The sequence below is a fragment of the Triticum aestivum genome, chromosome 7B (assembly GCF_018294505.1).
Source record: "Triticum aestivum cultivar Chinese Spring chromosome 7B, IWGSC CS RefSeq v2.1, whole genome shotgun sequence".
Classification (NCBI taxonomy): Eukaryota; Viridiplantae; Streptophyta; class Magnoliopsida; order Poales; family Poaceae; genus Triticum; species Triticum aestivum.
Window position 1 is genome coordinate 564,262,525 of NC_057813.1, and position 71,592 is coordinate 564,334,116.

At 46.3% G+C, this 71,592-nt stretch overlaps 3 protein-coding genes, 1 long non-coding RNA gene and 1 pseudogene across 29 annotated transcripts; 2 read left to right on the plus strand and 3 right to left on the minus strand.

The window, feature by feature from the left end:
- Positions 1-9,337: 9,337 nt before the first annotated feature.
- On the minus strand, positions 9,338-14,389 carry LOC123158176 (leucine-rich repeat extensin-like protein 5). Its single transcript, XM_044576267.1, has 2 exons — positions 13,774-14,389; positions 9,338-9,674 (listed from the first exon to the last, which is right to left on the minus strand). Exons 1-2 carry the CDS (start codon positions 14,387-14,389, stop codon positions 9,502-9,504), a joined length of 789 nt encoding a protein of 262 aa, XP_044432202.1. The 3' UTR covers positions 9,338-9,501.
- Positions 11,662-12,179, plus strand: LOC123159615 (protein AMEIOTIC 1 homolog; annotated as a pseudogene).
- A 19,535-nt stretch (positions 14,390-33,924) lies between the features above and the next one.
- Positions 33,925-35,341, minus strand: LOC123156594 (uncharacterized). Of its 2 annotated transcripts, XR_006478237.1 has the most exons (3): positions 35,178-35,326; positions 34,305-34,500; positions 33,925-34,136 (listed from the first exon to the last, which is right to left on the minus strand). It is a non-coding gene; the product is annotated as an uncharacterized lncRNA (long non-coding RNA). The 2 variants fall into 2 exon arrangements; XR_006478236.1 differs by having other exon boundaries at positions 33,925-34,500; positions 35,178-35,341.
- Positions 35,342-35,863: 522 nt separating this feature from the next.
- On the plus strand, positions 35,864-38,696 carry LOC123156590 (uncharacterized). Of its 24 annotated transcripts, none has more exons than XR_006478234.1 (7): positions 35,864-36,449; positions 36,595-36,732; positions 37,646-37,738; positions 37,834-37,891; positions 38,031-38,071; positions 38,245-38,356; positions 38,606-38,696. XR_006478234.1 is itself a non-coding variant. In XM_044574742.1 (5 exons), the coding sequence occupies exons 1-4, from the start codon at positions 36,266-36,268 to the stop codon at positions 37,879-37,881; spliced, it is 495 nt and encodes a 164-aa protein (XP_044430677.1). In that variant the 5' UTR covers positions 35,882-36,265; the 3' UTR covers positions 37,882-37,891; positions 38,245-38,360. The 24 variants fall into 24 exon arrangements, 2 of the variants coding, with proteins under 2 accessions (XP_044430677.1, XP_044430676.1); XR_006478229.1 differs by having other exon boundaries at positions 35,868-36,449; positions 36,595-37,297; XR_006478220.1 differs by having other exon boundaries at positions 35,877-36,449; positions 36,595-37,279.
- Positions 38,662-41,179, minus strand: LOC123156593 (uncharacterized). 2 transcript variants are annotated; one of them, XM_044574745.1, is made up of 4 exons: positions 40,741-41,179; positions 40,471-40,637; positions 39,567-39,628; positions 38,662-38,946 (listed from the first exon to the last, which is right to left on the minus strand). In XM_044574745.1, exons 1-3 carry the CDS (start codon positions 40,897-40,899, stop codon positions 39,613-39,615), a joined length of 342 nt encoding a protein of 113 aa, XP_044430680.1. In that variant the 5' UTR covers positions 40,900-41,179; the 3' UTR covers positions 38,662-38,946; positions 39,567-39,612. The 2 variants fall into 2 exon arrangements, with proteins under 2 accessions (XP_044430680.1, XP_044430679.1); XM_044574744.1 differs by lacking the exon at positions 38,662-38,946 and having other exon boundaries at positions 39,187-39,628.
- Between the last annotated feature and the right edge of the window lie 30,413 nt (positions 41,180-71,592).

A 71,592-nucleotide genomic window follows, 5' to 3' on the forward strand; every position in this document is an offset into this window, starting at 1 on the left:
CAGAAGTTCTGCCTTTGCATTAAGAAGAAGAGAATTGACCAATTTATAAGGAAAATTGGCCGAAAACCGATACATCGACACACACCAGCCCCGAGGCTACGTACCTAACGAGCCGACTCCCCTGTTGCCCAAATAACCAGAGTTGCCACTCCACCACACGACCCGGAGCCGCCACTCCGGCTTACAAACCACAAAAAATCTCCCACACGATCGGCCCCGAGACCGCACTCCATACGAGTCGACGACTCTGCCGTCCGCACGACCAGAACCGACACTCCACAGCACATGGGTGCTCTCCGGAGCCGCAACTCCGACTTCCCCGCCGGCCCCGAGGCCGCGCTCCACCTGAGCTGATGACGCTGCCGCCCACGCGACCAGATCAAACACTCCACGACAATGCTCTTCGGAGGCCGCTCCGACTTCCTCACCGGCCCCGAGGCCGCGCACACGCCTGGCCGACGAAGAACCCACAAAGCCACCCGAGCCACCGCGAGTTGACGAGGACCAGACCTCCAAGGCGTCGCCCCCAAGAGGAAAGCGACAAGAATGCCGCCGACGCCCGTTCCGACCAAGGTCAAAACTTGGGTTTTCACCCGGAGAGCCCGAGACCGAGGCGACAATGGTGGTGAAGGGGCTCCACGACGACGCCTCCAAGGAGGGAACGGCGTCCGAGGACGCCGTCGACGCCGGCAACGACCGAGGTCGAGCTAGGCTTTCGCCCGGAGCTCACCAAAACCATCCTCACCGCAGCCTGCCCAGCAAACCGTCTCCGGGATCATGCCGACCGTCCTCGCCCAGCCACATGACCGAGCAGACAAGGCAGCACGTCGCCGCCAACCACCACCGGCTGCAGAAACCACTACAGCCCACCTCCCTCCGCAACGGCGCCATCGAGACCGCTGCCGCCCAGCACGCAGGGCAGCACCACCGCTGCCCTGACCCCACGCACCTCCCCGCCACCCCGGTGGACCGGAGCAGGCGCGCCTCTGCCGGACCGCCGCCACAGGCCGACGGCCCGCCTCACCACCAGATCCGGGCGCAAGGGCCCCGAATCCACCGCCTCGCAGGCTGCCGCCGGACACCTCCGTGAGGGAGGTGCACGAGGACACCACCACGTCCTGGGGCCGCCGCCCCAGCGCTCCATCGCCGGCGAGCAAGGCGCAGCCGCCGCAGGGAACCCAGATCCGGGCGGATCCGTTCCCCAAAAGCGAGCAGCAGCCGGCGCCGCACGTCCGCCACCATCGCAGGCCGGCAAAGCCGCTGCCCACCGGAGCCCCAGACGCGCCGCCAACCGCCGTCCTCCGCCCACCGCTGCGCCACCCGCCGCCCTCCGCCGCGCCGCCCAGAGATCCCCGCTCATGAGGCGCCGCCCGTCGCGGAAAAAACTAGCCCCGCCGCCGCCTGCTCCACGCGAGCTTTGCCCCCGGGAGGCGCCGGCGACGGCGAGGGAGTGGATGGGGTGGGGCGGCCGGAGGCCTTGGCTGCTTGGTCGCCGCCCGTGTCGCCCCTGGGGAGGAAGCGACGCGAGGGCCCTCCTACGATGGAGTACTCACTTTACAGCTGTATGATCTAGCTAGATGTGCAAATAGGTTTTAAAGAAACTCATAGGAACAATCAGCAGGGAACAGTTGATCCAAAAGACCTGCTGTTCCAGTGCAAAAACATTCAGATGCGTGTTCAGGAAGATGACAAAAAGCAAGAACACGCAATCTCCTAGCTAGCTAATGTATAATGATAGAGATCATACATACTTGGCTCCGGGGAAGAGGAAGACAGCGGGTCAAGACCTAGTGTCCGGGCAAGCCGAGTCAGGCAAACCGTCAAACGGCTGGGAGGCGGTCCTGGCGACCCTAGACTCAGGCGGGGGACAGCTCAAGGCTGAAGCACGGCCGGTTGCCGCGGACGGCACGACCGACCCTGGACTCGGATGGGGATGGAAACCAGCAAGCAAGCAAATCGGACGGGACATGCATGCACAATTAAAGAAGACATGCTGATTAAACGAATGGACATGCAACAATATATGGTGGACTAAATGATACTTTCCATTATAACCAGCCTAAAGGCTGAACATGCAAGAGTATGAATACTCCTCCGTCCGGTGAACAGTACACATATAGAAATTTTAGAAAAAATATTGAGTGGAGTAAAAAATCATTGAAAAGGTCCAAGCCACCAGCTCTCTCATTTTTAATTACCCAACCCCAATGAGCTAAGTGCATGTAGAAATTAAGAAGACTATGCGTAGAATGTTATTGATCTTGATTACCGTGTGATGAGAGAGAAACATTTTTCCTACTTTAAAAAACATTCGAAAGATAGAAGTACACTCTTTTTTAGACAAATTTCAAAGCCAAATGTACACTCTTCACTGGATGGCGGGAGTATATTATTGCCCCTAGGGGGATTGACTACATATATCATTAAAAATCATTGATTTATTTCTATTTGTCATAAATTTGATGTCTCTTGTTCTTCACTTTCTTGCATCAATTATTCTTAATTATCAATCAATAAAATTGATGACATATTGGTGCAATTTGCCTGAAATTGAATTGTTTTATTTTGGGTCTATAAATTTTATGATTTTTTGTTGTTCACCATTGCAACGCACGTGCACTTTTGCTAGTAGATTAAAATCTACAGATTCAATGATTCCACGACAACACAATCATTTTGTGCATGTATTAGTAATGACAAAACATAGTATTTGTTCTTCCAGTCTAGTCTTGTTTATTGAAATGCACACATACAAAAATGAGGCCAACTACTATCAGCACTTCTTTTATACTCAAGTTTTTTTATTCATCATACAATATTACACCATTCAACCATAGCAATTCAGAATAAACTTTTCTTACTAGCCATGAGCACAACCAGTATTAAAACCAACAGTGTATATGCAATGCCTAGGAAAACTTTAACCAAGACTACATTGCATTTACACAAGGTAAATTCAGGCCTGCATCTTACAACAGTAAGCTACCACTAGTAGAAAAGGGGGCAATGGTCCAGGCAGGTCAGCCCATTAGTCCCGGTTCAATCCAGAACCGATACTAATGGGGGCATTAGTCCCGGTTCGTGAGCCCAGGGGGGCGGCCGGGTCACGTGGGCCATTTGTCCCGGTTCGTCTGGACCTTTTAGTCCCGGTTGGTGCCACGAACCGGGACTAAAGGGTGCGATGCCCATTAGTACCGGTTGATGGCACCAACCGGTACTAAAGGTTAGACCTTTAGTTCTAGTTACAAATATGAATTTCGACTTTGTTTGCAAAATCTCTCTAGAATTTAGTAAAATGGGCATAACTTTTGCATACTAACTCGGATGAAAAAGTTTTTTATATGAAAAATTATCTACTTGAAAAGTTGCATCCAAATTTAATGGGGAACCCCGTTAAACATTTTCAAAATCCTTAAAAACCTAACAGAAAAAAAGTTACGGGGCTTTTAAGATCTAGAGTGGAAAAAATCAAAAAAAATTCAAACTGTGGTCAAACAATGGTCAAACTAATTATTCTAGAATATTAGTGTTACTAAATAATTATTTCAGTTATTTTGAATTTTGGTCAAATCTGGTCAAACTGTGGTCAAACAATGGTCAAACTAAATATTCAAGAAATATTAGTGTTACTAAATAATTATTGTTTTTTAAAACAATAGTTTCAAACTCAAACAGTGAAATGTGTCACTTCATGCTCAAGCAAAATTACTGAGGGTTAATAGGATTGACATCTTACTATTGTCAGGAAAACAACAAGTGCAGACTTGGAAACGAGGGAGAATAGAACCCGAAAGTTAAGCGTGCTCAGGCTGGGGGAGTGGGAGGATGGGTGACCGTTCGGGAAGTTAGATGATTTGGAATGATGAGGGGTGATTAGAGATTAGAGGATAAATTGAGCAGTGGTGAGGGGTGGTGATTAGAGATTAGAGGTTAAAATAATTCAGAAATTTGAAAATAAAAAAATAAAAATAAATAAAAGAATTCAAAAGAAAAATCATAAAATTTCTTTTAGTCCCGGTTGGTGTTACCAACCGGGGCTAAAGGTGGAGTTCCACGTGGCCGCATCCTTTAGTCCCGGTTTGTGTAAGAACCAGAACTAAAGGGGAGAGGCACTAGTAACGACCCTTTAGTCCCGGTTCAAAAACCGGGACTAAAGGGACTTACCAACCGGGACAAAAGCCCCTTTTTCTACTAGTGTACACAATCTACTTAGAGTTATGCTAAATACTACTAGCATATCCATGCAAATTTTCCCAAGAGTCATTTGAGTTCTGAATTAAGTGAGATAACCAAAACAAAAGTTAGTTTAATCCATCAGTAAGTACCTTTTAGTGCATATGAGAGTTTTTGGATCAATTTTCTCTATGGAATTCTCTAAATGCCGAGGCTCAGCTCCACTCAATTCCAGCCTTTGTGGCATCTACAACAGCAACAATCTGGGCGTTTGCACTCGATGCCGTTTAGGTCGGCACCTCAACGGCCGACGGTGTCCTCACCCGGTACTGAAGAGGACTCATGGGGATATTGTTCTCGTTCATACGCAGCCGGGATGGAATTAGGCCACTCGCCTTCGTCGGCGATGATCGTCGCATTCTCCTCATACAACCACACTTTTCCTTATCATATGAAGCCAGTTGCTTCCAGATGTGCGTGATACGCCCCTGTGACCGGCGATATAGAGATCCTCCTAGAAGGCATCAATTTTTTCTCTAATAAACTCATGGTCTTTAGGAAGGCCATACTATACGAGGAAAGCATCACCTATCCCGGACGGCCACACGAGGACATTGTCTTCGCCATGTCGTTAGTCCAATGAGCGTTGTCTCCATACACCGTACCCTTGCATGGCTTAAGTGTGTTTGCCGGAGTTGGCACATTATGATCGAGAGCGACGCCTTTCATGAAACACGACCTAACATGCCCTCATCCTCTAGAACACTAAGCTCCCGAATTTTAAAGAGCCCACATTCAGTTGAGGTCTCCAATTAAAATTAGGTCACCCGATTATGACTGTGTCAACAATTTCTCAAAACTCTCTCATTCAATTTTTTATACTATACACCACACTTCCTAATTTTTAAGGTCTCATAATTAATTCAATGTTCAAATTAGGATTGGGTCACCCGATTTTGACGGGGTCAATAATTTCTCAAGGAGCTCTCACATTCAATTCTTTTAATTATGTATGTTCTTTAGTTTTGAAGATGTTTCATTCAGTTGAGGTATTCAATTTTGGATTTGGTTTAGGATTTGGACCAGACCAACGATTTTTCAAATCAATTAGCTGCAATCGGCCTATAAAAACGTATTAATCCCGCACACCTTCTCACCACCTAGAAAAAATAAAGCAACCATGTGATATTGTAGCACCAATGTAGTACATGCAGCCACCGATGCATAAATTTCCCCATATAAATATGTGTTGGTTAACATATAACACAAAACACACTATGAAAGTCCCATCAAATCAATGCATTATATATAAAAACAAACACACTCCATCATCTCCCTCAACCGCCAAACTAAATATTCCATAAGCTCCAAAATATAAAGGGTATTAGTTTTAAATCATTTTTTTTAATTTGACCAAGTTCAGAGCAAAAAATATCGACATCCACAATATTAAACAAAAAGGTATGAAAATTCATTTCATGACGGATCTATCATACCAATTTGATATTATGGATCTTGATATATTTCTCTACAAATTTTCTCAAACTTAAATAGTTAGACTTTTCAAAAAAGTTATATACCTTATATAAACAGAGTGTTTTTTTAAGAAATCCAACAACACCGACGGCGTAGCAAAGCGCGTCCAACCCTTCTAGTTTGATTTTATATTTTCTAAGTGTGCGAATTAAGATACTACTGAAGTCCACCAAGCATATGTACAAAATTGCGATAGTCTTTTTTATAATTGTTTTCTCTAGATCACTTTTTATACTTATATAGTAATAGTATTCATCATCCAGGATGCAGAATAAATTATTCTTCACCCGAGGTAATCTTACGATCGCTTCATAGATAAATTACGTTTGGAATACAAATAGTTACATTCATATTGATTCACTACGTAAAATTTGGTATAAGAAAACAAAAAAATAGGTTATAAGACTAGAAATATCACATTTTATGTATGTTTTACACTATGTTTTTGCGTTTGTAATTTTACATAACATAAAATATTTGTTATGGTGAGTATATATTTTCTTACGTTCTCTTTTTACATATGAAATAAGACAAAATTTACGAAACCTAAAAATACGGTTGCATTGACGTCAAAATAGAAAGGGTGAAGAATAAATATTCCTCACCCAGGGTGACGAATAGCGCGACCTACTAATAGTATTCTTCACCCAGGATGCAGAATAAATTATATATATATATATATATATATATATATATATATATATATATATAGGGAAAATCCATCCTACCACCCGGTGGTAGTTACCCCACATATCTCATATACTAGCATGTGGTACTATATATACTATTTTATTATTTTAATTATGTTCATATACTATATTTAAGATATTTCAAAACAAATTACATGAAAAAATTGTATATGAGCACATAGTTTTTGTTATATTTGTGAAATACGTACATATTTGTACGTAAAAAAGAGTATACTCAAAACACGATATATACTACCTAAAAATTATTATATATACTACCTAATCATTGTTATATACTACATACTATAAGTACATACTCTCGATTTCGATAGATACTACATACAACATACAAAACGCAAGTGGTGATAACTACCACTGCTTGTAGGAAACATTTGTCATATATATATATATATATATATATATATATATATATATATATATATATATATATATATATATATATATATATATATATATATATACATATGGGCTATTCTGTTATGTGTAACAGAATATTATTCTGTTACCCTACTTGAACTGATGAATTCAAGCGGTTGAACTGATGAAATCGAGCGATTGAACTGATGCTTTCTGTTGTTGCTAAAAATCGTCTTCTTTAGTTCAATTTTTTTTTACAAATATTTTTGTCGAAACGGGGCGTGTAATATATCGTTGGAAAGTTCTTGACATTCACATTACAATCTTATAATTAGTTTTTGCAAAATCATTATGGTTTAAGAGCAATTTTGAAAAAACCGTTTTTTTCAAAACCGAAAACGTGAATCGTATTTTGGACTCAATTTTCAAACCATTTGTCGGAATTGATCAAATAAGATGGCGTTGGAAAGCTGGTGAAAATCCGCATCTTCCATATATGTATTGTTTTTTATAATTCTATATGATTTAAAAGTAATTTGAAAAACGGTGAAATTCTGGGCGAAACGTATTTTCGCGATTTTTTGCAAACAGTTTGTCGGATTGACATAAAATATACGGCGTTGGAAATCTATGGAAAATGCGCAACTTTTGCGTATAGAAAGTTTTTTCGAATTCCTTATGGTTTAAATACGAATTCAAATACGGTTAAAATTGGTTTTGAACGCGGTTTTTTTAAAAAGTTTATCGAAATGGGGCAAATAATATATCGTTGGATAGCTATCGAAAATGCGAAACTTAGTCATGTTGAACGTTTTCTCTACTTCGCAACCGTTTAAAAGTAATTTGGAATACGGCATGACGGATCCTGCTGTTTTCTCGTCTGAAAAACAGAGTAGTCGTACTGATATATGTGTATATTTGTACTGAGCTATTTTTTAAAGTAATTTTAAATGGTTTCGAAAAAGGTTACTTGTACTGATGTTTGCATGAGTTTGTACTAAGCGTGTTTTCACTAACTGGACTTTGCTCTGTTTTGCTCGTAAGTTTTCAATGGTTTATTGTATCGTCGCCCCTGTACTTGCATGGTTTATATCATCGAACTGAATGATATTTTTTTTAAAAGAAAATGTTTTTTTATTCTTTTTTGAATTAAACTTTTTTTACAATGATGCTCTGGTCTTTTCTTATTTTACGACTTGTACTTTTCTCATCTGAATTGCATGGGGTTTCTTTTTGCTTGAGCTTTACAAGTTGAATTTCTGTCATTTCTTTTATTCCGAATGGACCACCATTTTTAACTCGTACTGATCAATATTTTTAATTCAACCATTTTTCCTTTCTAGAACGGACGAATATATGTTCGAGAAAAAGAGTACTTGAACGGATGTATGTATGGTTTTGTACTGTGCGTGTTTTCACATATTAAGCGTGTTTTGTAGCGGTGTTACTGATGTATGTGTGTGTTTGTACTGATGCATTTCTTACAGAGCAATTTTGAATGGTACCGGGAAAAGAGTGTACTTGAACGGATGTCTGTATGGTTTTGTACTGAGCGTGTCTTTACGTACTAGACTTTACTCTGTATTTTCGATATGATTTTCCTCGTCACTTCTCAATGACATCATCATGCCCGAACTTGCATAGTTTATACTGTTGAACTGGCTGGTATTTTTAATACAACGGAAATGTTTTGTGTTTTTCTTTTGAACTCAACATTTTTTGCAACGATATTCTGGACTTCTTTTATTTTACCACTTGTACTTTTCCTATTTTGAATTTCCATGGTTTATTTGTTTGAGCTTTTTTTTCCAAAGTTATCTAGGACGTCGTGTTCAACTCTTTCATGTACTTATATGCCCCGAACTTGCATAGTTTATACTTTTGAACTGACTGATATTTTTAATAAAACGGAAATGTTTTGTGTTTTCTTTTGAACTCAACATTTTTTGCAACGATATTCTGGACTTCTTTCATTTTACCACTTGTACTTTTCCTATTTTGAATTTCCATGGTTTATTTGTTTGAGCTTTTTTTCCAAAGTTATCTAGGACGTCGTGTTCAACTCTTTCCTGTACTTATATTCTAGTAATAATAGAACATTTCCCATACAATTTTTGTCCATTTGAGGACATCAACCAAAATAGGCAGGAGAGAGCACTATGAAACTGATCATTGTTTTCGACCGAACTATTGTGTTCTTCTTTTCCGAGAACTTATTTTTATACATATGAGCAAACATCCCATGTTTCTCAACTTCGAACTTTATTTTCGTTTTCCTCTAAACTTGTTGTATATTTGAGTATGAACCGATGCAAATATAATCTTCGTCGAATTGCTTCAAATATTTTTGTATAGTACACACACAAACATGATAAGCATATGTACAAGTACATTTTAAAAAATTCTGCATTTTTAAAAATCAAATCAAGGTTTCAAATGAATCTACATATAATGAATCATTCAATGTTTTGTACTATTTTAGAAAAACAAAAGAACCAAATCTGGATACATAGTTTGCAGATCACATCACATATACCAAATAATTATTCCTGTAAAAATAGCAAATGTTTATTCTATAAAAGAAGGATCCAGCAAGAAAGGTACATCAGTACACATCCCTCCAATCAACAATGTTCAACACATATTTGCTGACACATATTTGTTATACAGTAGGTCCCACTGCAAACCACAAGTTAATTACTTCCCTCCAGAACATGGACAAATCCTAGAGCAACCTGAACTGAATGAAGAAACATTTTTTATTCCTCTGGTGGCCTGCGTGGACCAAAACGCGCCCGTGATCTTTTTCTTCCTCTGAACTTATGGTCTTTTTAGTTGAAACTGATGTAGACATTTTTCGTTGAACTATTGCGGGGTTTTGAGTAGTAGACGCACAACCTGATAAGGCAATGTACAAGTTCTTGTAAAAAGGACAACTAAGTTAATGTAGAGTAATATCATAAGTTCAAAATAAAAATAAAAGAGTTTTGTACTGTTTTTGCTATAACAACTAAGTTAATGTATGCCATGGGGCTGGACTAGGACAACGATGCATATCCTGGAGTGGTGGAGAGGGAGCTCATGTCACTACCAAATCTATTAGGGTACTAGAAATTCATGGAACATACATAAAACCAAACTAATTCATTATAAGCACTCCTATGAACTGAACGTAAATTAGAAATTGAGCTGAACTTAAAGAGTGAAAACAAGAGTGTGTTGCTGCTAGCTTTCCAATCCTAGAACAACTTCTAGGAACGTGTGGGAAACAGGCAACATACCTGAACTTGGTGTGGACTGGTAGTTGAACTTGCTACCCATCCACACTAGTACCAGCGGCAGAAGACCAAAGTATTTAAGCAAATACCTAATGGCATCAAGAAATAAGTGACTAAATATTTAGAAATAAAAACGATGGTACAAAAAAATTGAACTGATGTTTTTCTGTCATTCCGACAAACCTCCAGCATATATTTTTTTTGAACTGATTTTTTTTCTATCATTGAGATTTTAGGTTTTTTTCGAATGAGGTGAAAGCATATGGTCTATTTGAAATTTTACTGAACATTGAAAAATGTTTGAACTGATGTGAACTTTTTGACTATAACAAGAAAAGAAAGCACTAGCTAGTGTTCAAAATATAAAAAGGGCGGTATTTCTTAAATACAAAATTCAAAAAAGAATGGTGCTCTCTATCAGATTGTTGACGCATGAAAATTGCATGAACTTCATATACTGCAATAGAGTTGCATCAAGTGCACACACACATTGGCGCGCGACTGCTACACCGAAAGCTTGCGATGAACTGTTTTAAAGTTTGAAAACTAAACCTTTTGTTCTCAAGTACTGACACTACAAAATATAAATATATATCCATTGTTTCTAACACAAAAGAGTGACCACGAATACCAGCACTACAAAAATGCACTCTACTGGTATAGACTACAACATACTTCGCATTACCAGATTGAAATTCTTCTTGTAGATGATATATTTTTTCGACAAACTGATGAACTGAACAAGATTCACATGAGACATATGATTTTTGGGGATTTCCACAAGATTATGCGCAATAAAGCATCCGGACCAAAAAGAACAGACAAGCTGAACTGAAAACCAAAATAAATGGCCTCTGGGTTCCTCATGTAGCAACTAAAACTTCAGAACAACTACCCCTTTTATTGCTGAACTACTACTTAAACAAGGTAAATCAATAAAAATCTGAACTAACAAAAAGAACAGACACCTACGAGAATGTGGTTCAGAAACACAGTAAATTAAAGAAGGAGGTGCGGTCACTGAAGGTACACTCATGTTGCTAACTGAATTTCCACTATTTGCATGCCACCATTGCATTGTGATATTACCTAACTAGGACTTGAAGGTTCTTAAGAATGTGTTGATTTAGTCAACATGTCTGCTTATTCTGCTGTAGATGTATGCAGTACATTCTGACAGTGTTAACTTCCTTTTCAGGATAAGTATGATTTTGTAATTGAAAAGAATGATAAGCTGGAGGAGCAGATGGCTTCTCTCTCTAGCTCCTTCATGTCTTTAAAGGTAGGTACTGCAGTGCAGAGCCCTGTTGCATTGCATAGAATTACTGTCCTATCTGTGTTCCTGGAGTAATAAATAGCTGTGTTCCATTTCGACTCCACAGGAGCAATTTCTGTTGGCAGAGAAGCTGAAGAGTACTGGAATAGAGGAGGTGGGTGTGGGTCAGAACGAGGGGAGGCGGGCACTAGATTTTGGTGGTGTTGAGCAGAGCCAGAGCAGGCAGCGTTTAGATGTTACCGCCGTCGAGAAGAGGACGACGAGGAAGAGCAGCTTCCGCATCTGCAAGCCACAGGGCACGTTCCTGTGGCCAAGCAGGAGCGGCACGGACATGAGCGGGAGCGGGGGAGGCAGCAGCGGCATCATCAGCATGGACCAGCACCAGCAGCTCCCCCGCAGAGTTGAGGTGGTGATGGCGGAGGAGCTGGGGGCCGGGGACTACTTCTCCACGCCGCCATCGGCGTCGTCCACCACCAACGCCGGCAAGCTGCTGGCCCTGCCCAGCCCCAGGTCACCCCTCCAGCCACAGCCGCTCTTCACCGCTGGGTTCACCGTCCCGGCCTTGCACCCCTTCGCCGGCCTCACCTTGCGCCATATGGTTAGTAGTACACTTGCCTCTTCAGTCTTCATCTCCCTTCCCGCCAAATCAAAGGCAGCAAGCTGACGCTGATCGATCAATGCGTGTTGTGCTTGTGTTGGGTGTGTGCGCGCAGGATTCGCCGTCGTCGCCCTGCGGTGCTAGTCTGCTGCAGCAGGGGGGGGAGGAGGATGGCCATGCCCAACCTGGAGGCCGGAGGGATGAGCACCGTGGGCACGGACCTGGCCCTCGCCACTCCCTCCTACTGCTGAAGCCTGAAGCTGAGCTCCTTCCCTTCCCCTCCCCTGCAAATGAGATACTCCCACGCTTGCTGCATTCATTAGCAGGCATGCAGAACCAAGCAATGTGCAAAGCAAAGGGGCTGGTGTGTTCTCCCTCTCTGTGTGCTCGACTTGGACGGATGTGCAGTGTTTGGTGAAGATGGTAGCCGCAACCCATGATTATACTTGTACTGGCGTCAATGGTCCACTTGGACGACTGCCAGCACCCCTGGTGGAATTCAAGCTACAGCCAACATTAGCAGGAATTCAAGCTACTGCATTCAAACTGACAAACTACTAGTAGAGAGTGAAAATTTTAGATTTTTATGTAGCAATACTAAAACATCAAAACTCTGGTGAGCGAGTTCATCTCCAGGATTTTCGCAGAAATTCTGTGAGTAGCAACATGTATATTTGTTAGTGGATATACACTGATGAAATAATCGAGCTCCTATTTTTTCGAACTGAATTGAACTAAACAAAATTTTAGAAATGAAACTGAAGTAGAATACAAATTTGAACTAAACTAGAATAAGAAATTAAACTCAGCTAAAATAACAAATAGTTGAACCTTTCTTTTAGTTTGCAATATCATGAAATAGTACCAGACTGTAAGGTTTAATACATGAAAGCGGAAATATATAAGCAGGCATCGCCGCCGGCAATACTTGGTGCACCAGAGAACCTGCACTGCTAGATTTGTTGAGAGAGGACTGAGGGCAGTACATCCCCGTGGCAGATACGTAATTTCAAGTTCTATATGAACCAGCACTGCTGGATTTGTTAAGAAAGTACTAAGGGAACACATTGCCTCCAAAGCTTCTGGGTGCAGGACAAAACACGTCGTGCTTGGCCGCCTACGATGCGTCCATCGACGCATCGCGTACTCAGAACTTGAGGAGGCGCTTCAGGACTAGCCAAACCTGCTTATTGGAGAAGCCAAGAGGCTTCATGGCCTCTAACACTTTCTAGTAGCATTACCATTGTTGGAAACCATGGCGTTTAATCAAATGGTTCAGGGATCACTCCCAGTCAGTCCCACTGCTACCTGTGTTGCAGAGAACATGAATATAAAGCAGATGTTGACTCATCAATTTTTCTTTACGATATATCTAAACTTACAGAATTTTCAAACTTGCACTGACGATACTTTAGGTGATATATCTAAACTTTACAGAATTTTGAAGAAACTTGCTGCAAATCATCACTTATTTAGGTGATATATCTAAACTTACAGAGTTTTGAAACTTGCACTGAAGATATTTCAGTAAAGTTTCTTCAAATTTTATCACATAAAACTTGCACTTACAAATTTTATCCAAATATTTTGGTTCTCGTAGGGGCATTTTGACAAGCAACTATAGAGCATCAAATTTAGCACATAAGTAGCATGAGATTTGAATGAGCATCAGCAAAAAGAAATAGCAACATGAGCTCCCTTTGGACTGAAGGATAATCTAACATCTTGAGCTGATGTACAGGGTGAACCTCTCTCGTGGTTCATATTTTGAAGATCCTTCAGTTCAGTTACCATCAACACGCAACACACATACAACCCAACGCAGGAGATGGCCATGGAGCTTACCAACAGTAGGATCCCGGCGCTGGATCTTGAGGGGTAAAAGGCGGGATTCTGGAGTGGAGCTCGGGGGTAGGGGGATGGCGGCCGTGGCCAAGATGGGTGCTGCGTGTTCGCGCGACTCCAGGGCTGACGAGATCCGGCGCTCGACAGACGGGATCCAGCGACCCAACGGTGAGGGGTCATGGCGGGGGGTGGGAGCAGGTGGTTGAGGCAGTATCCGCACCTCCGGTGGCCAGTGGTCGGTGGAGGAAGGCAGGGCGGCCGGTGAAGGGAGGGGCGGCGCTAGGGTGGAGGGAGGACGACGGCGCTGGTAGAGGGAGGAAGACGAAGCAGGCGGGGAGGGAAGGAAGGCTGCCGGCGTGGTGGGGAAGGACGCGGCCGACGCGGTGGGGAGGAATGCGGCCGGCGCAGTGGGGAGGAAGGTTACCGGCGCGGTGGGGAGGGACGCGGCCGACGCGGTGGGGAGGGACGCGGCCGGCGCGGTGGGGAGGAAGGCGGCCGGCGCGCACGAAGGAAGAGGCGAAGGGAGTGTCGAGAGGAGAGGATGGGTACGTTTTTGTTTTTTTAGGCTGTTAGGGTGGGATGTTTTTGTTTCTTTTACTGATTTGGGAAAACGCATCGCGTCTCTATATAGGCGCGGGGATAACAGAATAATATTCTGTTACCGGTAACAGAATAGCTCTGTCCTATATATATATATATAGTGTTAGTATTCATCACCTAGGGTGCAAAATAAGTTATTTTTCACCCGAGGTAATTTTAAGATCACTTCCTAAATAATTTATGTTCAGAATATAAATAGTTACATGCATATCGATTCAATATGTAAAATTTGGTATAAAAAACAAAAATATAGGTTATAAGATCAAAAAAAATCAAATTTTTGTATGTTTTACAATATATTTTTACATTCATAATTTTATGTAACATAAAATATATTTTACAACGAGTATATATATATAGGTACGTAAATTGTTTGGGGCACCTAGGCCCGTTATGGCAAGTCCTATTCACTAGTGCATGGTGTACAATTGATAAATTAATGACTTTTCATGTTTTGTTTGCATATACCAGTATCCTAAATAGTCAGTGATTGCTTTCCATAACAAAATAGTATGAGCACTTATACTTGGGTACGTATATATGCACATATACCTGAGATACCCACGTGTATATGTTATTAGACTGTGATACCAGTTAGTGGGTATCATACATTTTAATAAATACGTGTTGATGTTATACCCAACAAAAATATACACGTAAATATACCTCAATGCGAATATACAAATGAATTCGTACGTGTTGGTGTCATACTCAATAAAAATATAAACATAAATATACATAGCTCGATGTGAAAAAAAGATACCCATCAATGTCACACATTTTATAAGCAATATATGTACCCGAGATACCCACGTGTACACATTTTAGACCGTGATACCAGTTAATGGGTATTATATCTAATGAAAATATGTGCGTGTTGATGTTATACCCAATAAAATACATACGTGTTGGTGTTATACCCAATAAAAATATGTACGTGTTGACGTACATGCTAAAAAAGTTGCCTGGTATTATTAATTAAATATTATGCACATGTCATACATGGCCACGAGTATGGTAAATAATTAATTACAATTTCCTATCATGGAGGGACATGTAATGGCACGTATCAATTAGGAAACCTTTATTATTTGCATAGCAGTATCGCCATGCAAACAAATAGGAAAGTAATAATGCAGGTATACATGCAATATTTATACACATCTTAACAACGAGATCAACTGTATATATACACAATTTGGAGATCATTACATGCAGGCATTAGCGACAATGATATTCTCTTCATTCAGATATGACCTTCATAAGCAAAAATCCCGTAATTTCCTCTTGAGTTGCTCGTATGCGGTTTTCTGGTAGGAGCTTCTCCCACGTCTCTTCTATCTTTAAAGAAAGAGATCAATATGAATATATTAGTTGTGCGTATATAAATTATATCATTATGAAAAAAATTGTGAATAGTGTTTACATACCCGAAGTTGTCTTACATCTTTGCGTCATTCGGTCGTAACGCAAATGGTCTCGCAAACGTAGAATGCATATAAAGTAGTCCCCTATTTTCGTCTCATGCACTTTGCAAGAATATAATTCAATCAGATAATAATCAAGCATGATAATGCTATTGAAACTAGAACTAAAGAGGTGCGCAGACCTAGCTAGTACCACTTAATTACCTTGGACCGTCGCCGACACAGCTCCGGTTTCCATTCACCGACTACATCTTTGATGAACAGTTTCCAAACCCTTCCCGAGAAAGAAAATGAATAAAGCAGTTATTAATTACTTGATATCAGGAAATAAATGTAAGAGACCAATATAGTGAGATAATGATTGGAATTACCTGTCGAGCATCAAAACCACGCCGGTGTATTCTCGAGCGTCTTTACCTAGTGAGTCCAGGGTTTCAATAGTTCCATCGTCAACTCTAAAGATTAGCAGGACCCAGTGGAACCTGCACACACGTTTATATAAGAAGGCATGCATAACTTATCAACTACACTTAACATCGGGTAAACAAAATATAATTTGCAGTACAAGACACTAACACTCACTTGAAGTTGTAAGGAAATAGTATTTCTGTTCCAGTATTTAGTGCTTTCATAAACCTTACCAAGTTATCCTCTGTGTCTTTGGCGTGGTCTTGTATCATATTTTCATTAATGATATATGGGTCAACGAACCCAATGTCATAGATTCCATCTCGTTCACATTCGAGAATCTTCATTCTGCATAATAGCATACAAAAGAATATAGTGATGATAATTACAGGCAATGAACGAGTTGAGCTAGAGACTTAAATTACAAAAAGAAATCACTTACAGGCAATAGAAACTGATGATAGATTTGTCGAGTGCGTCTTGATTGTATAACTGGAAAATTTCTGGAAACTCAATTCATAGCTCGTTTTCCTAGAAGTAATGCTCTTCCTTGACATTCACCAAGCATCTCGCCCGTTCTTTACTTCTTTCATGTACCACGCATGTAATCTTTGCATTTGTGTTGGTAGATGCGGGACATGCCCAGGTCTGACCAGAGGGTTCCCGAAGACATATTGCCATGCTACATCAGCCCTGTGGACTTCCTTGGTGCCTAGGAGTTGATCAACACTAATACCAAATACTCTAGCAGCGTAAGTTACCTTATCGGTAATCACCTTGAGCGGGGGGATCGATTGCATTGCCTGTTCTCTGAGCTGGGGAACATTTTTCCCACTTTTATTACTACTTGTACGTCTCGGCTGCTGCATTTGTTTCTCACATGACTTACTAATAGAGCAGTCATAGTCTGATGGCCAATTCTACACATGTGTTGAGGGTCGCTCAAGAAGTTTCACAAAGTGATTTATGGTTTCCGTAGGTATTATCTCCTTTGGCGGCGGGGGCAATTTCGGTGCAAAATGTGACTTCACTTCGTAAACCATGACCGCTCTGGTTTCCTCATCATCCATATCATAAGTTAAATTCTTTTTGGCAGGAGGCTCGTCGTTAGTTTTCTTCTTTCTAGCTTTCTTCCGCTTTTGGCCCTGCTGCTGGGACATAGGGGGTGGAGTCGGCTGACACGACGGAGATCGATGTGGACTCGCGTTGGGCTCCCTCTCGAGGTGTGGTGGACTTAGAGGTGTATTGCTACTAGGAGGAGTCGGTGGCCTTGGCGTCGAGTTTGGAAACATGATGCATTCCTTTCTCCAAACAATGACACCATGTATGACTTCTTCCAGTTTTTGCTCCCCTTCACCTCCAGGAATGTCAAACTCTAGTGAGTCATATCCTGTCAGAACTTCATCCACCCCGACACGAGCATAGCCAGCTGGAATCGGATTGCCATGGATGGTTGCTTCAGGTGCATTCGATAAAACAAAGCCGACCACCACCTTCATGCATATGTTCTTCATTTTATGGTGTACCTCAAAATTTTGTCCTGTCTTCGATATCATCCACGGGGTAGCGAGCGAGCAGTGCATCGTAGGCCCGGATCTCCGTGGAACCCATGCTGCTTTTCCGCATAGATGGGACAGTACTATATATCCCATGCTAGATCTTCTTTCTCCTGCCACAGAGACGCCCTTTTCTAGCTAATTCTGTCCAGTTGCTCCTGCTGCCGAATTAAAATGCGCTCCAACTCCTCGTTCTTTGCTTCTACCTTCTCAAGCCGGTCTGCATCTTGCTTCTTTTTCTCTAATGGCTTCTATAAGTGTCCTTCCACTCCGAAAACCCCCGAACCCATGGAACAACGCTTTTGCCTCGCGTTCGTCCTCCGTGTTTAGGATTCTTGAGGGCGCGTGTAAGTTTGTCGTTCTCTCTCTCGGGCTGGAATAACCCCTTTGGAGCATCTTCTCTTGCTTCAACTAAAGCGTCCAAGGCTGTTTTAAGATCTGCCTTTTCAATAATCTCCCCTGTCACTAGGCCAAACTTTCCCCCGTGCGCATAAAACCAATTCTTGGACCTCTCAGGCCAATTCGCTGTAGCTGAAATGACCCCCTCAGCAAGCATCTTGGCCTCAACTGCTTCCTACTTAGGCACTGTCGGCGTCCTGGGAACGGGGGTCCCTAGACTTGCCTGCCTGCGGCCTGTGGCGTGGCTTAAGGGGTGGCCCAGTACGGCCCCATCTTCATCAACTCAAGCTCAAGACCCTCGCGAGGGGCCAAGCCTCGCGGGGCGGACGACGCAAGGCTTCCTCAGGAACGGCCTCACCAGGCAGGCTCGCGAGGAGGCGGAGAGATCAAGGCGGGGGTACCTTGCGAGGTGCTCGTGACGCAAGCCGTGACGATCGAGACCAGGCGGGCGCCAGGCGGGCGCCGGCCTGCGTAGTGTCCTTGTTTCCTCTTTGGTGCAAAGGGGGCAAGCGGAGGCGCGGAGTACCGAGGCATCAAGAAAAGGTTACCATTTTGATGCAATGAGACCAAGACCAGCAGAGCGGCAGGACGGAGGTCACCATGGAGCCCAATACGGCGTCATCGCCAGTGCCTTTGGCAGCCGAAGGCCAACTTTAATCAGGATAACTTGTACTAGATGTTCCCCTTCAAAATGGCGGTTGTTGGATCCCTTCCCGCTCAATATTTGGGAAGAGGACCAGGGCCTCTATATATAGAGATAGCCATCACTGTAGAAGGCATCTGGATCTCATCTAGAGCCAACAGAGACGGAGCAATTCCTCTCCAAGCACACCACCACAAGAACACCCCTCGCGAGGCTGTTCTTCCTTTGTACTATTCATCATCAGCCCTAGAGGCAATCCACCACACCACACGCTGGATTAGGGTATTACACCACAATGGTGGCCCGAACCAGTATAAACCTTGTGTCCCTTGTGTTGTTCATCATGCAGCTTAGATTCGTAGCGAGGCATTGGGACGTGGATCGGTAGGGGGAAGATCTTCGTGCGCACCCTAGAGTTCGAACCTTAAGGGTTTTGCCGGAACCTGATATCCGACATTTGGCGCGCCAGGTAGGGGTGCGCCGGAATCTTTCTTCCGCTGTTCCGCGTTCGATCGTTCGTTGCATCCATGGCTGACGCTCGCGGAGCTCGTGCCGAGTGTCGGGATGCTCTCGCCGCCCGCGTCGCCCACACGGCTCCCATCAGTGGGCTCCCCGTCGTTCTTCGTTGCCTGCCGCCAACGCCGCCACCGGCCCGGCGGGGAACAAGTAGCAGGCGTCGTTGCTGCATCCCTCGGTGCGGCGGGAAGGCCGCACCGCCACTCCGTCGCTAACTCCAGCCGGTTCATCATCTCACGCCCGTCATGCTCCCACGGACATGCATGCCGCGTGCTCCTGGCACGCGAGCTCCTGCACTAACGCACCGTCGACGACCTCTACGAGGAGTGGCTCGCTTGCATCACCGAGCTCGTCAGCACCGTGAGGGGCTCTCCTGCGGCGCCCCTCTCGCTGCCTCGCCCTGCGTCTTGCATGGGTGATGCAGCTCAGGAGGCGCCTCCGCCACCTCCTCCCCAAGAAGGTGCCCTGGCTCCAAGGCGCACGGCCCCTGATCGAGACCCACCGCGTCCAGCGCTCGCACGACAAGAAAGGACCTGCCAAGAAATCCCTCGCCCCCAAGAAGGTGCTCGCGTGCTCCCTACTCCAGCACGTCATGACCGCATCCCTGCGCCAGCGCGTCAAGACCCCGCGCTGCTCCTGGCGGCGGCGCGCGGGAATCCCCAGGAGCAAGCCCCGTGTTTGCAAAGGGCTCCGGTGGCCATCACATGCTGTCGCGCCTTCACCACCGAGCTGCGCAGTGTCGCTTGGCCGGGCAAGTTCAACCGGATCTGCCTCCTCGCTATGACGGCACTACCGACCGCACGGAGTTCTTGCAGCTCTACGAGCTGGGCATCCAAGCGGCCAATGGAGATGAGAAGGTCATGGCAAATTGGTTTCCCATGCCGCTCAAAGATGGTGCCCGCACATGGCTCCTGAACCTGCCTCCTGGCACGATCTCCTCTTGGGACGAGATGCACACCCGCTTCATCGCCAACTTCCAGGGCACTCGCGACCGTCCTCCAGTCATGGGTGACCTGCGCCGCATGAAGCAGCAACCTGGAGAGACCCTGCAAAAGTACATCCAGCGCTTCAACAACGCTCGCCTCAAGATTCCCAAGGTGACCAAGGAGGCCATCATCTCAGCGTTCTCTGATGGCGTCCGCGACGTCAAGATGAAGGAGGAGCTAGCTATCCACGAGGATATGTGCACATCTCTGGAGCTGTTCAACCTGGCGACAAAGTGCACAAGGGCTGATGAGGGGCGCCTCTCCCTTATCGAGTTCCCAGCTGCTAACCTAGAAGAGAAGAAAGCCAAGGCCAAGGATGTGAAGCGCAAAGGAGCAGCCGTGCTCGCAGCAGAGCCAGACACGAAGTGCGGCAGGGACCAGCCAGAGTCGTCCAAGGGCAGCCGGTACTGCGTGTACCACGACTTTCACACCCACAACACCAACGAATGCCAAGAGCTCAGGGCCATGCGAGAAGGATGTATCGGTCGACGCCTCGAGCGCAACGATCGGGGCTACGGCCGAGGAGGAGGAAGAGGTGGAGGAGGATGGGACGACCGAGGCCCTCGCCAAGGGTGGCGTGACCGACCTCATGAGGACCGCTGGCAGGACCAGCCTCGCGAGGGGGCTTGGAGGGATCTGCCTTACGAGGATCGCCCGCGGGGCAACGCAGGCCTTCCTCCTCTGCCGCCACCGCCAAGAAGGAATGACGACCATAATCAGGATGAGGGGGCTGGGGGCTTCCAGGAGCCACGTGCTATCGCTTGCATCTTGGGCGGTGCCCAGGCCCCAGCCTCTCAGCGCATCTTCAAGCAGTTTGCTTGCAAGGTGAATGCAGTCCTCCCCAAGCTCGAGGCCACGCGCCCTCTCAGGTGGTCCACGTGCGCCATCACGTTCAGCTCAGCGGATCAGCTCAAGTGTGCGGCTACAGCTGGTGTCCTCCCAATGCTTTGTTCCCCAGTCATCAGCAATGTGCAAGTTACCAGGACCCTCATCAACGGCGGCGCAGGACTCAATGTTCTGTCCGTCGAGATGTTCAACAATCTCCAAGTGCCATATGACCAGTTTCAGCCGACCAAGCCTTTCTCAGGAATCACTGATGGCTCCACCACCCCGATAGGGCAGGTCCGCCTCCTTGTCACCTTCGGACAGTGCAAGAACTACCTTACCGAGCTCATCGACTTCGACGTTGCCCACATCCGCCTGCCATACAATGCCATCCTTGGGTATCCAGCCGTGGCCAAGTTCATGGCAGTGACTCACCATGGATACAATGTCCTCAAGATGTCGGGAAGCGGCGGAGTCATCACAGTCCCCTACGAAGAGAAGGATGCGGTGTGCTCTCTCAAGCATGCCTTCCAAGCTGCATCAATCGAGAACCCAGACAACAAGAATGAGAACCTTCCCGAGGCATTTTCGAAGAAGAAGAAGACATCACCCCGCTCAAGGCCTCAGGAGGAAGGCATCTCCGGAGGCACCGTGCCAGGATCTGCGCCCTTCCAAGGGGCGCCTCCCTCCATCGCATAGGAGCGCACCCGGCGCCTTCCTTAGGCAAGGCTCGGGGGCTCTCTCCTGGAGGGCCTCAGGCTTTGCCAAGATCACGAGGGAGGCGCTCGGGCACCACTTGGAGGCGTGCTTTGCGGCATGTTTCCCTCAGGAAGGCATGGGGCAAGGAGGGCCCAACCCTCAGGAGTTCATCACCAAGGTCACTCAGCAGGTGCAGGAATTGAGAGTCATGTGCGGCAGTCGCCGCTTGCCCGGCGTAGCTCCCCATCCAGGTGAGGATGGCGGGCTGTGCGTCTGCATCGACTACCCAGGGCTCAACCGAGCCGCGTCTCAGGAGCGTTTTAGGCCTTCGTGTGTGGGACGTTGCGAGGGTCCACCACGCAGCTATGTTTGCATGCCTTTCGGCCTTCCGAACACGGCTGTTGCCCACCAGCGCCTAAGGCAGAGCATTCTGTAAGCTCAGGAAGTCAGGCACCGCGCCTTCCTGGCAGAGATCGAGATGGACCTTGAGGAGCCGCCCGGACCCCCAGAGCCTCCCGAGGCTCAGGGCTCCAATGGCTCATGAGGGTCGGCTTCTTCACCGCGCATCGTCAACTACTCCAAAACCCGCTCTACAATGATATCAGGTGACATCCTTCGAGTTTCATTTCAGTTGGGAGCGCCCTCAGGGCTGCATTATTCCCAGGTCATGTGGGTCCGGCCCTGCGGCATGTATCCGTTTTGCTTGTGTATTAGCTTACCTCGCTGGGGGCGCCCTTCGGGCTGCATCATCCCCAAGCCGCTCGCGCCTGACCCAGTGACATGTATCCTTCCTGCATCTATCTAAGTTGGTTTTCCTTCATGCCTAACCTGCCTGTGATAATCGCCTGCTCGATTGACATCTACCCTTGGAGTCGCTTGCACTGGCACGGCGCTTGCGCATGGGTCCGTCCCTGCAACATCCACAAATCTGAGTGGTCGAGCTCTAGCCGTGGTAGCCCCTCAAAGCGCTACCTCACCAGGCCCTTAGTGCCCTCATCACTCTCTCGAAGCAACCAATGGCCGGCCGGCAATCGTAATGGCAATCTTTGCTTCCCTCGTGTTGGTTTACAGGGTCCACCTAAGGAATAACGTGGGGGCGTCACGAGCTCTCTCTCTCTCTCTCTCTTACCCGTATGATCCGCTCGCACATTAAAAGGGGGGGCGCCTGAGCATCGCGACTCAGGGGCTCTTACTGGCTCTCCAGCCCTCACCCCCTGGCCTTGTCCACGGCATCGCGACTTGGCAGACCAGCGGCGGCTGAGCTCGCTCGAGGGCAGGGACCTGAGGACGTAGAGCACAAAGGAGAGTGCGGGGAAGGGAGGAGAAGCTCACGAAGGCCTGACCCAACGACATCCCAGCTGCCGACACGCAGGTCCGGCACCTCGCGAAGGAATGGCTCCAAGCTTTCGAGATAAGTCACGCTCCCGGAAAAGCTAATCGGCGAGACACCAATCCCTCACTTAATGCGGACCTATGACAACGACGTTGCCTTCCTTTCTCGCCTTTCGACGGCTGCTTGAGCGCTAAGGGGGACCTCCTAAGCATCGCGCCTCAAGGGCTCTTATTGGACCTCGGGCCGCTCACCTCCTCGCCTTGACCACGGCATCACGACCTGGCATACCAGCGACGACTGAAGCCTGCCTGGGGACCAGGACCTGTCAGCGTAGAGCACCAAGCCGTCGCGAGGTTAGAAAGGGGGAACTGAGCTGAGACAGGACAAGCATCTTGCACCACTTCATAATAAGGATGATATCAACAAAAGACACAACGGACGCTTTACATGCCCCCACAGGGTACTTCCTTGATTCCTCGCAGGAAACAAAAGACGCAAATCCTAAAGAGCCCTGACTACACATGCTCCCATGGCCGACGCCATCATCAACAGTGGGCCACCAAGCGCCAGCGCCAACCCCATCTAGATCAGCTGCGTCGGCGGCCTGATGCAGCAGCCCTACTCCGGGCGCGGCGCGAGCGGCGCGAGCTCGGGGGCTCGTAGCTGTCGTCGCTCATCTCAGGAGTCACGAGAAGCTCGGGAGAGTCGCTAGACTCCCCAGCACCTCCGCTGCTGCCGGAGGAGCCGCTGAGGAAGCGGTGGGTAGGCCTAGCCCTTGCCACACCGCCGCCCTGGCCGCCTCCTCTGGGGCAGCACTCCAGCCGGCGTCCTTCCGTGTTGAAGACCTTGAAGAGCATCAGGGAGGCGCCATCGTATTCGAGATGAATCACGAGGGCACCTCCTGTTCGGCAGACTAGGGAGATCTCGCCCCAGCCCTGGGTCATGTAGACCTTGCCCGGAGCGACGACCTCAACCTCCGCTCCGGTCGCGGGGGTACCGCAGTCGGCGTGCTGCAGCCAGAGCTCAAGAGGCCCCCTCGGCGGCATCTCAAAGGCAAAGGAAGGAGGAAGGCGTATCCGGGAGCTTGGAGGCATGCATGACGGCGTGAAGTACGAGCTCGCGAGAGGAGTCCGCGTCGTGGACTCTAGGAGTGATGGCACGGACCGCCACAACTCATCGACGCCGCCGACAGCGCAGGCGACGCCGCTCGGCGTCTTCCTCTCTAGGGCGCTCGGCCCGGGTGTACAGAGGTAGTGGAAACCCAGGAGGTGGCCGCTCGTACCAAGGCCTCGACGTCTCCAGCCGAGCAGCCTCATCACGGTGGCCGGGGACCGGCCTCTTCTTTGGCAGGAGCAGGTCGGGCCCCTCCCGGGGGCCTTTCCTTTATCCTCAGCTGAGAACCGGCGGATCGGCGCCATCAGCGTCAAGATGGAGGAGGAGCGAGGAAGAAGGAGCGGAGCAAGAAGGGATGGATTGCGGGGGCTCACGCCTCTCCATACTTATAGTCCATAGGAGGCCAACCGTCGGCCTCCACGATCACAGGTAATTATGACTCATTTTTGCATGCAGGGATTCGTCAAATCGGGCAGCTGCCGAGGCAGCATGGGGAAGCGGAGACGCCCATGTCCAATCAACCTCCACGCGGCGCCCAAGGCCGCAGGCTGTTGGGACCCGCAACGCTCCGTGCTTGCCCTTTCGCTTCGCTGCTAAGCCAAGTCTGAGCGCGCCTTTGGCCCGGGGGCTACTGTCGGCGTCCTGGGAACAGGGGTCCCCAGACTTGCCTTCCTGCAGCCTGCGACGTGGCTTAAGGGGTGGCCCAGTACGGCCCATCTTCATTAACTCAAGTTCAAGACCATCGCGAGGGGCCAAGCCTAGCAGGGCGGACGACGCAAGGCTTCCTCAGGAACGGCCTTACCAGGCAGGCTCGGGAGGAGGCGGAAAGATTAAGGCAGGGGTACCTCGTGAGGTGCTTGTGACGCAAGCCGTGACGATCGAGACCAGGCGGGCGCCAGGCGGGCACTGGCATGCGCAGTGTCGTTGTTTCCTCTTTGGTGCAAAGGGGGCAAGCGCAAGCACGGAGTACTGAGGCATCAAGCAAAGGTTACCATTTCGGTGCAATGAGACCAAGACCAGCAGAGCGGCAGGACGGAGGTCACCATGGAGCCCAAGACGGCGTCATCGCCAGTGCCTTTGGCAGCCGAAGGCCAACTTTAGTTAGGATAACTTGTACTAGATGTTCCCCTTCAAAATGGCTGTTGTTGGCTCCCTTCCCGCTCAATATTTGGGAAGAGGACCGGGGCCTCTATATATAGAGATAGCCATCATAGTAGAAGGCATCTGGATCTCACCTAGAGCCAATAGAGATGGAGCAATTCCTCTCCAAGCACACCACCACAAGAACACCCCTCGCGTGGCTGTTCTTCCTTTGTACTGTTCATCATCAGCCCCAGAGGCAATCCACCACACCACACACTTGATTATGGTATTACACCACAACGGTGGCCCGAACCAGTATAAACCTTGTGTCCCTTGTGTTGTTCATTAGGGTATTACATAGTGTTACACCACAACGGGGTCTCCACATATGTTCGGCCACCAAGCATTGGCAACACAACCCAACAGTCCAGCCCTAAGAGATAGGCTGGCACGCCGAAGACCCCCCAATCTAGGACTCCCTCAGTAGCCTCAAAACTTGCCTCCAACGTTGATGCTTCATCGTGTCTTGAGATCTCAATATACCCAGTGCCTCCGGCTTGCAGGGTGAGTTCCTCCCCTTCTCTATGTTCAACTCCGTCTTCTTCCACCAAGTTCCCAAAGCTGTTAAGCTAGAATTTGACCATGTGCTTAGCCAGACAGTGTTCAGAACCCGAACTGCAGATATTACTTAGCCTCGAAGGCCTGACCGCCCAAGTGTGAATAGTACCTTTGTCTGACAACTTTTTGGTGAAGGGTCACACCCGGTCATATATAGCGAACCGTCGAAAAAGCTTGATTCGCAATTCGAGGCAACGCCTCTATTGGCACGTCCTATCGAGGTGGAGATCGTGCCTGTCTTTCAAGGGATATGATTAATGATTTCAATTTCTCTATTCGCGCATAACGTCGCAGTAATATTAGGAAGTGGCGAGACCCGTGGCGTAGTTAAAGCACTGTTGGGATTCACAGTGTTTCATAAAAGAGGAGCAACCACCGCTTATTTGGGCACACCTTCTCCTTCCTCCTGCCATCATTTCCCCCCATCAGCAGAGCTCTAGCACCCCCAAACCTTATCTCCTCAAGCGCTTCCCTCCAACCGTCCGCTAGATCCAGCCATGGTCGAATCCGATGTAGGAGGCAAGTGGGAGGCCTCCATCATCACCAATTACGAGATCGAGGACTTGAAGCGTGCCGGTTACCTCCCAACCGGAGTCGCTCACTGGGCCCCAGAGGAGGGTCAGGCCATTCCTACACCTTGATGACCCACAAGTATAGGGGATCAATCATAGTTCTTTCGATAAGTAAGAGTGTCTGATACGTCTACGTCATATCTGTAATTTTTGATTGTTTCATGCCAATATTATTCAACTTTTACTACTTTTGGCAACTTTTCATATGATTTATTTGGACTAACTTACTTATCCAGTGCCTAGTGCCAGTTCCTGTTTGTTGCCTATCTTTGTATCGCAAAAAATCCATATCAAACAAAGTCCAAACACGATGAAACTCCACGGAGAATTATTTTGGAATATTTGTGAATTTTGGGAGATGGAATCACTGCAAATGGAGGCCCACACAGACCACGATACACCAGGGCGCGCCCCAGGCCCTTGGCGCGTGGTGGTGGGTTGTGCTCTCCTCGAACGTCGGTTGGATCTCTACTTTAGGTGCAAGGATACTTATATCAGGAAAAAAATCGTGTAAACAGATCTGCGCAATCGGAGTTACATATCTCTGGGAATATAAGAAACGGTTTTTGGCCAGATCTGGAGAGCGCGAAACAGAAGAGAACAGAGAGGGAGATCCAATCTCGGAGGGACTCCTGCCCTTCCGCCGCCATGGAGACCATGGACAAGAGGGGGAACCCTTCTCCCATCTAGGGTGGGGGGCAAGGAAGAAGAAGGAGGAGGGGGGCTCTCTCCCCCTCTCTCCCGGTGGCGCCGGAGTGTCGTCGGGTCAAGGATCGTGACGGCGATCTACACCAACAATCTTGCTACCGCCAACACCAACTTTCTCCCCCTCTATGCAGCGGTGTAACACCCCTTCTCCCCGCTGTAATCTCTACTTAAACATGGTGCTCAACTCCATATACTATTTCCCAATGATATATGGTTATCCTATGATGTTTGAGTAGATCCGTTTTGTCCTATGGGTTAATCGTGATCTTGGTTGGTATGATTGTATATTTTATTTATGGTGTTGTCCTACGGTGCCCTCCGTTCTCGCGCAAATTTTCATGCTTCACTTATGGTGGGTCGCGAGAGTGACAGAAGCTTAAACCCGAGTAAGTGGGGTATGATGTATGGAAGTAAAGAGGAATTGATACTTAATGCTATGGTTGGGTTTCACGACCTTAATGATCTTTAGTAGTTGGGATGCTTGCTAGAGTTCCAATCATAAGTGCATATGATCCAAGTATGGAAAGTATGTTAGCTCATGCCTCTCCCTCATATAAAATTACAAGAATGATTATCAGTACTTGTTATCGATTGCCTAGGGACAAATGACTTTCTTGTTGACAAAATCTATCCACTTTTACTTCCTCGCATTTTATTTGTAGTTTTATTCTCGCTAAGTACTCGTAGTTTTATTCTCCCAAAATAGTTTCATACTTGTTCTAGGTAAAGCAAATGTCAAGTGTGCGTAGAGTTGTATCAGTGGTCGATAGAACTTCAGGGAATATTTGTTCTGCCTTTAGCTCCTCGTTGGGTTCGACACTCTTATTTATCGAAGAAGGCTACAAACGATCCCCTATACTTGTGGGTTATCAAGACCTTTTTCTGGCGCCGTTGCCGGAGAGCAATAGCGTGGGGTGAATATGCTCGTGTGTGCTTGTTTGCTTTATCACTAAGTAGTTTTTATTTCCAGTTCTAAGTTGGTCTCTATCTTTAGTTATGGATATGAAACACGAAAGACAAAAAAAACTAGTTGTACTTGCTACTCATGGAGATGGGGAACCTCCTGAAACCCTCGATGCTCGTTATGTGAAAAATATTATGCACTACTTTGATAATCCTGAGAAACCCCATTCAACTTGATAATGGGAGTAACGTTGGATCAACATGAATACTTTACGGATTATCGCTTGACACAAAAAGGGAAACTTGGGATCAAATTTATATGTTGCATTGGTATGCTCGGGAGCTATGCTTGAGATATGATTATACTTGTTGCTCTAAGATGAATGCTTCACATCTTCCCTTTTCATGCAAATTTAATGATAATGAAACCTTATCTTCTTATGCTAATGGTAGATATGATTATTATGATGTGGAACGAATAGAAGAATTTGTTGCTTTTAAGGGTGCTTATGAAATTGAATCTTAGTTTTTAAAGTATGAAGCTTTTGATGATGATGTTTATAGAACTGAAATTTTCTCCATCCTTAAATATTGATAAGATAATTACAAATACAATTCCGATATTGATGCATTTATTTAGAGAGTCTCCGCTGTCCAAGAAGAGATTAATGTTTTGCAGAAGTCTATGGTAGAAGGAATTGATGAAACTATGAGCTCATTGGATGAAAAAGATGACGAGGAGAGCGAAGAACAAAAGGAGGAAGAGCGGATTAGCTACCCGTGCCCACCTTCTAATGAGAGTAACTCTTCAACTCATACATTGTTTAATGTCCCTTCGTTCTTACCAAAGGATGAATGCTATGATCCAGTTGATTCGTTTATAATATCCCTTTTTGATGATGCTTGCTATGCTTGTGCCATGATGCCAATATGAATTATGCTTATGGATATGAACTTGCTATTGTTCCTTATGTTAAACATGAAATTGTGGCTATTGCACCCACACATGATAGTCGTATTATCTTTTTGAATTCTCCAAACTACACTATATCGGAGAAGTTTGCTCCTATTAAGGATTATATTGATGGGTTGCCTTTTACCGTTGATGACTTTGATGAATATGATATGCATGTGCTTCCTGCTCCTACTTACAATTATTATGAGAGAGGAACCACATCTCCACCTCTCTATGTTTCCAACACAATAAAAATTGCAAGAAACTACTTATGCTATGTATTGGCCTTTACTTTATGTGCATGAATTGTTCTTGTATGACATGCCGATGCATAGGAAGAGAGTTGGGCTTCGTCATTTCTTGTTATATGTTGCTTTGTGCTCACTACTAAATTCCAAATCATTTCTAATTCAAATGGGATTTGATATACTTTGGGATCCGGGTGGATCCATTACTTGAGCACTTTATGCCTAGCTTAATGGCTTTAAAGAAAGCGCTGCCAGGGGGGACAACCCGGAAGTTTTAGATAGTCATTTATTTATGTTGAGTGCTTTTATAAAGTTTTAAAAAAATATAGAGGGGAACTTAAAACTTCACAAAAAGAAAAGTGAAAGTGAGAAGGACGAGCACCGTGGAAGCGGGAGCATGCCTTGAACTTTGTTCATACCCTTGGAAACTTTGTGAATCTTGAATTACAGAAACTTTTCAACAAAAATAATTATCCTGTTGTACAATCCCATTGTATTATAAAAATAATGTGCCAAGATTTTCCTTTAGGATGGGTAGATTGCTTGTTGGTTTGTGCGGTGCAAAGCAAAAACTTTGGCTGTAGTGTGTGATTTTACATTTTTTACTAGAAGGTAAAAAGGTTCTGAAACATTTTGCACTATCTTTCTAGACAAAAATTTTATGCTTTCCTAAATTTTTCAGAATTTTTAGAGTTATAGAAGTATGGTGTATGTTCAAATCTTTACAGACTGTCCTGTTTTCAAAGATTGCTATTATAGCTTCATTATTTGCGTATGTTTGAATTATTGTTGAAGCCTCCTTGACTCGGGGCCATAGAATTGTGATAGCATACAGTGGGTAATGTTTTTTTATAATTATAGAATAATGTTTTAGCAGTACATGATGGGATTTTCATTGTCATTTTCACTAACCTCGCCACTAAAAGTTTCGTTTAAGTTTTGTGTGGATGAAGTGTTCGAAGATCGAGGAGGTCTCGATATGAGGAGAAGGAGGAGAGGCAAGAGCTCAAGCTTGGGGATGTCCAAGGCAACCCAAGTAAATATTCAAGAAGACTCAAGCGTCTAAGCTTGGGGATGCTCCGGAAGGCATCCCATCTTTCTTCAACAAGCATCAGTATGTTTTCGGATTCGTTTCGTTCATGTGATATGTGCAAATCTTGGAGCGTCTTTTGCATTTAGTTTTCACTTTTGTTTTATGCACCATGATGGTATGAGATAGTCCATGGTTCATTTATAGAATGCTCATTGCAGTTCACTTATATCTTTTGAGTATGGCTTTATAGAATGCTTCGTGTGCTTCACTTATATCATTTGAAGTGTGGATTGCCTGCTTCTCTTCACATAGAAACCTGATGTTCGTAGAATTCTCTTTTGCTTCACTTATATTTGTTAGAACATGATCTTTTGTAGAAAGAATTCAACTCTCATGCTTCACTTATATCTATTTAGAGAGTCAAATGGAATTGGTCAATTGCATGGCTAGTCACAAAATCCTACATAAAACTTGTGGATCACTGAATATGATATGTTTGATTCCTTGCAATAGTTTTGTGATATAGAGATGGAATATGTGGGAGGTACTAGTAAATGGTTGTGGTTAGTAAGAATATTGGTGTTAAGGTTTGTGATTCCCGAAGCATGCACGTATAGTCTCTCGTTATGATATGAAAGTTGGAGCGCAATTCATCCTTGATTGTCTTCCTTATGAGTGGCGACCGGGGAGGAGCGATGGTCTTTTCGTACCAATCTATCCTCCTAGGGGCATGTGTAGTAGTACTTTGCTTCGAGGGCTAATAAACTTTTGCAATAAGTATATGAGTTCTTTATGACTAATGTGAGTCCATGGATTATACACACTCTTACCTTTCCGCAGTTTGCTAGCCTCTACGGTACCGTGCATTTCCCTTTCTCACCTTGAGAGTCGGTGCAAACTTCGCAGGTGCATCCAAACCCTGTGATATGATACGGTCTATCACACATGAGCCTTATTATATCTTCCTCAAAATAGCCACCATACCTACCTATTATGGCTTTTCAATGGTCATTCCGAGATATATTGCCATGCAACTTCCACCGCTTCCGTTTGATGACTTGAGCATTCATTGTCATATTGCTTTGCATGATCAGATAGCTGACATAGTAGTTGTGGATCAGCCACCATTCATCATTTTTCATACATGTTACGCTAGATCATTGCATATACTGGTACATGCCAGAGGCATTCATATAGAGTCATATTTTGTTATAGGTATCGAGTTGCAATTTTTATTCCTTTTGAGTTATAAGTAAATATAAGTGTGATGATCATCATTATTCATCTTTAGAACAGTGCCCCAGTGAGGAAAGGGTGACAGAGACTATGATTCCCCTACAAGTCGGTTTGAGACTCCGGACAGTGAGAGAAGAAAAAATGTAGGGGAACGCAGTAATTTCAAAATTTTCCTACGATCACGCTAGATCTATCTAGGTGATGAATAGCAACAAGAGGGGAGAGTGTTGTCTACGTACACTCGTAGACCGAAACCGGAAACGTTATGACAACGCAGTTGATGTAGTCGTACGTCTTCACGATCCGACCGGTCCTAGCACCAAAGGTACGACACCTCCACGATCTGCACACATTCAGCTCGGTGACGTCCCACGAACTCTAGATCTAGCTGAGGTCGAGGGAGAGTTTCATCAGCACGACATCGTGATGACGATGATGATGAAGTTTCCGACGCAGGGCTTCACCTAAGCATTACAACGATATGACCGAGGTGGAAATCTATGGAGGGGGGCATTGCACACGGCTAAACAATCAACTTGTGTGTCTATGGGGTGCCCCCCTCCCCCGTATATAAATGAGTGGAGGAGAGGGCCGACCGGCCTCCTATGGCGCGCCCCAATGGGGGATTCCTACTCCTACTAGGAGTAGGTTTCCCCTCTTTCCTAGTCCAACTAGGAGGGGAAAGGAAGGGGAAGAGGAGAAGAAGGAAAGGGGGGCCGGGCCCCCACCCAATTCGGATTGGGCTTCGGGGGGGGGGAACGCCTCTCCTCTTGGCCGCCTCCTCTCTCTTCCACTAAAGCCCATGTAGGCCCATTAAGCCCCCGGGGGGTTCGAGTAACATCTCGGTACTCCCGTAAATGTCTGAACTCATCCGAAACCATTCCGGTGTCCAAACATAACCTTCCAATATATCAATCTTCATGTCTCAACCATTTTGAGACTCCTCGTCATGTCCGTGATCACATCCGGGACTCTAAACTACCTTTGGTACATCAAAACACATAAACTCATAATACTGATCGTCATCGAACGTTAAGCGTGCGGACCCTACGGGTTCGAGAACTATGTAGACATGACCGAGACTCACTTTCGGACAATAACCAATAGCGGAACCTGGATGCTCATATTGGTTACTACATATTCTACGAAGATCTTTATTGATCAAACCGCATAACAACATACGTTCTTCCCTTTGTCACCGGTATGTTACTTGCCCGAGATTCGATCATCGGTATCTCAATACCTAGTTCAATCTCGTTACCGGCAAGTCTCTTTACTTGTTCCGTAATGCATCATCGCACAATTAAATCATTAGTCACATTGCTTGCAAGGCTTATGGTGATGTGCATTACCGAGAGGGCCCAGAGATACCTCTCCGAAACACGGAGTGACAAATCCTAATCTTGATATATGCCAACCCAACAAACACCATCGGAGACACCTGTAGAGCACCTTATAATCACCCAATTACGTTGTGACGTTTGATAGCACACTAAGTGTTCCTCCGGTATTCGGGAGTTGCATAATCTCATAGTCATAGTGTTGGGGATATAACTACTGAGTATAAACCGCCCAGGAGGGGCCGGGTTATGCTCATCCGTATTGAAGCCCATGAGACAAGGAGTATGGCACTTTACTATAGAGACTTAGAGGCCGCAAGCCCAAGGGCGGATTAGGGCCCATAGACATACACTACAAGAAATATGTCAACTTGTGACCACCACTATTGGTCACTGAAAGGTCATGGTTTTTCATTTGCGACCTTTTTGTGACCAAAAACAGAAGGTCAAAAGCTGGCGGTCGTAAACTGACTATAGCGACCTTTCTTCTGGAATGGTCGTAGACGTTTATGACCAAAATATGTCCACTGTGGCGTTTTGGTCACTAGCAACCTCCCCAGGCCACGTAGGCATCCAGCGTGGCAAGCTGATATGGCACAAGATTCAGCCCGGTCCAATTCGATTTTCTACATGGGCCTAGCCCAACAATTCGGCCTTTCTATATTTTTTTCCTGTGCTTTTATTAGCTACATGGGCCTGTCCCAAGAATTCGGCCTTTTTATTTTCTAGGCCATGGCCTTTTTTATTTTATTTTTTCCAAAAGATGAGCCCACTAGTGAGATGGGACCCAGTTGTCAGGTTCTAACAAGTGGGTCCCAGTTGTTACTATTATATTCTTCAGATCTCAATTTTCCAGTAAATAAAAAAAATATTTAAATCCGAACAGAGAGAAAACAAAATGCTTCAAACAAAGCACAACTAATCAGGAAAAATATGGTACACATCACGAATACAATCAGAAAGAGCCAAACTTGGCACATTATTATAATCAAACTTGTTCATCCTGGTAACACAGCAAGGATGGTTCATCCTGGTAACACATTATTACAGAAAAATATGGTTCACATCAGGTAACACAACTATCACAGTATAACTAGCTCCAATGCTTCTCCCAACTTGTTCATCCTGGACCTCATGACAAAACATGAATGAAGGCCAGCATCTGCAAGTTATCAAGAAAAATGGTTATAACAAGCAAAATGCAACATTTTTACCATTTAAGCATAGAAGAACAGGGTCAACAACATTTCGATCTTTGAAAATGAACCAGAATTTCAATCTTTGAATAGCAAAAAATTGATATAGTAGATCATTTGTAGTTTAAAACAACCCCTAAGGAGTTCAGGTTGCCGGCGGCGCCCGACGTCAACAGCTCGTTCACTGCCTTCGCCGCTGCGTCGCTCAGCCGGCCTTCCAAGGGAGTAGCATGGTGCATCGTGGTGCCTTCATCTGGAGTCGCAAGTCAAAGTTGTGGGCTGCTGCTTTGCTTCCCCATATAGCACACCAGGTTCTCCTAAGATAGCGAACTGAAAACACAAAACATGATTAGGGAGTTGGTTCATAAGAAAAGGAATTCATGCACGAATGGCATATACAACTAAAAAACAATCAGGCATCACATATTATTAGAATTTCATATTAGATGGCTGCACGGTAAGTGTTTCTTCATATAAAATAACTAGAATTAGCACCCAACAGGATCCATTCCATGCACAGGATCCTTTGTATGTGGTTGCCATTTTTGTTGCTTTATCACATATTCTGGCAGTAAAGAAAAGCACTTCATTGTCTGAGGCATTAAGATCATTAACCAAACAACTCAGATCAGGTCAAATCATCAAACCAACTCAGAAGAGGGCAAGATCATCAATTCGGGATTGTAGACATGAACATCTCTAGAGAGCACATGTACAGAATTAAATGTTGGTGAAATGATCATTCGATGGTACACTACAAGAATCAAACAACACGCTGTATTTTAGTTGAGCTATATGGTGAATAGTTCATCAACTAGGCTGGGGCGAACAAGCATAAATGCACATATGGTGGGGCATAATAACAGGGCAGTACAGATCGGTATTTGAGCAAAGGTGTGTCACAAAATAACAACCAATAAACAAAGGGTAGCACACAAATTTTGCTGCATCATACGTTCTGAAAATGTGATATGTCATTTACTGCTGTGCAAGGGAGCAAAACCAACATGTAGAGAAGGGACTTGATCTGGTTGTCCCAGCTCACCATTCCCGTTGCCATACATCAAACATCTAGCTCCCCTTGGAACAGGTTCAGAAATCAGATGGTTCTTTGATCAGCTACCATGGAGGGATAAGTATGTGCCATGAGATCGACGAGGAATAACCAGGGAAGGAGTTACCTTTGCGAAGCATGAATGGACAGAGAGCAGTGCACGCCATCACAAAGGGCTTGAGCACGGCGCTGCGTGGGTTCTTCACCTTCTTCAAGATCCACAGCACCACCTTCTCCCTGCCAATCAGCACCCGCGGACAGAACAGAACATTCATGGCATAGTTCAGGTGTTCGGTAGCAAAACATAACATGATATCTCTACTATCTAAAAGAAACGTAGCGTTCCGTTTCCCCTCTTACGTTCGTCAAGCCTCCCCGCACCGATTTTTTTCCTCCCGTTCCGACCCACCTATCGTCCCACTCGATTTTCTTTCCCCCCTACCGGTTTTCTCCCTCACAGTTTTCTCCCTCCTCTGGCCTGCATCTCACGCCGGCGTCCAGCGCCACTGATGCCGATCTCCAGCCTTTGTCCGGTAACCCCTCCCGTGCGCCCTATCTCTCTTCTTCTCCCTTCTCCCTTCCCGACCTCTCTCTCAAAAATCTTGCCTCAGGCCCATGGATCCCGATGTGGAGCTCCACTACGGCCCGATCTGACGTGGGAGCGGCCAGATCCGTGCGTCTCCGCCTCGCTCCGCGCGCCTCCATGGTCTACCGTCTTCTCGAGCGCCGGTGCCGCGCTCAGCCGCCGCCATCCCATGCCATGGTTGCCTCCCTCCAGAACGACCTGCCATGGCCGCCTCCCTGCCTCTCCCGCAAGTGGGCCTCTGCACGACCAGATCCGTTCCTCTGCGCCTCGCTCCGCGCGCCATGATGGTCCTCCGTCTTCCCGAGCGCCGGCGCCGTGCGCAGCCGCCGCCGCCCCATGCCATGGTCGCCTTCCTCCAGAACACCGTGCCATGGCCGCCTCCCTGCCTCTCCCGCAAGTGGGCCTCTGCGCCCCCGGCCTAGCAGATTAATGGAGGGCGCTGCCGACGTCGGGACATGCCTCGGTTCACCTGCTTCCTGATGTCCAATTATTTTTTGTTGTTGCTATATTCAACCTCATCTCTGAAAGCCTACACCTTCCTGTGCTGTTGCTATATTCACGAGTTTGACAGGAGAAGGGACTGGAGGCATACAGTAGGCAGAACAGTGGAACAAAACTCAGCTTCAATTAATCGACATGGTACCTTGCTCTCACCTTTTCTCCATATCTGTACAATACATCTATCTACTTTACCTGCCGCTCACGCCCAGAACAGATGCATCAGTTAGCCTTCAATCTTCTTGTTTTTGGGGAGATCTATGATCTTATTTGGATGGCTATGTAGGTGTTCGCAAATGGAAAGTCGTTCCTGCTGCTACAGTTCATTGGTTCAAGTCCGACACTGAGCTCACAATGGACGTTGAGTTGGTGGACACAATGGACAATAAGCCCATGAAGCTCCAGAAGTCCAGATTTGGATACGGTATTTCCCTTTCTATCTAAAATCTACCATAGAAATTTGTACTAGCTGCATATACATCAAAAGAGGTGGCACACTTGAAACTACTTCAGGAACAGTTTAGTTGTCAAAGGCAAATAACCATTTTTAGTGGTCGTTACATTAAACCTAGGACGAGATGCATATAGAGTTCTGTTATGGCTACTACGATACAGATGTCAACGCAAAGTATTTCCTCTTTTCTATGAAAAGGTTTACATTATAAGGATAATCGAGTATAATAATATGGATGAAAATATTGCTCTCCTGCTAGGTCTTAGAAGTTAGAATCCACAAAGTTAGGTTAATTATAGTAATTATGACCCCACTTATGCCTTCTCTTTACGCATTAAGATGTGTCGCTCCTTTAAAAAAATAAGATATTGATTCTTGTGTTTTGAAGTCTTGGATGTGACTAATTGTATGACATGCCGATATCTGGCGAGCCTGGTGTGTTCTGTTTTCTCACACCCGCCGCCGTCGCACAAGGTGATTGTTGGACGTGAGCGAGCTTCAGGAGCACTTCCTACAGGTTGTCGGCCGTTCACAAGTACTTCCTTTCAAGCCGAATGGGCTCTTTAGTAAGATGCATCATCTTTTTTGAATGGAACAAGATTGACCATATTGTTTGAAGTGAAAAAGATTCATTATGATCTACCCATTACTTGATTTGAAGTTTTCAACTGCTAGATGTAGGAGGAGGCAGTAGTGGCTGGAATCTTGGTGCTAAATGACACATACTGTCCTCACCCGATTTCTAAGAGGAAAAAAAACCCAAAGAACAAATACTCATTCAAACATTTTTTGATTCAGTGCTCCATGAGCATTTTATCTATCATTTGTTTTAAAATTTTGAGTTTTCAGGTCTAAAATGGTTCATCCCCTTTTGTGGTTGCAGTTTTACTGATCTGGACACACCACCTTCTCAGGTCTAAAATTTTGAGTTTTCAGGTCTAAAATGTAACTGATGTAAAGATTTGTCCATCCCTTGGTTAGTCTTTTGATCTACTGGTATTTTATGAGGCTTGGCTTTTTGAAATAAAAAATTTGCTTAGATTTTGACCTTTGTTGTATGCGTGATGGCAGACAGAATCCGACTTTTTTTCCAGCTGGTGCACTGAGGGAGGCGTTTGATGTAGCAACTGTAAGTATCGAACCTAATGAACTTCCTTTTAATTATTTTTGTGTGGTTTCACCTGTTACACGCTCTGTTAATTTCTTAGATTTATACAAGTTTGTTATTGAACAAGAACATCTCATGATGGTTGTCTTATTGTCTGTAGGCCTTTAAAAAACAATGCCATGATTGATTCATTCCCCACTGGTATATTCAAAGTTCTAGGTCTATACATCAATACATGTATATTGCTTCTAAAGATCTTGCAAATTTGGAAGCTAAAATTAGATAAAATGATATAAGTTTTTAGGTTAATTCTAATGTAATGCAATTTCAACTTCCTCTGGACTCTTGAAAGTAACTATTTTGTTTGCCTGCAGTATGTTCGTCCAGCAGAGGATGCTCTTCAGTGGAAAATTCTGAAACCTTATTCAGCTTTGATGTATAGCTGGCACAGTTTGTTAATAATCTCTATGAACATTTGTACAAATGGTGATAAAAAAGTTCTTTTATAACCATGGAATCATGACATGGAATGTATTATTAATGTGTATACCTTCAATGTGGATTATCGAAGACTACTTTCGTTTCATATTCATGCAAAAAACTTCTCCGGGAATGTTGAAATTTTGCTTGTACTGTCTTTTCCTGGAGTCATTGAAATATCCCCTTGCACAGAAATTTGTTTTCTACTGAATTTTTGTCAAGATACTCTGGTACTAACATTTAACTATTTTGTAGGAATGAAGAGCTCAAGGGAGCAAAAGGAACAAGGAGAAAGGAGCGCTCAAGAGAAGTGAACTCAAAGTCCAAGATGCAATCTTCACATAGCTCACAAATATTAACCAGTAAACACTACTTGATTCGTGATGGCATTGGACCAGACACACAACATCCAGTTCTATAATAAGTATATTCGTGATTGCATTGGACCAGACACATGGAGATGCTCCTTTTCGCCGAGGAGTGTAGCTTGTAATCGAAGTTGGCGCTACAAAGCTTGTTCTCAAAACCGACAACCAACTTATGGCGCAGGTTATTAACTCAGATGTTATCGACCGATCCAGGTTTGGTCCTCTTGTCTAGGAGATAAAGAAGATGATGTGAGGCATCGACAAGTTCTGAGTGGCTTGGGCCAGGAGAATAGCAAACAAAGCTGCTCAGATCTTAGCTAGGGAGGGTTGCCTTTTAATGCAAAACTTGGTTTAGTGTTTCTACAGATTGTATTCAAGATGTTGTACTGGCAGATAATGCCATGAACTAAATAATAACAAGGCATCAATTTCCTTTAAAAAGTATGTTATCTTATAGCAGGTGCATCGTATCAAAGATACATATTTCATGCAATTAATGTTGAACCACTAGAATACTTATGTTCCCGTTGCAACGCACGGGCAATTTCCTAGTATACTAAACAACTTGAACTGGTAATACACAACTAAATTGGCTATTAAGCAAGTTCAGGTTTCTTATCCAAATAAGGATGAGAAATCTGCTCCTAAAATAACAATGCTATGTGCAGACTTGGAGAATGACATGAAAGGCTATTTACTACTCCATAAGTACACAAGTAGTATTTGCATCAGTACAGCTACACTAGCACATATTAGCAAATTATAGGCAAGTTTGTGGTTTCAAAAAAAAAAGTCTGCAACAGATATATTTTCGGGCAATACATGTTCACAGGGACCATAGCACCTACGCAGCAATGATTTCTTTTCCGATTTTGCTGCTGCGCTTCATCCTTTTCAAATTCTGGGCACCCTGAGCCAAAGAAACAACTGGTATAAGAATATGCATTAAGACGCGAAAGATAACTGTACTTTTTTGTGTGAGAAAAGATAACTAGAGTTAGCTAGCAAGCATCAAATTTTGTTCAAGTTAGTCTCGTCAATATATGTCCTTGTGCAATGCACAATGAACATGAAAATTAGCATCAGAGCTAAGTCAGAGACAACTAAAACATGACATTCTTTCGCAGAGTACAACATGAACGCATACTGCATACGCACTTCTGCAGAAGCTAGAGACAACCAACGTTTTACACAGTATAAATAAATGAGTTCCCACCTCAGCATTACATCAAAGTTTTACACAGTATAAATAAATGAGTTCCCACCTCAGCATTACATCAAACACGTGGTACACACAACATTCATCTATGCTTAACACAACCAATTAAGTAACTATGCTTTTAAATAAGCTACTTCTTTTTCGGAGCACACATGAGCACCCTGTGTGTGTGATTAGCTCTCGGGGGTTAAATAGTACATGCTCGATTGCAGAGACCAGACATCCATTACATGTAAGGCAATAGCAGGTATATACTGATCTGCCATGAGAGGTTCAATCTATGCACCTCGTGGTCAAATATCAACAGTGCATGATACACATTATAAACTCTAAAGTTGTGCTAAAACTGGACGTATAAACTCAAATAGAGTCCATTGATTAGTGATTATTGTATGAAAGTTCCTGCCTAAGCCCTGCATAGCCACATAGGCAGATCAATGATGATATAAATTACAGAGGAAAATAGAGCATCTTGTTCGGTGGTAAGGCAGTAAACAAGGCGGGGAAGGCAGAGGAGGGAGCAGGGGAACGACCTTCTGTGGCGCATCGTCATGGTCGGGCTGGACGACGCCGTCATGGTCGAGCTCGAGGTTGGACTTGACATCTCCTCGTCAAGCTCGTCGGGCTCGGGGGTGGGGTCACGCATGTCATGGTCGTCTTCCTCCTCGTCCTTGTCATCGATGTCGTCCATGGAGGTCGCCTTCCGGTTCAAATCCAACCCAAAAAAGGGGATCAGACAAGGAAGTAGAGAGAGGATCGGGGCCGAGGAAGGGGAAGGGGAAGTCGAGTGGGAGAAGGGGTACCTTGAGGACGTCGGCCATGGTGTGCCTAGCAGGGCGTGGATCCAGCTCAACGACGGCGCGGATCTGGAAGGCCCTCGGTGGCCGTGGCGGATCTGGCCGTGGACGGACCTCGTCGGCTCGATCTGGCAACATGGGAGAGATGGAGAGGTATGGCTGCATCTTGTCAGTGGTCGGAGACCTGCGCGGAGAACGCGGAGGCGAGGACGGAGGCGGCGGTGGCGATGAGGTGGTCACGGAGTGGGTGGTCGATGGGGAAGGCGATGAGCGAGGCGATGAGGAGCAGGCGCGCGGGCGTGAACGGCGGGAGGAGCGCCTTGAGGTGGGAGGGGAGGGGAGGTCGCGGCGGCCGTCGTAGGGTGCGGTGGCGGCGACAGTCCAATGGGGGGAGAGGGAAGAGGGGTTAGGGTTTGGGATGCAGGTCGTGAGGGGAGGAGTGGTGTGCGGGGGAGAGGGGGAGAGGGGGAGGAGTGGTGTGCGGTGGGTGAGTGGTGGCATTCGGTCACTGACAGGTGGGCCCGCGAGGAACTAGTCCCACATGACAGTGTCCTTAACAGCATGTGGTGTAGGTGAAGGGAGCTGCTTCCGGCTGGGTGTGGGTGGGGAGAGGGTGAGGGGTGTGGGCCATTGGATCTGGCAGTATCCGACGGTCTCTACTGTTTGATCCGCGTGACATGCTCATAGACCAATCAGAACGAAGTGCAGACTTTGATGACGTTATGACCATCTAAAATGATCGTAATCAATTTTCCATTTTTTGAATGCCCAAAACGAGTTTATTGTGTGAAGGATGTACCATATATTAGTTGCAAAATTGGATCAAATCAATTTTATAAAATATTAGAACATATTTAATGCACAATTAACCAAATAGTTGGGTGTCAAAAATTTCGACCCACCTCTGGTGAAAAACACAAATTTCCGCTGATTCAGCTGGAAGCGGGTCAAATTTGAACTGCAGCTGCCTCGTAATTTGCTCTTTATTTTTTTTCAAAAATCATTTCTAGATACATAAGTATCTATTTAATCAGAGAAACATCGAAAGTTTTCCAATATTCAACCCCTAGCTAGGAACGATCAAGCCCGCCGTTTTGACCGCATTTTGAAACAGGCATAAAAAATTCATAAAAAAACAAAAAATTGGGAAACCTTCTCATTGTGTCATTATATGTGACCAAGTTTTCAGGAAAAATAATAAACTTGTAATACGGCAATTATTTTAAAAAAGTGTTCTAAAAAATGAGCTATCATGCGTGAAGATTCATGGCTTTCAAGCCAAATGATTGATCTTATGGCCACATTCATGGAATAGTTTGTTCAAATGATCTCATATCGTGCACAAGAGTGCATCTTGGAATTCCAAACAATGTTGCCTAAGGAACTTTTCATTTTCTTTGGACGAAAAATTCATTTTCCATTTTTTCGAGTGCCCAAAATGAGTTTTTTTGTGAAGGACCTACCATATATTTGTTGCAAAATTGGACCTAATCAATTTTATAAAATACTAGGCCATATATAATGCACAATTGACAAAATGGTTGGGTGCCAAAAGTTTTGATCCACCTCTGGTGAAAAAGACAAATTCCCGTTGATTTAGTTGGAAGCGGATCAAATTTGAACTGTAGCTACCTCGTAGTTTGCTCTTTATTTTTTCCAAAAATCATTTCTAGGTACATAAGTATCTATTTCATCAGAGAAACACAAAAAAAATTCCAAGATTCAACCACTAGCTAGGAACGGTCATTCCCGCCATTTTGACCGCATTTTGAAACGGGCATAAAAAATTCAAAAAAAATCAAAAAATTGGGAAACCTTCGCATTGTGTCATTATATGTGGCCAAGTTCCTAGGAAAAATAATAAACTTGTAATACTGCAATTATTTTTAAAAAGTGTTCTAAAAAACGAGCTATCATGTGTGGAGATCAATGGCTTTCAAGCCAAATGATCAATCTTATGGCCGCATTCATGGCATAGCCTGTTAAATGATCTCATATTGTGCACAAGGGTGCATATTGAAATGGCAAACAATGTTGCCTAAGGAAGTTTTCTTTTTCTTTGAACGAAAGAACCATTTTCCATTTTTTGAGTGCCCGAAAGGAGGTTTTCTTGTGAAGGACTTCCCAAATAATTGTTGCAAAATTAGACCAAATCATTTTTCTAAAATACTAGGCCATATTTAATGCACAATTGACCAAATGGTTGGGTGTCAAAAGTTTTTATCCACCTCTGGTGAAAAAGACAAATTCCCGTCGATTCAGTTGGAAGCGGGTCAAATTTGAACTGCAGCTGCCTCGTAGTTTGCTCTTTATTTTTTCCAAAAATCATTTCTAGGTACATAAGTATCTATTTAATTAGAGAAACACCAAAAAATTCCAAGATTCAACCACTAGCTAGGAACGGTCATTCCCGCCGTTTTGACCGCATTTTGAAACGGGCATAAAAAATAAAAAAAATAAAAAAATTGGAAAACCTTCGCATTGTGTAATTATATGTGACCAAGTTTCCAGGAAAAATAATAAACATGTAATACAGTAATTATTTTAAAAAAGTGCTCTCAGAAATGAGCTATCAAGTGTGAAGATTCATGGCTTTCAAGCCAAATGATCAATCTTATGGCCACATTCATGGCATAGTTTGTTCAAATGATATAATATTGTGCACAAGGGTGCATCTTGGAATTCCAAACAATGTTGCCTAAGGGAGTTTTCATTTTTTTTGCACGGAAAATTCATTTTCCATTTTCCGAGTGCCTGAAATGAGTTTTTTTTTGTGAAGGACGTACCATATATTTGTTGCAAAATTGGACCTAATCAATTTTATAAAATACTAGGCCATATTTAATGCACAATTGACAAAATGGTTGGGTGTCAAAAGTTTTAATCCACCTCTGGTGAAGAAGACAAATTCCTGTCGATTCAGGTGGAAGCGTATCAAATTTGAACTGCAGCTGCCTGATAGTTTGCTCTTTATTTTTTTCCAAAAATCATTTCTAGGTAAATAAGTATATATTTAATCAGAAATACATGGTTTGATGGCGAGACATCGAGGTTTGGACGGTGGCCGAGGGCCCCAACTCTAGAGCGCGTAAGCTCGCATGCCTGCCACGTGGTCACCGCGTGACCGTGGCATTGCCATGTGTTCTGGGCAGCCTAGGCATGTCTACTGGGTTGGGCACTCCCCAGTTAGGTGCTAGGAATAAAATCACAACATAAGATTCTCACGAGGAGACCGATCGATGCTCAAACATGAATAAGCAGCCAAGCGTTTGTTTTGCGGTACGGGAAATGCACATGGCTAATGGGCGTGAGTTTTGGCTGAGGATGATCGGTTACTAAGAAGACCGTCTTCACAAATTTTCACCTCAAAAGGAGGAGCCTAGGTGGTACTTGCTTTGCAAAGTACCACACTGGACATAAATACGAATGTTGAAGCTGTGCTCAAAATAATGAATGGATTGAGCTGGCATTTGGTGGAGGATGGTTATTTGGGCATAGGAAAGCACTGTAGAAAATGGATACCATTTGGACATGCCAAAGTGGTACTTCCTTCACAAAGTGCTGCTTTGAACAGGATAGGAAAATGAATATTGTTGAGTTATTTTTGAACTAGGTAAGGAAGGTTTTTAACATATTTGATGAAGATATGATCCAAATAATTTATGAGAATGTTTTGGGGATTTTTGAAATAACAGAAATATAGGTTGCTTCACAACCTAGGGCAAAAATTGACACATGGACATGACACATAGGCAAAACTGATGAGATGGCACCTAGTCATCACAACCCACCACAATCTACAAGGCTATGACCATCTATATTGGTCGTTAACAACTATAAATAAGGCAGCAGACCAGCCCTGTTTGCTTTGTGACCATTTCGTGTAAGGAAATTACGACCTTTCTGACCAAAATGGTCGCAATGGTTTAGGGTTTGGAGCCCCCCGAACAGCTTTTGACCAATTGGTCTCAAATGGTCATATATCTATGACCAATTCTTCTAGGGTCACTGACAGAAGGTCACTAGTTGACATATTTCTTGTAGTGATAAACCACCATGAGATATGTAACTTGTGTTGTAAGATAGGAAAGGTAGAAACCGAGCCAGGCACGTGTATGAACCGACCTCGGTATTCTGTAAACCGCCGGGCATCAACCTGTGTATATAAAGGGACGACCGAGTGGCGGTTCAGGGACAAGAAACAACAACTCGAGAGATAGGTAAAGCGGATTTGCTCCCTGCTCATCGAGACCCCATCAATTCCACCTCAACTGGATCGTAGGCTTTTACCTTCACCGCAAGGGGCCGAACCAGTATAAACTCCCCGTGTCCTTTGTCCGGTTTAACCCCTTTACGATAATCTCGTTGCGATGGCTCCACGACTAAGTCCTCTCACTAGGACATATGACGTGTTAATTTCACAACAGTTGGCGCCCACCATGGGGCTATCGCATGATGGTTTCGAGTTCTTAAAGGGCAACTTTGAAGGACTCAAGGGATATGCAGTGGGCTGGATGACCAAGAGTCGTCGCGGCAAACTCTACATCGACGATGCAGTCTGGGGCCCCGAGGCCGGCTCAATCGAGTTCGAGTACCAGGTCCCCTTTGGCGGAATTCACGTCTTCACCGACAAGATCGACGAACCAGGCCCTAAGCCGGACATCTACACTGACCTCGTCGAGACGGCTCAGCATGCAAGCCCTGCCCGGGTTCAGCCTGCCATGAAGCATGCGTTCGTGGGATTCATCCATGGTGCAGAATCTGAACTGGTGTTCGATGGTGAGACGGTCGTTTACTCTGATGGCGAATCATCCACCGGCGAGACTGAGTCGCTGTACTAGCTACAAGATGGCCGGTTCGGGGGCTGTTCCGATGGCGATAGTATTCCGGACCCCCTTGAACTGCTAAACCGGGTTGCGATCTTCATGGCCGGTACGCAGCCCACATTGCAATCTTCAACTGGAGCAACGATGACTTCTGGATCGGCAGCCGGGGCAGGAGGCCCCGCGCGCCGGTCGGCTCAAGTTCTGTCTGGTTTATTGGACGCCTGGACAACATTGTTGACCACAAGAGTTACCCCGGAGACTCAAGATCGGCATAATGCGGAGGTCGCAAAGCTGCGGGATCAAATAACTCATGCCAAGGAGGACTTGGCGGCTAAGGAAACCAGGATGGCCGATGAGCGGGCCGCTTTAGATGCCCAGTCATAGCGGATTCAGGCAGAGAATTACCGGCTCATGCTGGATCAGAATGCCTCGAACAACATGCTGAGGAGGCACCGGTCTCGTCTACCGCTGGTTTATGAAGCAATGAATCTCTTCAACACGCCAGGAGCAGGACCCAGTAATCCGGCAGCAGTAAACCAGACTGAAGCACCTGGGACAGAAGTGCCAGATCAGCCACGGGTGACGGACCCGCCTCGATGAACAGATAACCCGCCGCAGTACATGCCGACCCCGCTGGGTCACTTCTCCACCCCTTTGGATAACATGATTGCTGCGGCGTCTCGATTGGCAGCTATTCCAATGGAGGGCGAGTCTCCAGCGGCGGTTGAGACGCGACGGGCCAGGGATCTCCTTCAAACCTCTATGGTACAACAACAGGCCTATTCATATAGTAGAGACATAATCCATTCAACCCCTCGCCCGAGCAAGAGCTACAACAGGCACATTGATGAACCAGCTGTGTCAAGTAGTGCACGGAACCGTGACGCCCCTCGAGGGCCTAATTCGGCGCGCGGTGGTGCAAATGCTCAAGATGTGGTGGACAATGGTAGAGCGCGTCGGGAGGCAGAGTTAGCGGAGCAGTTGGCGGCGCAGTACGTGAATCATCAGCCTACTCCGGTTCGACCGACGACATCAGTGGAACGAGGACTTGCTTTCAGCTCTTGGGGGGTGCCGTGTCTCACCCCGGCTCTACGTAATGTGTGGTTACCCAAGGATTTCAAGGGCCCGCGTAAGGTGCCTAATTACACCGCCGATTTACCCCCTGAGTCATGGGTTGGGAGTTATAAGATGGCAATGGAGATGCTGGATGTGGATGAAGCGGCGTGTGTGAAGTACTTCAGCATGATGTTGGATGGAACGACTCGCACTTGGTTAAAGGGTCTGCCCATTAATTCCGTCGGTTCATGGGCTGAGTTGAAGGTCCGGTTTATAGCAAACTTCAAGGACACATGCAAGCAATCCGCATTCAATTGTGGATCTGGCCACTTGTGTCCAAGGAGAAGGCGAATCAACATCTCATTGGGTGCGCCGGGTTTCGGAAATTCTACATTCGTCGGACCGCATCAATGTTGATCCGACAATCATAACATTAGAGGGCAAGTACCGGTTTAAGCTGCTGAAGTTGAAGTTGGGACGGCTCAAGCGTCACTACAATGACATGGGAACACTTATGGCAGCTTTGGTTAAGTATGCCGATTCTGATAATACCAAGGATCCCGAGTCTGACGATGAGAAGCTGGAGAAGGGAAAGAAGAATGTCGATGCAAAAGGACAACAACATAACCAGGCGAGCCATGGGAATAACGGTAAGCGTAAAGCGGATGGTAATTCCGATTTTGTGGCTAACACCAACGTACAGGGTAAATAATCAGCATTGTAAGGGTAAACCGCCCCCGCGGAGTGGAGGGTCAGGTAGGAATCTGGAGTGCCTGTTAAACCAGCCCTGCCCAAAGCACGAGACGCAAGAGAAGCCTGCTACGCACCTATGGAAGGATTGCTTTATTATGCGAGAGTTCAAAAACTCAGATCTCTTCCAGTACGATCATGGACCGTCCGGTGGTTCAGGACCCAGGTTTCACGGGCCGGGTTATGGTGGAGGTAACACCGGTTCAGGTTTTCAAGGTAATCAAGGCAGACAGGGCAATCAAGGCAATCAGGGCAACCAAGGTGGTTACAATCAATAGGGGAATCAGCTATAGCAAAACTCGGGTTATCAGAGTCACGCGAAGCAGTTGAATGGTGTACAGTATCATGTCTTCAGTACTAGCCTATGCAAGCGCGATCAGAAGCTTCATAAAAGGGCAGTGAATTCCGTTGAACTGGCGGTGCCTCGTTATTTGCGCTGGCCTAAACAACCTATTGTGTGGAGTCGAGAAGATCATCCGCCACAGGTTGATAATCCGGGTCATCTGGCATTGGTGGTAGCACCGCAGGTTGGAGGTTATAAGTTCACCAAGGTGCTCATGGATGGAGGGATCAGTATCAACATCTTGTATTATGAAACCTTCTGGCGTATGGGGTCGACGGATAAGAATCTTAAACCGTCGAACACCGTTTTCACGGTGTGGTGCCTGGTAAATCGGCTTACCTAGTCGGTAAAATAGCTCTGGAGGTTGCTTTCGGGGATGATCATGATTCGAGGTCAGAGACATTGACTTTTGAAGTGGTGAAAATCAGGAGTCCGTACCATGCCATGTTTGGACGGCCGGCTTATGCTAAATTCATGGCAAGGCCGTGCTATGTTTATCTGCATCTCAAGATGCTGGGTCATAAGGGGACCATCACAGTTCATGGCAGCCGCAAGGTCGCTTTGGAGTGTGAGGAAGGTGATGCGGCTTATGCTGAGTCGGTTTGTGCAATTGAGGAGTTAAAATTCTATAAAGACAATGTTGATCCGACAGATATGACTTCTTTGAACAAACCCACTACAGAGCATGATCCGACTTTGAAGTTTAAATCGGCTGATGAGACTAAGTTGGTTGATTTTGTTCCTGGCGATTCATCCAAGCAGTTTAGCATCAGCGCTAACTTGGATCCGAAATAGGAAAGCGCGCTCATCGAGTTCATCCGTGAGAACCAGTACATCTTTGCATGGAAACCTTCTGACATGCCAGGTGTACCGAGGGAATGAAGGAAATATGCCCTAGAGGCAATAATAAAGTTATTATTTATTTCCTTATTTCATGATAAATGTTTATTATTCATGCTAGAATTGTATTAACCGGAAACATAATACATGTGTGAATACACAAACAAACATAGTGTCACTAGTATGCCTCTACTTGACTAGCTCGTTAATCAAAGATGGTTAAGTTTCCTAACCATAGACATGAGTTGTCATTTGATTAACGAGATCACATCATTAGGAGAATGATGTGATTGACTTGACCCATTCCGTGAGCTTAGCACTTGATCCTTTAGTATGTTGCTATTGCTTTCTTCATGACTTATACATGTTGCTATGACTATGAGATTATGCAACTCCCGTTTACCGGAGGAACACTTTGTGTGCTACCAAACATCACAACATAACTGGGTGGTTATAAAGGTGCTCTACAGGTGTCTCCGAAAGTACTTGTTGGGTTGGCGTATTTCGAGATTAGGATTTGTCACTTCGATTGTCGGAGAGGTATCTCTGGGCCCACTCGGTAATGCACATCACTTAAGCCTTGCAAGCATTGCAACTAATGAGTTAGTTGCGGGATGATGTATTACGGAACGAGTAAAGAGACTTACCGGTAACGAGATTGAACTAGGTATTGAGATACCGACGATCGAATCTCGAGCAAGTAACATACGGATGACAAAGGGAACAACGTATGTTGTTATGCGGTTTGACCGATAAAGATCTTCGTAGACTATGTGGGAGCCAATATGAGCATCCAGGTTCTACTATTGGTTATTGACCGGAGATGTGTCTTGGTCATGTCTACATAGTTCTCGAACCCATATGGTCCGCACGCTTAATGTTCGATGACGGTTATATTATGAGTTTATGTGTTTTGATGTACCAAAGGTAGTTTGGAGTCCCAGATGAGATCGGGGCCATGACGAGGAGTCCCAAAATGGTCGAGACGTAAAGATCGATATATTGGACGACTATATTCGGACTTTAGAACGGTTCCGAGTGATTCAGGTATTTTTCGGAGTACCGGAGAGTTACGGAAATTCGCCGGGGAGTATATGGGCCTTATTGGGCCATACGGGAATAGAGGAGAGAGGCCAAAAGGAAGGAGGCGCGCGCCCCCCCTTTGGTCCGACTTGTACAAGGGGTGCAACCCCCTTTTCCTTCTTCCTCTCCCCCTCTTTCCTTTTCTCCTACTCCAACAAGGGAAGGAGGAGTCCTACTCCCGGTGGGAGTAGGACTCCCCCCTTGGCACGCACTCCTCCTAGGCCGGCCGCCTTCCCCCTTGCTCCCTTATATACAGGGGCAGAGGGGCACCTATAGACACAACTATTGATCCCTTGGATCTCTTAGCCATGTGCGGTGCCCCCTCCACCATAGTCCACCTCAATAATATCGTAGCGGTGCTTAGGCGAAGCCCTGCATCGGTAGAACATCATCATCGTCACCACGCCGTCGTGCTCACGGAACTCTCCTCAAAGCTCGGCTGGATCGGAGTTCTAGGGACGTCATCGAGTTGAACGTGTGCAAAACTCGGAGGTGCCGTGCGTTCGGTACTTGATCGGTCGGATCGTGAAGATGTATGACTACATCAACCGCGTTGTGCTAACGCTTCCGCTTTCGGTTTACAAGGGTACGTGGACACACTCTCCTCTCTTGTTGCTATGCATCACCATGATCTTGCGTGTGCGTAGGAATTTTTTTGAAATTACTATGTTCCCCAACAGTGGCATCCGATCCAGGTTTATGCGTAGATGTTATATGCACATGTAGAACACAAGTGAGTTGTGGGCGATACAAGTCATACTACTTACCAGCATGTCACACTTTTGTTCGGCGGTATTGTTGGATGAAGCGGCTCGGGCCGACATTATGCGTACACTTACGCAAGACTGGTTTTACCGCCGTGCTTTGCACATAGGTGACTAGCGGGTGTCAGTTTCTCCAACTTTAGTTGAACCGAGTGTGGCTACGCCCGGTCCGTGAGAAGGTTAAAACAACACTAACTTGATAAAATATCGTTGTGGTTTTGATGCATAGGTAAGAACGGTTCTAGCTCAGCCCGTAGCAGCCACGTAAAACTTGCAACAACAAAGTAGAGGACGTCTAACTTGTTTTTGCAGGGCATGTTGTGATGTGATATGGTCAAGGCATGATGTTATATTTTATTGTATGAGATGATCATGTTTTGTAACTGAGTTATCGGCAACTGGTAGGAGCCATATGGTTGTCGCTTTATCGTATGCAATGAAATCACCCTGTAATTTCTTTACTTTATCACTAAGCGGTACGATAGTCGTAGAAGCAATAGTTGGCCAGACGACAACGATGCTACGATAAAGATCAAGGTGTTGTACCGGTGACGATGGTGATCATGACGGTGCTTCGGAGATGGAGATCACAAGCACAAGATGATGATGACCATATCATATCACTTATATTGATTGCATGTGATGTTTATATTTTATGCATCTTATCTTGCTTTGATTGATGGTAGCATTGTAAGATGATCTCTCACTAAATTTCAAGATAAAAGTATTCTCCCCGAGTATGCACCGTTGCCAAAGTTCATCGTGCCCAGACACCACGTGATGATCGGGTGTGATAAGCTCTACGTCCATCTACAACGGGTGCAAGCCAGTTTTGCACACACAGAATACTCAGGTTAAACGTGACGAGCCTAGCATATGCAGATATGACCTCGGAACACTGAGACCGAAAGGTCGAGCGTGAATCATATAGTAGATATGATCAACATAGTGATATTCACCATTGAAAACTACTCCATTTCACGTGATGATTGGTTATGGTTTAGTTAACTTGGATCACGTAATCACTTAGATGATTAGAGAGATGTCTATCTAAGTGGGAGTTCTTAAGTAATATGATTAATTGAACTTTAATTTATCATGAACTTAGTCCTGGTAGTATTTTGCAAATTATGTTGTAGATCAATAGCTCGCGTTGTTGCTTTCATATGTTTATTTTGATATGTTCCTAGAGAAAACTATGTTGAAAGATGTTAGTAGCAATGACGCGAATTGGATCCGTGATCTGTGGATTGTCCTCATTGCTGCAAAGAAGTATTATATCCTTGATGCACCGCTAGGTGACGGACCTATTGCAGGAGCAGATGCAGACGCTATGAACGTTTGGCTAGCTCAATATGACGACTACTAGATAGTTTAGTGCACCATGCTTAACGGCTTAGAATCGGGACTTCAAAGACGTTATGAACGTCATGGGCCATATGAGATGTTCCAGGAGTTGAAGTTAATATTTCAAGCAAATACCCAAGTTGAGAGATATGAAGTCTCCAACAAGTTAAATAGCTAAAAGATGGAGGAGAATTGCTCAACTAGTGAGCATGTTCTCAGATTGTCTGGGTACTACAATCGCTTGAATCAAGTGGGAGTTAATCTTCTAGATAAGATATAGATTGACAGAGTTCTCTAGTCACCATCACCAAGTTAGTAGAACTTCGTGATGAACTATAGTATGCAAAGGATGATGAAAACGATTCCCGAGCTCTTCGCGATGTTGAAATCAACGAAGGTAGAAATCAAGAAAGAGCATCAACGTGTTGATGATTGACAAGACCACTAGTTTCAAGAAAAGGGCAAAGGGAAAGAAAGGGAACTTCAAGTAGAATGACAAGAAAGTTGTCACTCCCATGAAGAAGCCCAAAGATGGAACAAAGCCTGAAATTGAGTGCTTCTACTGCAAAGGAAATGGTCACTGAAAGCGGAAATGCCCTGAATTTTTGGTAGATAGAAGGATGGCAAAGTGAACAAGAGTATATTTGATATACAGGTTATTGATGTGTACCTTACTAGTGTTTATAGTAACCTCTGGGTATTTGATACTTGTCCGATTGCTAAGATTACCAACTCGACACAAGAGTTACAAAATAAACAGAGACTAGTTGAGGGTAGAGTGACGATGTGTGTTGGAAGTGGTTCCAAGATTGATATGATCATCATCACACACTCCCTATATTTTCGAGATTAGTGTTGAACCTAAATAAATGTTATTTGGTGTTTGCATTGAGCATAAATATGATTAGATCATGTTTATTGCGATACGATTATTCATCTAAGACAGAGAATAAATTGTTATTCAGCTTACATGAATAAAACCTTCTATGGTCATACACCCAATGTTGATGGTTTATTGAATCTTGATCATGGTGATACACATATTCATAATATTGATGCCAAAAGATGCAAAGTTAATAATGATAGTGCAACATAGTTGTGGCACTGCCATTTTGGGTCATATCGGTGTAAAGCGCATGAAGAAACTATATAAAGATGGACTTTTGGAATCACTTGATTATGAATCATTTGATGCTTGCGAACTGTGCCTTATGGGCAAGACGACTAAAACTCCGTTCTCCGGAACAATGGAACGAGCTAATAACTTATTGGAAATAATACATACTGATGTATGCGGTCCGATGAGTGTTGATGCTCGTGGCGGGTATCGTTATTTTCTGACCTTCACAGATGATTTGAGCAGATATGGGTATATCTACTTAATGAAACATAAGTCTGAAACATTTGAAAAGTTCAAAGAATTTCAGAGTGAAGTGGAGAATCATCATAACAAGAAAATAAAGTTTCTACGATCTGATCATGGAGGAGATTATTTGAGTTATGAGTTTGGCCTTCATTTAAAAACAATGTGGAATGGTTTCACAGCTCATGCCACATGGAACACCACAGTGTAATGGTGTGTCCGAATGTCGTAACCACACTTTATTGGATATGGTGCGATCTATGATGTATCTTACCGATTTACCACTGAGGGAGTCCTGGATTAGGGGGTGTCCGGATGGCCGGACTAAGACCTTTGGCCGGACTCCCAGACTATGAAGATACAAGATTGAAGACCCCGTCCCGTGTCCGGATGGGACTTTCCTTGGCGTGGAAGGCAAGCTTGGCGATACGATATGAAGATCTCCTCCCATTGTAACCGACTCTGTGTAACCCTAGCCCTCTTCGGTGTCTATATAAACCGGAGAGTTTTAGTCCATAGGATGAACAACAATCATACCATAGGCTAGCTTCTAGGGTTTAGCCACTCCGATCTCGTGGTAGATCTACTCTTGTACTACCCATATCATCAATATTAATCAAGCAGGAGTAGGGTTTTACCTCCATCGAGAGGGCCCGAACCTGGGTAAAAACATCGTGTCCCTTGTCTCCTGTTACCATCCGCCTAGACGCACAGTTTGGGACCCCCTACCCGAGATCCGCCGGTTTTGACACCGACATTGGTGCTTTCATTGAGAGTTCCTCTCTGTCCTCGCCTTTAGGCCCGATGGCTTCTTCGCTCGTCAACCGCGATGCGGTCCGGGATGAGACTTTTCTCCCCGGACAGATCTTCGTATTCGGCGGCTTCGCACTACGGGCCAACTCATTCGGCCGTCTGGAGCAGATCGAAAGCTACGCCCCTGGCCATCAGGTCAGGTTTGGAAGCTTAAACTACACGGCAGACATCCGCGGGGACTTGATATTCGACGGATTCGAGCCACGACCGGGAGCGCCGCACTGTCACGATGGGCATGATTTAGCTCTGCCATCGGATAACACCCAGAGCGTCGCTCAGGTGTCCGCTCCGACCATTAGCTCGGAGCCCACTGCGCCAGTCGGGGACGGACGGTTGGACGCCACCCCGGAAGCTGCAACCTCTATGGCGATAGAGCCGGATACCAGCCTAGTCCTTCGCAAGGCCCGTGACTCCAAGGTGCCGGACTCCGATCCGGACTCCCTAAATCCCGCACCTCTTCCAATTAAGCCCGATTGGGCTCCGGTCATGGAGTTCACCATCGCGGACGTCTTTCAGCACTCGCCTTTTGGCAATATCCTGAATTCATTAAAGTCTCTCTCTTTGTCAGGAGAGCCCTGGCCGAACTGCAGCCAACTCGGTTGGGATGCGGATGACGAAGAAATTCGAAGCCCACCCACCACCCACTTCGTAGCCACTGTCGACGATTTAACCGACATGCTCGACTTTGAGTCCGAAGACATCGACGGCATGGACGCCGATGAAGGAGACAATCAAGAACCAGCACCTATAGGGAACTGGAAAGCCACCTCGTCATATGACATATACATGGTGGACACCCCTAAAGCGGGGGATGGCGAGGAAAAAGCGGAGGATGATCCCTCCAAGAAGCAACCCAAGCGCTGACGTCAGCGGCGCCGCTCTAAGTCCCGCCAAAGCAAAAACGGCGATTCCGGCACCAGAGATAACAACACGCCAGACAGTGCCGAAGACAACCCCCTCCAGCAGGATTCAGTGCAGGAGGACGAAGGAGCCAGCCCTCATGAGAGAGCGGCCGACAAAGAGGATGAGGACGACAATTATATGCCTCCCTCCGAAGACGAGGCAAGCCTCGACGACGACGAATTCGTCGTGCCAGAGGATCCCGTCGAACAAGAGCGTTTCAAACGCAGGCTCGTAGCCACGGCAAGCAGCCTCAAGAAGAAACAGCAGCAGCTTAGAGCTGACCAAGACTTGCTAGCCGACAGATGGACCGAAGTCCTGGCGGCCGAAGAGTATAAACTAGAACGCCCATCCAAGAGCTACCCAAAGCGCAGGCTGCTACCCCAACTTGAGGAGGAAGCAACTAAACCTACATCACCAGCGTACGATGCGCCCGATCGGCCACCCCGTGGCCGCGATAGAGAGGCCTTCAGGCCCTCAACCCAAGCCGCACCCCGACACCGCTCAAAACATACCAGAGTACGGGGAGACGCAACAGACCTGCGAGACATCTTGGAGAATAAGGCAAGGCAAACAAGATCGATCTACGGATCGCATGGGCGCCCCGCTTCACGTGACGCTAGCCGTCACGCCGGACATAATAAGTATGGCCCGGCCGAATACAACAGACCAAGCTCGTCCGAGCTGCGTCGTGATATAGCCCAGTACAGGGGCGCCGCACACCCACTATGCTTCACAGACGAAGTAATGGATCATCAAATCCCCGAGGGCTTCAAACCCGTAAACATCGAATCATACGATGGCACAACAGATCCTGCGGTATGGATCGAGGATTATCTCCTTCATATCCACATGGCCCGTGGTGATGATCTACACGCCATCAAATACCTCCCGCTCAAGCTTAAAGGACCAGCTCGACATTGGCTTAACAGCCTGCCAGCAGAGTCAATTAGTTGTTGGGAGGACCTGGAATCCGCATTCCTTGACAACTTCCAGGGCACGTATGTGCGACCACCAGACGCCGATGACCTAAGCCACATAATCCAGCAGCCAGAGGAATCGGCCAGACAATTCTGGACACGGTTCCTAACCAAGAAAAACCAAATAGTCGATTGTCCGGACGCCGAGGCCCTTGCAGCCTTCAGGCACAACATCCGAGACGAATGGCTTGCCCGGCACCTAGGACAGGAAAAGCCGAAATCTATGGCAGCCCTCACGACACTCATGACCCGCTTTTGTGCGGGAGAAGACAGCTGGCTAGCTCGTAGCAATAACATAACCAAGAGCCCCGGCAATTCGGATACCAAGGACAACAACGGCAGGTCACGTCGCAACAAGCATAAGCGCCGCATTAACGGTGACAATACTGAAGATACGGCAGTCAATGCCGGATTCAGAGGCTCTAAACCGGGTCAGCGGAAGAAGCCATTCAAAAGAAACCCTCAGGGCCCATCCAGCTTAGACCGGATACTCGATCGCTCGTGCCAGATACACGGCACCCCCGAACAGCCAGCCAATCACACCAACAGGGATTGTTGGGTGTTCAAGCAGGCAGGCAAGTTAAGTGCCGAAACCAGAGACAAGGGGCTACATAGCGATGACGAGGAGGGGCCCCGGCCGCCGAACAACAAAGGACAGAAGGGATTTCCCCCGCAAGTTCGGACGGTGAACATGATATACGCAACCCACATCCCCAAAAGGGAGCGGAAGCGTGCTCTCAAGGACGTCTATGCGTTGGAGCCAGTCGCCCCAAAGTTCAACCCATGGTCCTCCTGCCCGATCACCTTCGATCGAAGGGACCATCCCACCAGCATCCGTCACGGCGGATTCGCCGCACTGGTCCTAGACCCAATTATCGACGGATTTCACCTTACCAGAGTCCTAATGGACGGCGGCAGTAGCCTGAACCTGCTTTACCAGGACACAGTGCGAAAAATGGGCATCGATCCTTCAAGGATTAAACCCACAAAGACAACCTTCAAAGGTGTCATACCAGGTGTAGAGGCCAGCTGTACAGGCTCGGTTACACTCGAAGTGGTCTTCGGATCCCCGGATAACTTCCGGAGCGAGGAGTTAATCTTCGACATAGTCCCATTCCGCAGCGGCTATCACGCCCTGCTTGGACGAACCGCATTTGCAAAATTCAATGCGGTGCCGCACTACGCATATCTCAAGCTCAAGATGCCAGGACCTCGCGGAGTCATCACGGTAAACGGAAACACCGAACGCTCTCTCCGAACGGAGGAGCACACGGCGGCCCTGGCGGCGGAAGTACAGAGTAGCCTCTCAAGGCAGTTCTCCAATCCAGGCGTCAAACGTCCGGACAACGTCAAGCGAGCCCGAAGTAACCTACAACAAATCCGGCTGGCACGTTCCGAGCAAGCATAGCAGTGCGGCCCCAACCCCAGCCCCCGCCAAATGGCGATACTGGTACCACGCGTACATAATTACGCCTTAGAGATACCATGGGCATAAGGGGAGGGGCACAACAACGGCACGCCCAGAATGCGGCTCAACCGCACTAAGGGGCTCCCTATTTCGCCGTTTTCCTTTTTACACACTTTCAGGACCCAACTATTCGGAAGGCCTGTCCGGCAATACACTCGCCGAACCCACGATGCAACAGCCAGGGAGAGAGCAAGCCACGTCAAAAGTCCAGGTGGTCTCTATAACGAGTTTAATACCTGTTTTACTTACAATCCCGCAGCTTGCCCCTGGAGGGGAACATGTCAAATACTCCCATCTCTTGCTTACCGCACTTCTTGTATCGTTCTGCTTTCGCAGCAGCCCTTTTTTAATAAACAATATATAGCTCTTACCTATTATTGTACTTATCTATTTTTATATACAAATATGTTCAGTCATGACATTCTGCAACCGTACACTTTGGTGCGAACAATACACCAGGGGCTTACAACACCCCATAACATGGTGTGAGAAGACCGAACACTCTCACGAGTGCGGCACCCCGAACTTATAGCACTATATGCATCGGCTCCGAATCATGTCTTTGGTCAATAGTTGGGTTTGCCCGGCTCCCATGTTTTGGTACCTTACGTTCCGCATTGTTGGCTAAGGTAGCGCTGGGAGAACTACTGTGATTGTGCCACAGTTGAGCTGGGTTAACACCTCAGTAGAGAAAGCTAAAACTGACTGTCATGATAGTGCGAAAGACCGGTCGCTGTTCGCGAGGTTTTTTCGAGTCCTTAAAGACTTATGCCGCTTCGAGCGAGGAACCGGACTTATCCGGCCTAGGCGTGGATAGCGCCCCGAACTCGGTCTTCCGAATACTAGGGGCTTCGCCGAAATTTAAAATTATAGAATTCTATGGCTAAGTGAGAGTGATAAAGCATTATAAGTCCGACGGCCTGGTTCGTTGTGCTGAACGCCTCCCTAGATGGACCCAAGAATGGGAACAAGAGCGCTCAGGTTTATCCCGAACACCCCAGCACTCGTGGCATGGGGGTCGAAGCCGACGACTTGCATCTCTCAGATTTGATAAACGGCCGCACAGAAGGTAATATTTTAAATTAACAAGCGTTGCTTAACGCATATGAACAAAGCTTCAGCGTACAGGATAACAAATGCGAGTCTACTCAAAAATTACATCTTTGGAGCACTCATCCGCTATACGGCGGGCACCCTTCAGAACGCCATTATAATACATCTCGGGCGTACGATACTCCTTGCCCGGCGGTGGCGCGTCCGTCAACAGCTTCTCCGCGTCTAGCTTGCCCCAGTGCACCTTAGCACAGGCAAGGGCCCGACGGGCACCTTCAATACAAACGGAGCGCTTGACGACCTCAATCCACGGACACGCGTCCACCAGCCGCCGCACCAGACCGAAGTAGCTCCCAGGCATGACTTCTCCAGGCCACAGCCGAGCTATGAGGCCCTTCATGGCCTGTTCGGCCACCTTGTGGAGCTCGACCAGCTGCTTCAGCTGGTCGCTCAGGGGCACTGGATGTTCGGCCTCAGCATACTGAGACCAGAACACTTTTTCCGTCGAGCTCCCCTCTTCGGCCGTGTAGTATGCGGCGGCATCAGACACACTACGGGGCAGATCGGCGAACGCTCCTGGAGAGCTCTGGATTCGGGTAAGTAGCAGATAATTAACTTTTATATTTTTGCTTTGCATAAAGAATGCCTTACCCGCCGCTATCTTCTTCATCGCCTCGATCTCCTGAAGGGCCTTCTGGGCTTCGGCCTTAGCGGTCTTGGCATTCTCAAGAGCCAAGGCAAGCTCGGACTCTCGAGTCTTCGAGTCACGCTCCAAACTCTCGTGTTTTTCCACGAGAGCCTGGAGCTCTTGCCGCACCTCCGCCACCCGCGCCTCCTGCTTCTCTCGCTCGGTGCGCTCCAAGGCCGCACTCTTTTCGGCCTTGGAGACCGCCTCCTTCAGGGTCGCCACCTCGGTCGTGGCTCCTGCAACATTAACGTTGGTCCTATTATTATTTTGCAACCAAGTATTTCTATATACATTTACAGGAGGTACTCTGTACCCTCTTTATCCTCGAGCTGCTTCTTGGCACGGCCGATCTCGCTCTCGGACCACTCGAGGCTTTCCTTCAATGCATTGACCTCCGCAGTCAGTGTGGCAGAGGTCAGCAGCGCAGCCTGCATTCCCATATTGACATATTTCTATTAGACTCCTGCGTATATCTTTTTAGATCCTCAGCTCGGCTTTTCTTTCTGAACACCGAACTGAGCATCAGGGGCTACTGTCTATGCGGTAATATTTTTTATATGTTTTTGAACACATACCTCAAAGCCCGTTAACAGGCTTGTACAGGCTTCCGTGAGCCCGCTCTTGGCGGACTGAACATTCTGAATCACCGCACTCATAACAATGCGGTGTTCCCCATCGATGGAGGCGCCGTTAAGCGCCTCCAGCAAATTGTCCGGTGCCTCCGGATGGACGGAAGTCGCCGGCGTCGCAGGCTTGCCCTTCTTATGAAGGCGGCGCCTGTCAGGCTCTGGAACCGCTGATGGTTTCGGAGCAGTGTCCGGCCCGGGGCCGGACTTAGATCCCTCTGGGGCTTTACCCCCTTCGGGCCTGGAGTCCGGGAGATCGCCTTGCGGTGCCTCCAGGACCACCTCCTCCTGGTTTAGTCCCGTTCGGGACCCCACCTCGGCATCGTCTGCAGGGAGCGGGAAGGAGACCGTCGGAAGCGAAGCGCTGTTCACATCCAATGAATTCAGGGAGCCGCTTGATGAATTACCGAGCTGAGCTCTGGGCGGACTGCATGATTAACATTTGGCGTTAGACATTACCAAATAATAGAAGAGCGCCATGAGTCATTCGGGTAACCGGACACTTATGACTTTGCCAGGGGCTTGACCCTGGATGGCCATTCCTCCCTGCCGTCTTCGGCATTGGAGGCATAGTCCGGCAGATGGGTCTTCCCCTTCTTGGACCCTCCGGCCTCCCCAGTTGGGGCGGCCTTCCTTTTCTTTCCTCCACTAGTTGGAGAGGCTTCTTCTTATCTTTCCTCCTCCTCGTCTTCCGAAGCGGAGGGCGCGTCGGGGTTGTCGGGCGATGAATCCGACACCACCGGGCGCTGGGAACTCTTTCGGGTCCCCGTGGCCTTCTCCTTGGCCTTCTTCTCCGGCACCACGTGAGGTGCCGGAACCAGTAGCTTCGCTAAGCGTGCGTCTGCTGGGCCTTCGGGCAAAGGGGCCGGACAGTCAAACTGTCCGGATGTCCTCTTCTAGTCCTGTCAAAGGAACATGAGTTTAGATCCCACATAAAGTCACACTATGAAATTCGGGTATCCCATAAGGGACTAAATGTAAGCTTACTTCGGAGGCTTGACGTTTGGCGTAGAATCCGCAATCCTTGGTGACAGGAGGGGAGACCTCGGAAATCTTGAAAAGCACCTTCCAGGCGTCCTCGTGCTTTGTTTTGAAGAGACGGGATAGAGTCTGGTGCTGGGCCGGGTCGAACTCCCACAAATTGAAGTCCCGTCGTTGACACGAGAGGATCCGGCGGAAGAGCATGACCTGGACTACGTTGACAAGCTTGACCTTCTTGGTCACCAGGTCTCGGACGCAGGCTTGGAGTCCGGTCACCTCTTCCGGATTTCCCCGTGACAGGCCCGTCTCTTTCCAAGATGTGAGCCGGGTGGGGATGCCAGATCGAAATTCGGGGGCCGCTGCCCACTTAGGGTCACGCGGCTCGGTGCTATAGAACCACCCCGAACACCACCCTTTGATGGTTTCCACGAAGGCACCCTCGAGCCAAGCGACGTTGGCCATCTTGCCCACCATAGCACCTCCGCATTCTGCTTGTCGGCCTTTCACAACCTTCGGCTTGACGCTGAAGATCTTCAGCCATAGGCCAAAGTGAGGCTGGATGCGGAAGAAGGCCTCACACACGACGATAAACACCGAGATATTGAGGATGAAGTTCGGGGCCAGATCGTGGAAGTCCAGGCCGTAGTAGAACATGAGCCCCCGAAAGAACGGGTGAAGAGGAAAACCCAGTCCGCGGAGGAAATGGGGAAGAAAAACAACCCTCTCATGGGGCCTGGGGGTGGGGATGAGTTGCCCCACATCTGGAAGCCGATGCGCGATGTCGTCAGACAAGTATCCGGCCTTCCTCAGCTTTTTGATTTGCCCCTCCGTGACAGAGGAGGCCATCCATCTACCTCCCGCTCCGGGCATGGTTGGAGTAGGTTGAGGTGGGAAATGCGGGCTTGGGCGTTGGAGCTCGAGCGCGCAGGGACGGATAAGCAGAAGTGGAAGAAGGGGTGAATGGAAAGGGCGGATTCTTATCCCCTTATATGGGCAGCCAAAACTACGAGCCCCCCACCGGCCTAATAAAACTCGCTTATCTCCCAAGCACCGCGGTTAATGGCGCGGTTGGGCTACCCACGCCCGTATTGATGAGAATCCCGGAATAAGGGGACACGATCTCTGCTTTGACAAGATGTGTGAAGGAAACCGCCTCGCTAAACGCGCTGAGGTGGAACAGTAAAATGAATAAAAGCCTGGCCGTGGCATGATGTTACGCCGCGGAATACGTCAGTAGATCCGATTGATGCAAACATTATTCTCTCTATGGTGGAATGTGGAACTTATTTTGCAGAGCCGGACACTACCCTGGTGTTCAACATCTTCTATGGAATATTCGGAGGAGGAACCCACCTTGCAATGCCGAAGACAACTTGCACGCGGACTCGTCGTTATTGAAGGCTGGTTCAGGGGCTACTGAGGGAGTCCTGGATTAGGGGGTGTCCGGATGGCCGGACTAAGACCTTTGGCTGGACTCCTAGACTATGAAGATACAAGATTGAAGACTCCGTCTCATGTCCGGATGGGACTTTCCTTGGCGTGGAAGGCAAGCTTGGCGATATGATATGAAGATCTCCTTCCATTGTAACCGACTCTGTGTAACCCTAGCCCTCTCCGATGTCTATATAAACCGGAGAGTTTTAGTCCATAGGACGAACAACAATCCTACCATAGGCTAGCTTCTAGGGTTTAGCCACTCCGATCTCGTGGTAGATCTACTCTTGTACTACCCATATCATCAATATTAATTAAGCAGGAGTAGGGTTTTACCTCCATCGAGAGGGCCCGAACCTGGGTAAAAACATCGTGTCCCTTGTCTCCTGTTACCATCCGCCTAGACGCACAGTTCGGGACCCCCTACCCGAGATCCGTCGGTTTTGACACCGACAACCACTATCATTTTGGGGTTATGCATTAGAGATAACTACATTCACTTTAAATAGGCACCATTAAAATCCGTTGAGACGACACCTTATGAACTGTGGTTTGGTAAGAAACCAAAGTTGTCATTTCTTAAAGTTTGGGGCTGCGATGCTTATGTGAAAAAGTTTCAACCTGATAAGCTCGAACCCAAATCGGAGAAGTGCATCTTCATAGAATACCCAAAGGAAACTGTTGGGTACACCTTCTATCACAGATCTGAAGGCAAGATATTCGTTGCTAAAATGGATCCTTTCTAGAGAAGGAGTTTCTCTCGAAAGAAGTGAGTGGGAGGAAAGTAGAGCTTGATAAGGTAATTGTACCTTCTCCCGAATTGGAAAGTAGTTCATCGCAGAAATTAGTTCCAGTGATTCCTACACCAATTAGTGAGGAATCTAATGATGATGATCATGAAACTTTAGATCAAGTTACTACAGAACCTCGTAGGTCTTCGAGAGTACGGACCGCACCAAAGTGGTATGGTAATCCTGTTCTGGAAGTCATATTATTGGACCATGATGAACCTACGAACTGTGAGGAAGCGATGATGAGCTCAGATTCCGCGAAATGGCTTGAAGGCCATGAAATCTAAGATGGGATCCATATATAAGAACAAAGTGTGGACTTTGGTGAACTTGCCCGATGATCGGTAAGTAATAGAAAATAGATGGATCTTCAAGAGGAAGACGGACGCTGATAGTAGTGTTACTATCTACAAAGCTCGACTTGTAAAAAAAAGGATTTCGACAAGTTCAAGGTGTTGAAAATGATGAGTTTTTCTCACTCGTATCGATGCTTAAGTCTGTCCAAATCATGTTAGCAATTGCCACATTTTATGAAATTTGGCAAATGGATGTCAAAACTGCATTCCTTAATGGATTTATTAAAGAAGAGTTGTATATGATGCGACCAAAAGGTTTTGTCAATCCTAAAGGTGTTGACAAAGTGTGCAAGCTCCAGAGATCCATCCATGGACTGGTGCAAGCATCTCGGAGTTGGAATATACGCTTTGATAAGTTGATCAAAGCATATAGTTTTATACAGACTTGCGGTGAAGCCTGTATTTACAGGAAAGTGAGTGGGAGCACTACATCCTTTCTAATAAGTATATGTGAATGACATATTGTTGATCAGAAATAATGTAGAATTTTCTAGAAAGCATAAAGGAGTGTTTGAAAGGAGTTTTTCAAAGAAAGACCTCGGTAAAGCTGCTTACACATTGAGCCTCAAGATCTATAGAGATAGATCAAGACGCTTGATAAGATTTTTCAATGAGTACATACCTTGATAAGATTTTGAAGTAGTTCAAAATGGAACAGACAAAGAAGGAGTTCTTGCCTGTGTTGCAAGGTGTGAAGTTGAGTAAGGCTCAAAGCCCGACTACGGCAGAAAATAGGAAGAGAATGAAAAGTCATTCCCTATGCCTCAGTCATAGGTTCTATAAAGTATGCGATGCTGTGTACCAAACGTATTGTATACCTTGCTATGAGTTTGGCAACAGAGTACAATTTTGATCTAAGAGTAGATCACTGGACAACGGTTAAGAATATCCTTAGTGATGACTAAGGAGATGTTTCTCGATTATGGAGGTGATAAAAGAGCCCGTCGTGAAGAGTTACGTCGGTGCAAGCTTTTACACCGATCTAGATGACTCTAAGTCTCAATCTGGATACATATTGAAAGTGGGAGCAATTAGCTAGAGTAGCTCCGAACAGAGCATTGTAGACATAGAATATTTTTGCAAAATACATACGGCTCTGAATGTGACAGACCCGTTGACTAAACTTCTCTCACGAGCAAAACATGATCACACCTTAGTACTCTTTGGGTGTTAATCACATAGCAATGTGAACTAGATTATCTCTAGTAAACCCTTTGGGTGTTGGTCACATGATGATGTGAACTATGGGTGTTAATCATATACAGATATGAATAATGGTGTTAAATCACATGGCGATATGAACTAGATTATTGACTCTAGTGCAAGTGGTAGACTGAAGGAAATATGCCCTAGAGGCAATAATAAAGTTATTATTTATTTCCTTATTTCATGATAAATGTTTATTATTCGTGCTAGAATTGTATTAACCGGAAACATAATACATGTGTGAATACATAGACAGACATAGTGTCACTTGTATGCCTCTACTTGACTAGCTTGTTAATCAAAGATGGTTAAGTTTCCTAACCATAGACATGAGTTGACATTTGACTAACAGGATCACATCATTAGGAGAATGATGTGATTGACTTGACCCATTCCGTTAGCTTAGCACTTGATCGTTTAGTATGTTGCTATTGCTTTCTTCATGACTTATACATGTTGCTATGACTATGAGATTATGCAACTCCCGTTTACCGGAGGAACACTTTGTGTGCTACCAAACGTCACAACGTAGCTGGGTGATTATAAAGGTGCTCTACAGGTGTCTCCGAAGGTACTTGTTGGGTTGGCGTATTTCGAGATTAGGATTTGTCACTCCGATTGTCGGAGAGGTATCTCTGGTCCCACTCGGTAATGCACATCACTTAAGCCTTGCAAGCATTGCAACTAATGAGTTAGTTGCGGGATGATGTATTATGGAACGAGTAAAGAGACTTGCCGGTAATGAGATTGAACTAGGTATTGAGATACCGACGATCGAATCTCGGGCAAGTAACATACCGATGACAAAGGGAACTACATATGTTGTTATGCGGTTTGATAGATAAAGATCTTCGTACAATATGTGGGAGCCAATATGAGCATCCAGGTTCCGCTATTGGTTATTGACCGGAGATGTGTCTCCGTCATGTCTACATAGTTCTCGAACCCGTAGGGTCCGCACGCTTAAAGTTCGATGACGGTTATATTTTGAGTTTATGTGTTTTGATGTATTGAAGGTAGTTCGTAGTCCCGGATGAGATCGGGGACATTACGAGGAGTCTCGAAATGGTCGAGACGTAAAGATCGATATATTGGACGACTATATTCGGACTTCAAAAAGGTTCCAAGTGATTCGGGTCTTTTTTGGAGTACCGGAGAGTTACGGGAATTCGCCGGGGAGTATACAGGCCTTATTGGGCCATACGGGAATAGAGGAGAGAGACCAAAAGGAAGGAGGCGCGTGCCCCCCTCTGGTCCGAATTGGACAAGGGGTGCATCCCCCTTTTCCTTCTTCCTTTCCCCCTCTTTCCTTCTCTCCTACTCCAACAAGGGAAGGAGGAGTCCTACTCCCGGTGGGAGTAGGACCCCCCCTTGGCGCGCCCTCCTCCTAGGCCGGCCGCCTTCCCCCTTGCTCCTTTATATACGGGGGCAGAGGGGCACCTCTAGACACAACTATTGATCACTTGGATCTCTTAGCCGTGTGCGGTGCCCTCCTCCATCATAGTCCACCTTGATAATATTGTAGCGGTGCTTAGGCGAAGCCCTGCATCGATAGAACATCATCATCATCACCACACCATCGTGCTGACAGAACTCTCCCTCAAAGCTCGGCTAGATCGGAGTTCTAGGGATGTCATCGAGTTGAACGTGTGCAGAACTTAGAGGTGCCGTGCGTTCGGTACTTGATCGGTCGGACCGTGAAGACGTACGACTACATCAACCGTGTTGTGCTAACGTTTCCGCTTTCGGTCTACGAGGGTACGTGGACACACTCTCCCCTCTCGTTGCTATGCATCACCATGATCTTGCGTGTGCGTAGGATTTTTTTTGAAATTACTATGTTCCCCAACAGGGAACTCGCTGAGCACACTCTGAATATCGATCCCAAGTATAAACCGGTCAAACAGTTTCTCCGCCGCTTCAATGAAGATAGACACAATGCCATTGGAGAGGAGGTAGCCCGGCTCTTGGCAGCAGGGTTTATTGTGGAGGTTTTTCATCCTGAGTGGTTGGCTAACCCGGTGCTGGTACTGAAGAAGAACGACACTTGGCGTATGTGTGTGGATTACACAGATTTAAACAAGGCTTGTGTAGCTGATCCCTTTGCCCTCCCCCGTATTGATCAGATCATTGATGCTACGGCGGGTTGTGAGCGGTTGAGCTTTCTGGATGCTTATTCGGGTTATCATCAGATCAAAATGGCAGTTAAGGACCAGGAGAAGACGACTTTTATAACTTCCTTTGGAGCCTTCTGCTTGGTATCTATGCCTTTTGGCCTCAAGAGTGCCCAGGTGACTTATCAGCGATGTGTGCAGAATTTCCTTCATAATCAGATTGGGCGCATTGTTCATGCTTATGTGGACGATATCGTGGTGAAGTCCAGGAAAGCAGAAACACTAATAGCTGATTTGCAGGAAACTTTTGATAATCTGAGGGTTTATAAGATGATGCTTAATCCGGCTAAGTGTGTTTTTGGTGTACCAGCAGGCAAGCTCCTGGGTTTTCTGGTGTCTAATAGGGGCATTGAAGCTAATACGGAAAAGATCAAGGCTATTACATCCCTGGCTAAACCGGCGTGTATCAATGATGTTCAACGACTGGCGGGTCGTATTGCAGCGCTAAGCCGGTTTATCAGCCAGTTGGGGGAGAAGGTGATCCCTCTATATCAGATGATGAAGAAGACAGACAACTTTGTCTGGAGTGATGCTGCTAATGCGGTGTTTGAGGATCTGAAGAGTAGTTAGCCGAACCACCCGTTCTTGTTGCCCCCATTGATAAAGAACCATTGCTGTTATGTGTGGCTGCTAACGCCCGGGCTGTCAGTGTGGCTATTGTGGTAGAGTGCAAACAGGCTGGTAAGGAGTATCCGGTTCAACGGCCGGTTTATTATTATCAGTGAGATACTTATCGAGTCCAAATAGAGATATCCGCATTCGCAGAAGCTGGTGTATGGAGTGTTTATGGTGAGCTGGAAGCTTAAGCAATACTTTCAGGGCCATCCCATTACTGCGGTCAGTTCTGCTCCATTGGGAGATATCATTCAGAACAGGGAGGCGACTGGCCGGGTTGCTAAGTGGGCTTTTGAGCTTGGACCTCACGGGTTAAAATATATGCCTCTCACTGCTATCAAGTCCCAAGCGCTTGTGGATTTCATCAACGACTGGACAGAGTTACAGGCACCGGAGGATAAACCGGATAACACATACTAGACTATTCACTTTGATGGATCCAGACAATTGGAGGGCTCGGGGGCTGGAGTGGTTCTTACTTCCCCTCGAGGTGACAAATTTTGTTATGTTCTCCGTTTGATGTTTCCTTGTACTAACAATGCAGCTGAGTACGAGGCCTTACTCCACGGTCTTCGGATGGCTAAGGAGATGAACTTAATCCAGGTACGTTGCTTCAGTGACTCCGATTTAGTGGCTCAGCAAGTGTCTGGTACTTGGGATTCTAAGGATCCACTTATGGCGGCCTATCGGCGTGAGGTGGATATCATTGCCGGTCACTTCAAGGGCTACCAGGTTGAGCACATTGATAGGCACAAGAATGAAGCAGCGGACGCTTTAAGCCGTCTCGGATCCCAGCGTAAACCGGTGCCGCCCAATGTTTTTCTTGACGTTCTACATAATCCGTCGGTCAAGATACCAACAGAGGAGGATCTGGCTATTCCTGACCCGAAGGTTCAATTGGTGGAGGTTCTTCATGCTATCCCTGATTGGACAGCGCCATACTTGGCGTATATGACCCGGGGCGAGTTACCTGAGGACGAAGTTCTGGCCAGACAGATAATCCGGCGGCCCAAGTACATGAATATTGTCAATGGCGAGTTACATCATTGCAGTGTTTCAGGGGCATTTCAGCATTGCGTTTCTCCTGAAGCAGGTTGTGAGATCTTGCGTGAAATCCACGAAGGAGGTTGTGGTCACCATGCTGGTTCAAAATCCTTGGTGGCTAAGGCTTTCCGACATGGTTTTTACTGGTTAACAGCTCATGCTGATGCAGAGGATCTGGTCAGAAAGTGTGATGGCTGTCAGAAGTTTTCATGCCGAGCTCATGTTCCGGCCCAGGAATTGAGGATGATTCCAATCACCTGGTCGTTTGCAACTTGGGGGCTGGATATGGTTGGGCCTTTTAAAAGGTCTAAGGATAAGAAGATCCACCTTCTAGTGGCAGTTGATAAATTCACCAAGTGGGTAGAGGCAGAGCCAGTGAGCAAGTGTGATGCGGCCATGGCGGTTCAATTCATGAAAAAGGTGATCTTTCACTTTGGTTTTCCACACAACATTATAGCAGATAATGGCACAAATCTCTCCAAGGGTGCTATGGAAGAGTTCTGTCAACGTGAGCACATCCGGCTTGATGTGTCTTCATTGGCTTACCCCCAGTCTAATGGTCAAGCGGAGAGAGCTAATCAAGAAATCCTGAAGGGTATCAAGCCCCGGCTTTTGGTCCCTTTGCAGAGGACACCGAGTTGTTGGGTGGAAGAGTTGCCTTCCGTTTTATGGAGCATTAACACCACCCCCAATAGATCAATGGGTTACACACCCTTCTTCATGGTTTATGGAGAGGAAGCAGTTCTCCCAAGTAATATTCACCATGACTTGCCCCGAGTGGCAGCTTATGTTGAAGCGGACAATGAAAGAGCACGCCAATATGCATTGGACATGTTAGATGAAAAACGGTATATTGCGGCAGCTCGTTCGACGATTTATCAGCAAGACCTGTGGCGTTATCACAGCCGCCGGGTTAAAACCAGAACTTTTCAAGAAGTTGATTTAGTGCTCCAGCTTATCCAATATCATACGGACATGCACAAGTTATCCCCACCTTGGGAAGGGCCCTTTGTGGTTAGCAAGAATCTGAACAACGGGTCATACTACCTTATTAATGTTCGAGAGCACAAAGACTCATGCAAATCGGAGGAGGAGACCCGCCGGCTGTGGAATATAGCTCATCTTCGGCCTTACTACACCTGAGCCACAGGCTCCTACTATGTATATATTTTTGACAATGTACATATTATGACCAATAAATAAACCGGCATTCTTGCTAAAGCGGGGCTTCTGCCGTTTCATCTTATATATCTTCTTGGTTACATGGGGGCTTATGCTTATAAAGCGGAGTTTTGATTACCCATTAAACCGGCTTATAAAGCCCCAACAAAGCTTGGGAGCTTCACACCCAAGGGACCAAAGAGAGTCTGTTGCCACGCACAGCTCAAACATAGGTACCCACTGAGCACAACTCACAATGTTACCTGGGGGCTCTTTGTGCATAGCAACAAAGAGTTTTAAAGGACCCTTGTAATAGGCGATCAAGCCAGGCTTGGAAGCTAGGTGTATTCACCTAAAACCCCGGGTTAACCTACCTTCATCAAGTAAGCCACTCCGTCCAGGTAATCCTGGTATGACCTGCCGAACGTTTGACAAGTCAATCTTATACAGACCCTGAACTTGTCAAAGTTAAAAGACGATTGGTTAATGTGAGACCCATCTTAAAAGGCTTTGTAAAATGGTTTAACTCAGTGGCCTAGCAGCCAATGAAAAGCCTCGAATTTGGGCCTGGCAGCCCTTGAAAAGCCTCGACTACAAGTTTTTTATTTGCTTTTTATTTGTCAAAGTTTTTCTCCTTTGATAAGGTTTTGAGGTAAACCGGCGTCTATTGACCCGGCCTGACTATAAGTCATCAATATAACCGGGTGTTTATTAACCCAGCCTGGCATTGACTATAAGTCGCCAAGATGATCATCCGGTGTTTATCATAACCCGACATGGCTTATTATAAACCAGCACAGCATGGTGGGAGTTATCAACACTCCACATTTGTGTTATTACCCTTACTACAGGAAAATTGGTAAACCAACTATGTGATTCAATATCATAGGTATGATGTATTTCATATTTCATTGTTTTACAGCCATGGTTATAAACCCTGGCTTTATATTGGGCATTATGACCCGTCCGGCGGTAAACTCCAGGACAATTTTTCAGTTTATTCTATGCAGAAACAGGATTGCATCAGATTGCTAAGGATCATAAGCAGACAATGCATATCATGGCAGATTAACAGTATCAGGCAAAGTGGCTATGCATGATGGCATAGCAGACCAAGTGTTTAAGCTAGCCTATTACAAGGCGTTTTTAACTGCCCAAAAGGATAATTGTTCTTCACAAAGGATGATAGTGTGCAGACGATAACCGGCTTCCGGATTATGATTCCTCCTCAGGTTGATGTGGAGGTTGTGGATCATCTTGCGCTGGTTCACCTTCTGCCTCCCCACCCAGTGGCTGGAAGTCAATGGTTGCCCAGTCAATCCCAGATAAATCTCTGAAGACAGCTTCATCGCTGATAAGATTAGACGGTTCAACATCAGGGGCATAAGTACGCTTACGGATTGGCGGGATAAGATTTTGTGCTTCATAAACCGATGCATCAATCCATCTGTTGTCCGCATCATAAATCGACCGGTGGAAAGACAAATCAGTCTCCTCAACTAGCTTACTCGCAAGTGGCCGCATTTCCTTTGTCAACGCTCTGAGGGCGTCATTATCAAATTCTGATCCATCTTCTTTTTGGCTGGGATAGCCGTTTCCAATATCCTCCGGATCAAGATCAGCTATCCAAGCCTTGGCACGAGTCAATGCGGACAAAGCACCAGCCCTTGCAGCAGATCTCTTTACGTCCTCGAGCTGGGCAGGCGTCATGGACAACTTTGCCAATGTATCCTTGATTGAAGTTGGGGGCAGTTTGTTGTATGATGCTGTGGAGATGACCCGTTGAGCGCCGGTATATAACTGCTCTATCAAGGTATAGGCAGCCTTCAGTTTCTTGCACATATCTGAACCAAGATGGGCAACATGGCTACCTGCAATGATTACAATATTATTGTTAAACCGGCAGTTTCAAGGATGATTAGGTACGGTTCATGACAAAGATATTTACCAAAGAAGGCAGAAGTCATAGCGTTGATTTGCCTCTTTAGGCCAGTCAGCTCTTTTGTCACCGGTTTAAGGGCCGCTTCAGCATCCTCCGCTCACTTTAGGAATGTTGTTTTTTCACCCTCCCAATCTGCTTGCTCGCCTTTGAAGCCATCCTTCAATTGTTCCATGGTTGTTAAAGTGCCCTTCAGCTCTTCTTTGGACTTTGAAGTTTCGGCTTGCTGGGAATTGATGTTTTCTTGGAGGTTGGCG

Excerpts from the sequence above, each read along its gene's own strand:
- LOC123158176 (XM_044576267.1), bottom strand. The coding sequence starts at position 14,389 with ATGCGTTTTCCCAAATCAGTAAAAGAAACAAAAACATCCCACCCTAAC. Across the intron at positions 9,675-13,773 it reads GCGCCGGGATCCTACTGTTG|GTTGTGCGTCTACTACTCAA; the intron begins GTAAGCTCCATG and ends TTGCCTTATCAG.
- LOC123156593 (XM_044574745.1), bottom strand. The coding sequence starts at position 40,899 with ATGCAGCCATACCTCTCCATCTCTCCCATGTTGCCAGATCGAGCCGAC. Across the intron at positions 40,638-40,740 it reads CCATGGCCGACGTCCTCAAG|GCGACCTCCATGGACGACAT; the intron begins GTACCCCTTCTC and ends TTGAACCGGAAG.
- LOC123156590 (XM_044574742.1), top strand. The coding sequence starts at position 36,266 with ATGCCTCGGTTCACCTGCTTCCTGATGTCCAATTATTTTTTGTTGTTG. Across the intron at positions 36,450-36,594 it reads AGCTTCAATTAATCGACATG|GTGTTCGCAAATGGAAAGTC; the intron begins GTACCTTGCTCT and ends ATGGCTATGTAG. Across the intron at positions 36,733-37,150 it reads GAAGTCCAGATTTGGATACG|TCTTGGATGTGACTAATTGT; the intron begins GTATTTCCCTTT and ends TGTGTTTTGAAG.